The 72,089-nt window shown below is 37.9% G+C and overlaps 1 long non-coding RNA gene across 1 annotated transcript; it reads right to left on the bottom strand.

Moving 5' to 3' along the window:
- On the bottom strand, nucleotides 20,096-71,764 carry LOC110260767. The gene is made up of 3 exons (XR_002344170.1): nucleotides 71,701-71,764; nucleotides 57,574-57,677; nucleotides 20,096-21,298 (listed from the first exon to the last, which is right to left on the bottom strand). It is a non-coding gene; the product is annotated as an uncharacterized LOC110260767 (long non-coding RNA).

The following is a 72,089-nucleotide window of genomic DNA, read 5'->3' as shown; positions in this document are numbered from 1 at the left end:
TGAGAAAAAGGTACAAGCAAATGCCCACGGCTCACTATGCCAAATAATGTGGGTCTTTAGAGCATGAAAGCAACTTGATATTAGGAAGACAAAGTTTACTGTTAAAAAAGATACTTGCTTCAGAGTCTTACCTGATCAGACAAGATCTTTAGCTTTTTTTTTAATGCTAATTTTTAGACATGTCCTTAGAACTCTTTCTTTTAATTGCAGCAAAATTTTTTCCCTTGTTCTTTACCCAGATGCTGGAAAAAATAGAAATGGAACATGAATATGAGTGTCTCTTATAAACAATCGAATTTTTTAAAAATTAGAGAAAACCTTAGAAAACAGATTTATTTACATTAGAGAAATGCAAGGAAATGTATACATTATAAAAATCAACAATCTAAATATTCTATAATGATAATATAGAAGTGATATCATTTAAAATAATCTTATTCATGACTAACGCTAATTAACAGATGCCAAGAGCTTCTATCTTCCAATGGCTCTGAGTTTCTTTGGCACTTGGAATGTGACTGCTTGACAAAAGGATTTGAGGTTGAGGGGGGCAGTGTAGACAGCAATCCAACACACCCTAGTCAGATATGATAACTTTACTGTGACTTGGAAGACAAAGAAGGCGGGTTTGGAATAGATCTGGATTTCGGGAGCAGCAGAATTGATGGAGTGACACTGTGCTGGAAATGGTTCCCATTGGATCTTGAATCACTGTGCTTTTTACAGTGACATCTCCAGCAGCTGTCCTTTCCTCCCAGTTTGGGTAATGCTCCCGCCCATGTCATGGAGCCTAGAATTCCTACCCATTCCTGTCGTCTGTGCTTTAAGAAAGTGCACTCAATATAAGCCTATAATTCTGGGCCAGATTTCTTTAGGCAAGGGGTTTTGGAGACCTAGACATAAGTATGTATTTAGGAAAGTGGCTAGTCTCTTGGAAATCATTCAATTTTAAATGAATTCATGACAAATGCACAATGGAATATTATTTAATTATACCAAAGAGCTTATTCTTAGGTAATTTCTATTTGAAAGAAAAAATTTTGTAAGTATGATATGGACTAGGAATGGCAATTAGATGGGGGTCAAAAGGGTTCCAAACTCCAAGTGAGACTTCATCCATTCCCCAACTTCAATTGCTGTCTCGATGTTAACAATTCCAAGTCCATCTCCGTTCCAAACCTTTCTTCAAACGACAGAGCTTCATTCCAACACTGCAGAGCATGCCTTATACTACTGGACTGAAACTGAACTCATGATTTACTGTTATCCACAGCTCATCCTCTTATATTGGCGCCCTTTTGTCCCGTCTTCTAAACTAGAAAAGAAGACATCAATGAATGCTCTGCCTCCTCATTAATAGCCCTAAACAACTGCTCAGCAAACTTGACGAATTATATGCCAGAAAATCTCTCTCAAATCTGACTGTCCGCTCTGTTCCTACTGCCACTATTAATTCAGATCTTCCTCATCTCATCCCTGGATCACTTCAGTAGACCTCATATCATACTGGTCTCTCTGTACCAGTCCCCCTTCTTTCCCATTACATTCCTGATCATTTTTCCAGTTGCACTCCTAATTATTTTTTTCAAAATTCTCTTGGAACCTCATTCTCCTGCTTAAAATCTCATCTTCTCTCCATTGCCTAGAGGATAAATTCTAAATTTTAACATTGCACTTGTGACCTTCATCTCTGACCCTGACCTACTTTCCCAGCCCCATCTCTTGCCACAGTCCTCTATCTGCTCTCCCATTCAGAATGTACCTGGCTTCTCACATTCCTTAACCTGCTATATTTACTTGTATTTCAATGCTTTTACCCATGTACTTTCTTGTGGTCTGGAATGCCCTTCCCCACATTTTTCTACTTAGCCAAAAAACATCTATTTGTCCTTAATTACACCACTCCAGTATTACTTCCTACAGGTTTCCTGGAGTCTGCACAAGTAGGCTTAGCCTTCTGCTTCTCTGTTCTCCCATGAGATTTTATTCAATATTTTATTATAGTGCTTATTATATTGTCCTATAATAATCAGCTTTCAAATATGTTTTACCAATTTATTCTTTTATTTATTAATTTGGTTGATAAATAAAATTGTCTGCTATAAGAAAGGCTCTGGAATATAAGAACAAACTGTCGTCATACTATTCCTGTATGTTTCTATTTAAACTTTGCCATCCCCTGTGAGATAGAAATTACCACTATGCTCATTTTAAAGATGAGGAAATTAGGGTTTAAAGAAAGCAAGTATGTGATGATGATGATTTGCTGCTAGTACATAGTGGACCACAATTTCCACACAGGGGTGATTTATTCCAAAGGCAAAACCATTTGTTCTACATTTCTGGGCTGCATGCTCTTCAAGGTATGGAGCTAAACTGGGTGAGCTAAGTTATTCATTTCTCCATCCCTGGTAGCTATCAGAATTTTCTGGGCATTTGACAAATGTTCTTGAATAAATGAGAGAATGAGTGAAGGAGTAGATGGATATTGTATACTTTATCTCACATGATATTCTCAGAAGAGTTGTAGAGACATAGATTTTGAAAAACAAATTCTATTCTGTTTATTTATTTCTTCATTTTTATTTTTATTTTTTTCTTTTTATGGCTGCACCTGCAGCACATGGCTGTTTCCAGGCTAGGGGTCGAATTAGAGCCACAGCTACAGGCTTACCACACAGCCACAGCCACACCAAATCCAAGACACATCTGCAACCCACACTGCAACTTGCGGCAATGCCAGAGCCTTAACCCACTGAGCGAGGCCAGAGATGGAAACCACATCCTCAAGAGGACAATGTCAGTTGCTTAATCCACTGGAGCAACAATGGGAACTCCACAAATCTTATTTTAAATATATTAGAGTATTTTTCTAGAAGGTATCCTATGGAGAATCTTCTTGCAAAGTTTATTTTAAAATTCTTTCTAGGCTGTCATATAGTGGGATTTGGATTGCATAAAGCAAGGTATAGCCACGTGGACAGAATGACATCAGGCTCATGCTATGAACCTCCCACAAAGTAACTTCCCATTCGGTCAGCACTGCTTTGGAGTCTATAAGGCAACACCCTGACCACCGGGGGCCCACCCAAGGAAAGAGAATTTGGAGCAGAGCCAAAGAAGAGCAATGAAAATGATTAAATGGTTGGAAAATTGCCTCTCTGAAGAAAGGTCACGGGAACAAGATCTATTTGGTACAGAAATATGAAGGGGCAAACCTACCAACATACTTCAAGGATGTGAAAAGGCATAGGCAGAGGTAAGCAGCTGTTTTTGATTTTTATTTATGGTGGTAAAAGTACAGGACAGCGATTTTCAATGCAGCATAAAGGGTTAGTCCTTATAAAGTTTTTAGAAAATAATGGACTTAATTAACCCCCAAAATCATTATATTTCTTTCTTTGGAAACTTTTGCAAAAAGACTCAACTTCCTTAGAAAAGAAATGTAATGTGTTTAGACCAGACTAGATAGAAAATACATATTTAGGAATGCGGTTAGGGAGAAAGGGTCTGGCTAAGATTTATGTATCTGTGTTATACACTTGGAAAATAAAAATCATATCCAGCAAATGGGGCTGTTAGGTAAGATCTTCATTGTTTTCCGCTTTATGTTTTTTCCTATCATTTACAAAAATTGAAATCCAAGTGTCTTGTGAGTAAACTATTTTGGAAAAATCTATCAAGCATGCAGTGAAAGACTTTTTGGCAAGAAACGTTGGAATCGTGAGCAATTTAAGCAATGATTTATGAACAATTACCCGGAGAATGACAAACCAATAACGCTAAAGAGGAGAGTGCTTAGGGTTATAAACAAGGCTGAGCTCACAGAGTAACCAATCTGAGTGTCTGCTTTCCTTATCTCTGGACAGCAGTGTTGGTGTCGATAACAAGACAGTTTATACAACTTAGAGGCACCCAGGACAGTGTCTATTTTGCCTTTACCCCGACGTAAGGTCTGTGAGCTGGACTTGACAGTAATGGTTTTGGTCCTGTGGAGCCATGTGAAAGTCTTAGGGGTTGAGCAATGTTTCTGTTGGATCGTGTTACTGCTGCATTGCTCTAATGTAGTATTAATATGATACAGATGTATTAATTTATGATGGTCTCATAGATATTGAAATATATTGGCAAAAGAAACATGTGGGAAGAGCTATGCAGGTCTGCTGAGACTTCTTCAATGATCCAAAAGAAGCCGGTTGCCAGAAAGAAGCCCACTTGCCAGAGAGCAACCACACTGTCTAGACTGCCTAAATTGGTGGTATGGGAAAAATGCTGAAAGCAGATAATTGAATCAAAATGGCATATATACCTGCCACTCGGGTCGCCAGGAAAAATAAAAATCTGATTCGTTGTAAATACCAGTGATCTAAAGTGTGGCTTGACTCTGTTTTCTCCCCAGAGATTATCATCTTCAATTCAGTTCTTCAATGGAAAAAATAAATTCAAGAGGCGTTCTCGCCACACAAGGAATTCTTTGTTCAGACTGGCTACTGACATTCCAAGCAAACTTAGCCTCAAGATAATGTTATCCTCTCTGAGAATGCAGACGCTTTTTTCCTCCCCATCATCGACTTGCTGACATTAAAGACAGTCCCCACTTTCAGATACCACGTGTTTGTTACAAATGCAACTTAACGGAGCACGGCTGCAAGGCCAAGGCTGGCTGGTCTTGTGTTACATCCTGATTATGCATGAGCAATGGATGTGAGGGAAAGTAGCTCTGGTTGGTGAAAAATGAAATCTGAGCCTTTATGAGTCAATGTCCCATAAGAGGTCTGGTGACAAGCAGGCCCCCCAGAATGAACTGGTGAAAGGTGAAAACTATCTGTATCTGTCCACGAAATAAGCAGAGACCTTTCTTCTGAACATTATTTTATTTTAATTTTATTACAGTTGATTTACAGCATTTTGTCCATTTCTGCTGCACAGCATAGTGATCCAGTCATGCATGTATACATACATTCTTTTTCTCATACTCTCTTCCATCATGGTCCTTTCCAGGAGACTGGAGGTAGTTCCCTGTGCTCTACAGGAGGATCTTATTGTTTATCCTTTCTAAATACAATAATTCGATGCACCAGCTCCAAACTCCCAGTCCATCCCACTTCCTCCCCTCTCCCTCTTGGCAACCACAAGTCTGCTCTCTATTGAAGCAGGTGCTTTTTATAATTGCTACTTAAACTGTGAAGCAGAGGGCATCTTTAGACCATCTTCAATCTTGAAGCAGGCTTATTTTCCACGCTCTTTCCAAGTTTCCTATTTTCATTATCAGTATATATTGCAGTTAGGTTCATGCCTTGAGGGACCATTTCTGCAGCTATCGAATTCTTAAAATCACATAGTTTTTCATCAGGCCTCAGTTTAAGACTTGAATCTGGAGCTATTTTTCCTGAATTGGCAAGAGGTAAGAGGAAAGTAAAAGAACTTTTGTGGAGACTGCTTCCAAAGAAAGTTGTTTTTTAACAACATTTTTGGTCACATCGAAAACAGGGACTGTCTCCAGAAAGAAAGATTCTATTGAGTTTTCTCCCAGATTTTGTGGAGTCAGCTGCTTATAGATTTCATAAAAGCCTAGATAACTTCAAAACACTTTCTGCCCCACACAGTGTGGACAAGAAGGTGAGTATAGATGATATTGAGAATACTTAGATGAATATTTTGCCATCTCCAATCATTTTAAAGTAAATTTTCCATGGTTCTTTTTTAGAAGGAAGAAAAATACATTTCTTCCTTATGTTATATTAGTCCCTTATACCACCAAAACACTGGGAAATAAATGTTACCCCAGACTGCGAATGTGGCAGAGTGATTCTGAATTTCTTTCTTTCTATCTATTTATCTATCTAATGTTTCCTAATTATATATTCATCGAGTACTTACTTTGGACTTAGCGATGATAGATAGATGATAGATCAACAGATATGTGATATATAGATAAATATTTGTTATACGTCCTTTTCTCCCATGAATGTTCAATAATTTAAAAAATATTTTTGGAAACACCCAAAGCCACAGCACAGAATATGGCCATCAAATGTGAAGACAGCTAAACTTTGTAGCATCAAGATGATTTTGTAGTTCAGGGAATAACTATTTTAAAAAAGGAATAAAATGGAAAGTCCAAATTTGAGATGCATAAACCTAATCCAATTTGGTTAGCAATGGTTTTGAGTTAGTGGTGAGAAAAGTAAAGAAGTATTTGTTGACCTCTTTTCTAGTTTAGAAGATTGGAGAAAATGACCACGAATTTAAGAGGAGGTATATGTTTGTGGGTTAAGAAATGGATTAAAAAAAATCATGAGTTCAGTTTTAGGCAAGTTGTTTAAAGTAAGGTAAAAAGGGGTGATATCAAGAGCCCAGATGGGAGCCAGTTCATGAAGGGTATTTAGGCTGTACTGAGAAGCTAGGTTGGTTCCGTAAATGATGAAGAACCATGGCAACCTCAGTCAGCACTCAGGGAGAGCAGGGATTTGGTTAGGGAAATATTCCAGCTGTGTAATTATCATGGGCTGAACCAGGAGGTATAAGAGATTGAGTAATAATCATGAGATTAAATGGGTGGGATTGGCTGGTAGATTGTATGTGGGGGATGAGGGAGAGGAAGTGGCTTAGGATGACTCTAAATTTCTGGCTCAAGTGACAAATGAATAATGTTGCAATTAATTAACATAGAAAACATCGGAAGAAAGAGTGGGTTTGGAGAGAGAGCAGACATTCAGATCCACTTGGAACATGTTGTATTTGAACATGATGAGTAAGACATCTAAATGGATTTGACTGAGAAGTAGTTAAATATATGAGTATAAAGCTCAAGGGAGATATCAAATTCAGGTAGACCTGGATTATAAACAACTGGGTACAGTGGTAGTTAAAATCAAGAAAGTGAATGAATTTCCCCAAGGAACATGAAGATAAACTGTCAGAGGGTCAAAGTCAGAATTTAAGGAAAACACCGATAGTTGAGAGTAAAAAAAAAAGAGGGAGCGCATAAGGAAGACTAAGGAGAAATATTCAGGAAAATACAAGAGATTAAAAAACAGCAACAAAAAGAGCCTCCTCAGGTGTTAGCACTGTAGAGATTTTAAAGATTCGATGCATAGTTGATATAGTGTCAATGCTGAAGAGATGTCCAGGAAGAGAGGAATTTCAACAGCACAGGAGGGTTATCAGCAGTTTGACCCTTACCACACAGATATCATAAGCTACCCTGGCTTCCCTATGACCAATCAGCTAAGAGAATCTTTTCCCCAGACTCCTTCTCTTTCTTCTTAGCACTATAGAGTGTAATTGTCACCATCCATATAATGAGTTTTTGTCTTGACCGTCAGTCTATATAGCTAGTTCTGTGACTTAGCTTTATATTCTGGGATGGTTCCATGAATTTCATCTAGTAACTGAATTCAAAGTGCCTTCTATGTCTCTTTCTTCTTCATGTGTTGTATATTTTTCATATATCCAACTATGAATGGCGAGCTGGCTAAGCTTAAATAGCTTCCTACACGTCTACCCTTTTCCCATAATTCCTGGCATTGTGCCTCTGATAATGTTTTAGATCTACTGGTTTGGCTTTTCTTGAACTGAAAATAGAATGATCATGTCCATTGGACATTTCCCACTGATGTTGCTGAGGAAGGCAGTACAGAAAAGTTCACTGTCTATGAGCCCTCATTCCAGGTTGAGTTCCAGTCCTTCCATAATTCATCCTGTCCAAGATTTACATCATAGCTATAATCATGTTGAATTTGAAGGGTGACAGAGAATTCAGATAGAAATACTAGATACACCATTGGAAATGTCAGCTCCAGAGAGGGTATGAGGACACAGTGTTGGGATATAATTTTGGGAGCAAGACAAAATGACGACAGTGATAAATCTTCTTTAAAATATAATTACTTTTTGATGGAATGAATAAAGAGAAAACATTATAGGATTTATAACACCTTACAGGATAACCAGACTTAAGGTGAGAGAAGAGAGAAAAAGTCTGAGACATTAAATGAGAGCCTGGAAAAATGGAAAACAGAATATAAGACAAAGTTAGGTTAACAAAGAGAATGAGGATGGAGAAAAGACCTTCTAACAGGACAAAAGAGCCATCATTTTATCTTAGTCCTTGTGAGAATGGTATCCATGGAGCCAAAGCCATATTGTAAGAGATTTCTAAGGAAATGGCTAGAATAAAAGTAGAGGAATGAATTTAGGACCATATTTGAAACGTTTTTGAAGAAAGTAAGAAATTCAATATGTATATATAAAAGGCAGCAAGTACTCAAAAGTCTTTATACATGGAATCCTAGTTCCTTGCACCCCAGCATCTACAAAAGTGTCTATGTAGAGCAGCAGTTCAATAAACATTTGCTGAATGAATGAGCTTTCGTTTTGCCCTTGTTTTTATTTAAAATACATATATCTGAAGATTGGAATAGAGTGAAGATGTTAGGAAAAGTTAATGCTTGTAATATTAATATTCTGAAAACACTAGTAATGTTTGGAGTCCAGCATATTGAGAGATATCTGAAGTTTAAACTGAAGATGGGAGAGAGAGGGAGATAGATGAGTAAATATTAAAACAGACAAAAGTGAGCAAGCCTCATGTGTTTTATCCCTAAGATAGTGGGGTGTCAGGATGGTGTTGGGAGATTAAAGGAAGCAATACTTCTAAATTAGATGCTAAAACTGAACCAAGATGTAACTTTTCAATGTTAGGGAACTTTGAAAATATTCTGTAGACTCAAAAAGAAAAAAAAAGGAAAAGCAACTGCTAGAGGTTATCTAGAGTTGAGATTTGATGAACTGGGCAGAAGAAGAATAAGAGAGGCCAACTGAAAAATTTGGCCAAGTGAAAAGGCTGGCTCAGGATGGATAGACGGAGTCATCATTTGAGTATGTATCAATGCCAAAGAGAAGAGACAACAAATGTTGGATTAAATGGGGAAAGATGCATGTTAAAAAAAAAAAAAAAAAAAAAAAAACTGTGGTTGAAGCAGGTCAGTGCTGAATTAAAGATCTCAGAAAGAAAAATATTGACTTAGGTTGATAAAGTTCAGGCTGTGTGACTCAAGAAGAAAGGAGCAACAGGTCTATAGGGTCAGGGATGAAAAAGAATCAGATCAAGGAATCTTCAGGGTCAAAAGTGTAAGTATTGAAGTTATTGAGGAGGATTGCAGGGAACACATGGAAATGAAAGATTTTTGCCAAACCACTTATATAACATGAGATAAATTGCAGGGCGTGGTGGACAATAGCAGTGATGTGTTAGGGAAGGTCACATAGCAGGACATGATGGTCTTAAAATGATAAAAATGGGAGGTACTTCAAAGGGCACGGTCCTTCCATTCCAACTATTATGTTATGTGAATGTAGAAACATGTAAAAATAAAATAAAATAAAATAATGTTCGTCTCTTACACCATACTTGCTCACACAGCTGGTTCACTGATCAAGAAATAGTGCACAAAGAAAAGCCAGTTCTCACACAAGCCCACTTAATCAAGGCCAGTGGGTGGTGAGATCTCCATGGGGGAAAAAAATGGGAATTAATATTCTTTTTTTTTTAATAGTTGTTTTTCCAATACATTTTTTTTCTGCTGTACACATACATGTACACATTCTATTTTCTCACATTATCATGCTCCATCATAAGTGACTAGACGTAGTTCCCAGTGCTACACAGCAGGATCTCATTGCTAATCTATTCCGAAGGCAATAGTTTGTACCTATTAACCCCGAGTTCCCCAACCACCCCACTCCCTCCCCCTCCCCCTGGAATTAATATTCTTAGTAAGAGATCAATGTCTACATTAGATCAAAAATTGGCTTGAATAAAAAGATAATTTTGTGTTATAGAGAGAGGAGGTAGGCACATTCCATTAGGTATAATGGAGCAGAACAGTTAAAGGAAGAAGAGTTCAAGTTCACAGATGCAAAGAAATACAGATACAGACAAAAAAGCTCATTGCACAATGCCAAGCTCAAACTCCACCATGTGAATGAAATGCCTTTGTGGTTTAGGCAACTATTGGGAGTGTACTGGGTGTTGGCGTTCATCTGGCTACAGCCTACCTGGGAAGTACTGAGGAACAGCAGTTGATGGAGAAAGACAGGACTCTCTTAACAGTCCTATTTCCAGCTTGGCGACATCTATAATACTCAACTTGCAAGAGAGTTATGGCTATGCCAATGCTGGAAGCAGTCTGCTACCAAACATTTAGAAAAAGCTTTAGTTTTAGCCAGAGAGAAGCTATAATTAAAAAAGAACATGGCTGGATACATTTTAATTTTAGCAGATACTCTGCAGAGTTTATGTTCTTAACACAGGCCCCCCACCCAAAAAATATCAGTTGCTCCTTATCATTCATTTAATTTCAAGCTGATTTGACAAACTAAGAGAGCAGTCGGGATGGGGGGGAAATGTTTTTAAAGCAAAGGAAAAAGAAAAAAAGACTCTGCTGCATATTTAATTATGTTTAATGGTGTTGTCTTCTTGTTTGCTTGAATTCATCAAGAGTTAAAAGGGCTGTTTCACTGCTCAGATATGACAGAGTGGTTATTTGTATTGAAGGCTTTTGGTAGAGGTGGTTTTCTGTATGGGCTTTGAAGGAGGGGAGGGGAATAATTCAGCAGATGGGGACTGGAAGATTTTTCTTTCATGTCTCAAATACAATATGAAGTGAACTATGAAGTTAACCAGCCACAACTCTTTGCAAAGGTCAGCTGGTCTCAACTGATTTCATGTTCTTGCCACAAAGTACTCTTGATCTAAAATAGATTATGTGGAAAAAATCAGATGCTGCTCTATCCAGTATTAATTCATTTCAAATATTTGCTTCAATTCCAGGATAATAAACATAGCCTTGGCCCAGTAATTCTTTCCCAGTTCTAATCCATACTTAATTATCTATGTTGACCTTACAAATGTATTATTTTTATTCATGTCATGAATGCTTGGATTTTTGTGTGTGTGTTTTTCTTGCTATGTTTTTGGGTTTTGTTTTATTACCGTTGTTATTTTTTTGTGGGTTTTTTTTTTTTTTTTCCTCTTTTGGAGACTTTTTTTTTGTTCACTTGTTTGTTTTGACTAGAGCAGTAAGTAAAGGATAGATTTCAACCTGGAAAGACACAAATGTAAGTATACTAGATAAATCGTGAACATTAATAAATCCTTTTCTTTGCAGTATAATAACATATACACTTTCCTGAGCATACAGAGGGAAGACAGTCAGTAAGACATTATTTATTAGAAACCTGTAATTTGTTTGAGAAACAGTTATTTGAGGATTCTATACCCTCAACATAGAGTGTATACAGAGAAATAAATAGGGATATGGTTTCAACCTTCAAAGCATTTCCCAATGTGCTCAGCTAACAAGATTAAATAATACTTGAAATAACAAGGAGCAATTTAAGGTAGTGTGCAACTAAGTATTCATCCTCAAATGGGAGGTCAATGTGGGTTAAGATTAGAGAAAGCTCAGCGAAGGAGGTAGAAATTAAATACTGGAGAAATGACCTCAGTGGTTGGGCGAGACCCGGAATGTCACTGTGGGAAGGAAAGGCAGGAAGAATCACTGAGCCTAAGTAACAAAACTGCAGTAAAAACAGAAGGAGGCGGAGAAGGAGGAAGAGAGAAGAGGGGAAGGAGGACTTACGGTGAAAGTTGGTTATGCTCTGGGAACAAGGATGGGTGTGTTACGCAATCTAGAATACGTGTGACATTGCGTTGTGAATACATTCATCTGGAGTTTTTCGGTCTGCAGACATCTTTCAGCATTTCTCCACAGCGGAGAGTCTCTTGGAGCGCCCCTAATCCCTTCCTGGGTCCCCTTTCCAGCCAGCACCACCCATTTACAAGAATAACAGCCAGCAGGAAGGGGGAGCAGAAGTGAGGAGGAGACAGCTTTCTCCTGGGCGCTCTTCTGTGCTCTTTTATTATTTGCACCTTTCTGTAATCAGAAAAAACCAAGTTCCTACTGCTTTTCCAGGCCCCAATAAGATAACCACTGTTTCTCTCTTTAGAGACTGTACTGTATTTGTTCCTGCTTTGTGGCCGTTCACTACAGCTTATTTCTCCGGGGTTGCATTCCCTCGCATTTCTGTATGATGGAGAAGAAAGCCCTCTGGTAAAATGTGAGATTTGGTAGTGTCCTAATATTCAATGGCTTCTAAATTAGGTTTACATTTTTAAAGGAACACTATTACCAGAGTTCCCGTCATGGCTCAGTGGTTAACGAATCCGACTAGGAACCATGAAGTTTCGGGTTCGATCCCTGGCCTTGCTCAGTGGGTTGAGGATCCAGCGTTGCCATGAGCAGTGGTGTAGTTTGCAGACACAGCTCGGATCCTGCGTTGCTGTGGCTGTGGTGTAGGCCAGAGGCTACAGCTCCAATTCGACCCCTAGCCTGGGAACCTCCAAATGCCACAGGAAATGGCAAAAAAAGACAAAAAAAAAAAAAAAGAATGCTGTTACGCAAGCCCCAAAGAAAGAGTAACACAAGGCTGTCAGGAACAAGAATAAAAAGTGTTGGTCTATACCTTTCTTGGAATGGACTAGAAAAAGAACATACCTATACCTCTCAAATAAGTGAGAGAGAATAACAAAATTACCTCATTATAAAGCCAGAGAGGCCATGGACCCGGTTATCTCTGTGTCCTTAAAGACAACCGGACATCAGTGGGCAGTGAACTTTAGACCCAGACCTCTTTAGCCCTCCGTATTAATGACAGTAATGACTCTAACCAGGTGTCAGCTAAATCCTGCATCTACATACTGACTGCAAAACTCTCCATAAAGGGAAGCAGGCCTGATTATCATTTGGATTACATCTAGTTCGCTTTTCAAGCAGGATGTGAAGGGGGAAAGCGTTAGCAAAGGTATGAAGGTAAAATGAGTGTAAAACATGTTCATATGTGGGGCAGCCTTACGGACTGTGCTCCACTTATAGACGCAGTGCTGACCGACTCCCGACTTAGGTCATTTTGCTCTGTTAGTCCCGGGGAGGATTTTTACCAACGGATTGGGGTATAGCAGACCCACTTAAGGCACACTCCACAGCAGGGAAAAGTGGATGTTCCTCCCCAGAAAGCTATTACACGACACACTTTCCTGTGACATATGTGCCTACCTCACGGATACACTTTATCAGTAGCTATAGACGTACCTTACAAACATTTCAGAGTCAAATAAAATCATATTCTTAGTGCAAATGCACGATATTTATTGAAAAAGAATTTTTGAGAGGCCCCAAGATCGAACTTCCAAAAGGGTTCCAGTCACCGTTCTTGTTTAGACTTTGGGAAACTAAGGGAAAATCTTCAGGGAATCCATAATATATACCAATGGTTACAAGATCTTATCTGAGAGTCATTCTTAGAATCCCTGACTTCAGCTGCTATGGATGCATAATGATGGGTCAGAGATATGTGACTGGTGTTTGCCATATTTCTGGATCATTTTTAGCCTCTGTGTGTCTTCTTGCCTTGCCAAATTCAGCTGTTCTAATTCCAGAACAGGTGTGGGACGGCTTGGCCTTTGATGGCAGCCCCCCTTGAGGAACCTCACTGCCTTCATCGCAGCAGTAATATCATTAAAAAGACAGACTGAGAGGAAATGAAAGGAAGGCGATTTTTCCCCTCTGTAGCTATTGTTGCTCTTGGCAGGGTGCTACCAAGGGGCCTTGCTATGTAATACTTAAAGCTTTCAGGGCTACAGTTCACTCTACCAGAGAGCAGCTTCAACACAAAAGCTCAAGTAGATTATGCTCCTTTACGAAGTGACTCATCCCGGATGATAAATATAGTGTGCCTCCCACACACAGAAACAGATGTGGCAGATATGTCGCCTATAGACGCAGTGCCTCGCAAAGCCTTCAAAGCTACAGAGATTTTGTTCCTAAAATAATGTTTCACATTTCCACAGCATTTTCTTCGCAAGTGTTCACAGCATTTCGGATGGGAGTGAGGGGAGGGCCTATCATTCCAAGAAGATGTGAGGCTCAGCTGAAAGAAGAAGGTCCACCGAGTAGGTGGCCAAAAACGACGGCCACAAGTTGTTGACAGGACCTGGAAACTCTCTCCTGGAGAGCCTGAGGACTCCTCCACCCAGGGTGGCTTCTCTCAGGCCTGCCAACCACAGGCAGGATGTATTTGGTGACTCTTGAGGCTATTTCATTCATCAGATGAAAGGAGACATTTGTCACGAAAACCCACAAAGACGATTGTTTGCCCAGTTAGTTTTACCAAATCTTACCAAAGCTCCAGAAGAGGCGGAATAGGAAAAAAAAATTAGATCCATTATGTTTTTCTTTTTGCATCACTCATATTTGCATTTGTATTTAGCCTTTTCGGGAGAAAAGAAATGCTGATCTGTCCAAGCTGACTTTGAGTCTTTATGGTGGCTTTGGAGAAGCTGGCATCTCCCTGTGAGTGCCACTTGCCACTGTGTAGCAACTGCTCCTGCAGTTGATTTGCTGCAACAGTGAAAAGATGGTTAGATGTTGCCAGGCAGCCAGGCCCAGGCTCTGAATCCCACATTCCAAAGTGAGATCTGCCATCCTCAGCAGGCATATTCCATCTTCAGGTTTCCGTCCTGACCTGAGAATAGGAGACTATTCAGGACAGGTTTTATGGAACAGAGGAGAATTCAGAACAATATCTATTACATACAAACCCATCTTAATTATGTTCCAGGCACCTCCCTTCCCCTATGGGCATTGTGAACTCTCTGCCATGCTTTTCAAAGTTTCAGATCTAACTGATAAAAAAAAAAGATGTTTATAAATTCCTATTTCAAAAGATCCTGCAGGTTTGCCTGGTAAGCCTCTACTTAGTTTTTAGTTTTTTATTATTTTGACTTTTTTTAATTAAAGTAGAGTTTACTTACAGTGTTTCGTCAAGTTCTATTGTACAACAAAGTGACCCAGTCACACACATTTCCAGGTGCTGTGCAGTAGGATCCCATTGCCCATTCATTCCAAACATAGCAGTTTGCTTCTAAAAAAAGCCCCCAAATGCCCATCCATCCCACTCCCTCCCCTGTCCCCCTTGGGAGCCCCAGAGACTGTTCTTCTTGGTCATGATCCATTTCTATTTTTCATTTGTTTGTTTGTTTGCTTGTTGTTTTAAGATAGGATCATCTGTTCCATATTTTAGATTCTACAAATAAGTGATATCACATGGTATTTGTCTTTCTATTTCTGGCTTACTTCATTTAGAATGAGAGTCTCTAGATCCATCCATGTTGCTGCAAATGGCATTAGTTTTCCTTTTTATGGCTAATATTCCAGTGTATATATGTACCACATCTTTTTAATCTGTTCATCTATCAATGGACATTTAGATGGTTTCCATGTCTTGGCTATTGTGAATAGGGCTGCTATGAACATATGGGTGTATGGATATTTTTCATTGAAAGTTTTGTCCAGATATATGCCCAGCAGTGGAATTGCTGGATCATAAGGTAGCTCTATATTTAGTTTCCTGATGTACTTCTACACCATTTTCCATAATAGTTGTATTAATTTATATTCCTACCAATATACCTTTCTCTCCACACCCTCTCCAGCATTTGTTATTTGTTGTTTATGATGGCCATTCTGACTGGTGTGAGGTTTTACCTCATTGTAGTTCTGATTTGCATTTCTCTAATAATTAGCGATATTGAGCATTTTTTTCATGTGCCTACTGGCCATCCATATGTCTTCTTTGGAGAAGTGTCTATTTAGGTCTTCTGCCCATTTTTCAATTAGGTTGTTTGTTTGTGTTTTTGTTTTGAGTTGCATGATTTGTTTGTATATTCTGAAGATTAGGCTCTTGTCTATTGCATCGTTGGCAAAGATTTTATCCCATTCTGTGGGTTGTCTTTTTGTTTTTTAATGGTTTCCTTTGCTGTGCAAAAGCTTCTGAGTTTGATTGAGTCCCACTGGTTTATTCATGTCTTTATTGTCTTTATTCTAGCAGGTGGATCAAACTAAATGTAGCTGTGATTTATGTCAAAGGGCATTGTGTGCATGTTTTACTCCAGGAGTTTTATATGCCTGGCCTTATATTTATGTCTTTAATCCATTTTGAGTTTATTTTTGTATATGGTATTAGATAGTATTATAATTTCATTCTTTTACATGTTGTCCAAGCACCATTTATTGAAGAGGCTATCTTCCTTCCACTGTATGCTCTGTCCTCCTTTGCCATAGGTACTTGATTTTAAAAACTTTTCTAGAAGAGAGCTCCAAACTATTTTCATAATGACCCTAGTAGATATCTGTTAATTTATTTATAAATTATATGTGTAATATACCTAGACTAGTAAAATTTAAAGGATGAGATCAAGATAAAACAAACATGCTTGAAGTTTGCTCATCTTGGTGGCTTTATAATTTAATATATCCAGGAATACTACATTAGGACAAGGCTTATTGTTAATTAAAGTGGACATAAATCTTTATCTTAAATACCTTTCATGATTATTTTATTTTTTATTAGCTTCTTGGATACTATTAAACTGTCATTTTCCAAACTCACCTGAGAAATAGCTTCCATTTGGACAAGAGCTATTAGATCCACCATTTTCCTGTAGTGCCCAAATCTCACTCAATTAACATGATTTTCAATTTAAATTTGCATTGCAAGAATATTTTAAAGAAATTTATCCATTTTTTTGTGAAGATTGGTTTAGTAAAAACTGGGTAATATTCCATGTATTTAATCATACACATGGTGAACTACAATGCATAACAATAGCTTGAAAACAATGTTTCAAGTGAGTGAACTGCAGTTAAGCACACCATCCAGCTCCCCCTCCTGATCCTCTCCAAATACACACTTTCTCTAGGTGAGAAGTGACCATCCGACATGCATGTGCAAGAGGATGTCAGTGTCATTCTATAAGACAAAGTGTTTCACCATTAAGAGAGTTAAAAGACAAGCCACAGAGATGGAGAAGCAGTCAAAGACCAGTGTAAAAAATTCTTACACATCATTAAGGAGAGAAGCCAATGATGTACCCAAAACAGAAAAGTAGATAAGAAACAAAAAATAACCACCACCAACAAAAATTAAACTAGAAAAGACTACGTAAATGGTCATTAAGTATTTTCAAAATACTGAAAGTTGTAAGTCATGAGGGGAGTAGAAATCAAAACCACAGGGCAATGTCACTACCTATGAAAGAACTGTTGTAAAAAATTAACTAAAGCATGTGTTAGTGAAGGTATGGAGCACCTACAACTTTCATGCAATGGCTGTTGGGAGCACAAACTGGCACAACAACTTGGGAAAACTATTTAGCACTACCTGCTAAGCCTAATTATTTTATTTCAGAAATAAAAACAGGAATTCCACTCCTGGGTTTTCATCCAGCCAAAATGTTGGTAGATAATGCTATTGATGGCAACGCTATTTGTGAGAGCCCAAATTTGACAGCAACAAAACCCAAACTCATCAATAGTAGAATGGACAGATTGTGCTACATTATATGATGAGGTAATACATAACATTTAAAATAAAGGCACTACACCTGCAAGTAGCAATAGAGATGAATCACATAAATACATTGACATGTTTATCATCAGAAAGATGCCAGATACAAGATAAAACACAAAAAGATTCCATTTATGTAAAATTTTGAAAAAAGGCAAGACCACTATGTGGAATTAGAAGTCAAGATAGAAACTTTTGTTGAGGGGTAGTCATGGGCAGGAAGTAAGAAAGGGGAGTCTTCTGTGATGCTGCTGCTGCATATGTATTGATTGTGTTGATTACCTGGGTGTGTGTACTTTATGAAATTAAACTAACTGTATACCCGTTGTAGGGAAAAAATGAGGAGTGCGAGAATGGTCATGCCCCAGGTCACCAGTGAGTCCCTGGACAGGCCACCAAGTGAGGATCCCTGGCTTTGCACAAGAAATAGTTTGAGAGTGAGCCATGGTAAAGTGCAATCAGATTTATTGAGGAGAAACACACTCCACAGTGTGTGGGCCATCTCAGAAGGTGAGAGGGCCCCAGGCTGTGGGGGTGGTGAGTTGTTACAGTTGGGTAATTTCACAGGCCAAGGAGTAGGAGAAATATCCCAATTATCTTGAGAAGGGGTGGGGACTTCCAGGAAGTGTGGCACTGCCCTCTTTTTGGCCTTTTATGGTCTGCCTCAGAACTATCATAGCTTCTATGGGCCTGTTGTTTGGCTGCTAATGTATTACAATGATCGTATAATGAGAGTCAAATTCTACTGGAAGTTGAATTTTCCACTATCTTGGGCCTAGTTGGTTCTAACCCATTTTTGTGGTATCCTGTTTTTAGTGGTTGAGCCATTCTTTCATTGGCTGGGCCCTGCCCCCTTCCTTTTTATTCCATACCTATTACCATTCACTTTTCTATATGTATGTTATACTCAACAAATGTACTAACAAACAAAAGCAAAGAATCAGAACATTTCATCTCTTTTCTTAAATTTTTGGATAAAAATAAATGACAGGTTTGGTTTGTTTTCCATACCTTACTCAATAATGTGGTGAGTCATTGAATCATGCTCTGGAGCCAGATTCCCTCCCAACCAAGAGTTCTCAAGTTTAAAAATTCTACTACAGGGGTGGGGGCGTGGGAGATGCTGACAGGGAACAGAGAAGCTGTTGACCCTTTCCTGCTGACCACAATGTATTGGTCGGTTTAGGAATATCAGGAAAGGAAAAAAGCAAACACTTCTTGTCTTCCCATCTCAAACTTTTCCTAGTCCCATATCAGCTAATCAGAAACTATTGTCATTTTAATTTTTCTGCTTTCTTCTATTAAGTGAGATCAGTCCTCCTATTTTCTCTCCAGGGCACAAAATATGCACTGCATATAAATCAAGGTTTCTGTCTCTGCAATCCTCCTACAATAATTGAAATTCCTCACATGCTTCAGAAACAGAAGTGACCTTTACATTCCTCTTGCTGATTTCATCACTAAACAAATTTTATGCTACCCTGTAACATTTGTTGATGCATTCATCAACTAATCCGTATTCAATATTTATTGAGTGTCTGTTTTGTACTAGGCATTTTGCTAGACTTTGATAATGTAAGCTTGAATAAGAAATCATGATCCCTGTTCTTAAAGACCTATAAATGTTCATGACGCAATGGTATGTGTTTAATTTTCCTTAAGTCTGTACATAAAACAATAATATAACCTATCAAACATCATTAACTAAAGACAGTGAAAATTTTCATTTCTTCAACCAAAATTGGTTTTGGTGGCAATTGTCAGACCATATACCTGGTTAAGTTTATTGAAAGTTGGGGAAAAAAAGTCTTAGGGAGTTTAAAATAATATAGAGTAAAACCAAGAAAGAAGCCCCTCTTATCCATTACCAAATATCCTTTTAAAGACTCAAGTGGAAATGAATGAAATCGAATAATTAAATTTCTCTTAAATACACATATATTTACATAATAACAGGGAAAATCTGGTGGAATGCATTCTCATTTTTTTTTTTTTTTTTTTTTTTTTTGCTATTTCTTGGGCCGCTCCCGCGGCATATGGAGATTCCCAGCCTAGGGGTCCAATCGGAGCTGTAGCCACCAGCCTACGCAACTCGGGATCCAAGCCTCGTCTGCAACCTACACCACAGCTCACGGCAACGCCGGATCGTTAACCCACTGAGCAAGGGCAGGGACCAAACCCTCAACCTCATGGTTCCTAGTTGGATTTGTTAACCACTGCGCCACGACGGGAACTCCGCATTCTCATTTTTAATGAAACTAAAACATTTATTCAAAAGATGAGCTTCATACTCAGCAGGCTTTTCAACTACCATCATACTTACCCACCGTGAGTGCCAATCTTGGTCTCCGAGCAAGCCTACAATTTACCATCAAGCCTACTTGATCACCTCAAAGATTAAACAAACCCTCTATTTTTTTTTTCTAAGAATAAATTCTAATTTAAACTATTTGTAAATACAAATGTTTTAAAAGTCTAACCATGAGGTAGTGTTTAGACAACCAAACAGACATTACAACTTTTTTTTTTTAAATGAGAGAATTACCATTGAAACAAAAAACCACACCTGTGGATTCCAAGATTGAAAAAGCAGTATAATTTACAATGATTTGATAGTGCTTAAGCTTTGATTACAGTGCTGTTATCACCATCGTGGAATTATACAAGGCGAACTGAGAAGACTGTTAAACACACTTCAGTTTTCAAGAAAAGACTATATGACACTGAAGAAGTAATAAGATGGGGGTTTCTTTTTGCACTCAGTGCCAAATGAATCAGAGATGACAATAATTTACATTTGTTCATTAATCCCCCCTTTTTCTCTTTCAACATTTATTATTTGCCTTTCGTGTGCTAGGCACTGACAGGCCGTGGGTATATCAAGGGAATTAAATAAAACACTGTCTCTGTTTTTGAAGAGCTCACAGTCTGGTGAGGGAGACAGACACGTCCACAAATAATTACAATGCGATTTGAGAAGTGCTCTAAGAGAAGAGGAATGCATGGTTAGCAGAGATGTCAGCAGAGATGAAGGCGAGGGCAGTCTTCTTGGAGGGGAGCGTGGAGAGGAGGAGGAAGGAAAGTCAAAGGAAGCTTCAAAGAAGAGATAATGTTTGAATCGGATTCTCAGGGCTTGAGAGAAACTGAATTTAACCCGTAAAATATGTGAAACAGACTTAATAGTATAACATATATGATAATTATAAGAAACACAATTTCCTTTCTTCGATTATAGGACCCTTTTCCCTCATAAATTTGTCCAGAGCAACTTAGCATTTCCCTGTCTCACTGAATCCTACACATCAGTTAAATAAATGGAGCTATATAGTAAATATCACAGCTGATTCTTTCATCCAATTTTCAGTTTAGAAAACCCTGTCCATTGCAATATCATTGTTGGATTGAGTCAGTTCCTTTTCCAAGACCAATAAATATTTCTAATCCCAAGAGTTAACAGCAAAATAGAAATGTAATTACCTTATTGAGGACAAGAATGCCATAAACATAAACCCCAAAAGGTCAACCCATTTATCTCATGCTAACTTCTAATTTATTCATGTAGCCTTGTGCCTTTTCAGGCTGCCCAGGATCTAAAAAATCTTTTAGCACAAAAAGCAGCAAGGGATTATCACTTCTTACCAATGATTTCCACATGGCATTATTACTCTTGCCGCCAGAGAGTCTCATCACTTTTTTTCCTCTTCATGTTTAAAAGTAACTTTATATTCTCTCTAAACCTTCCCCCAAGTTATCATCTCAAAGAGGTTAATCATTTGTTCACAATACAAGGAAATAGCAGCCATTCATCATCATTTAGAAATTCTTGCTAAAAGAAAAAAAACAAGAGTTTTTAATATGATGTTTAAATATGTAATCAGTAGTCTTTTTTGCAAGTCCATATATACTTCTAACAAATCAAGCTATTGATGGTATCCTCAAAGTGTCAGTTGTGTACTGGGAACTAAACCAGCTGCATTAGGAAGTATTTAGACATGCTTACAAGCAAATGTGAGGCTTACATTATATAATATGTTTAAGAGAATCATAAAGCAAAAGAAAGGTAAACCCTCAGGACATATGGACTAATGATATGAACATATGGTTTTCTCATCAATTCCTTGAAAAAGAACTTGCCAGATCTATTACTTAAATCAAGTTTATAGATAACACCATTATCTCCACGCTCCTTCACCCCTTTCCTGATCTGACCTACACAAAAGTGACTAGATTTACCCTGTTATACCCATGGTAACTAAATCAAGAGTTATCACTATAAAGCTAATAGAGCAAATGTGGTCTGGGTGGAAATATGGAGAACAGGCTTCAAAAACAACCAGAAATGTGTTTAAAAAAGGGGCGGGGGTGGCAATGTAATGGGTTCTGTGATGCAGGTGAAGTCTTGTTATAATTAAGTTTCTTAAAGGCCCAATGTCACTTCAGTAAAACAGTATGAGGCTCCAGCTGGTATCCAGCTGCTCCCCAGACCTTTTCCATTCCAAAAAAAAAAAAAAAAAAAAAATTTTAAAGACCCCATGGTATAAGATCGTATAGGGTTGTTTTATCCACATTTCACTTGTCTAGGTAAATCAAACAATGCCAGATATTGAGTGTTCTAAGTATTCAGAAACTAGTGTCTTTCATCAGCCAGCGAATATACCTAGATGATTTTAAAAATACCATACTCTACTCAGATGTATTGGTATGAAGAGGAACATATGGCAAGATTTTATGTAGCTCACTCAACGGAAAACTGGGACATAGTTCAAGTAAGAGAACTTTGAGAAGCTTTTACTCCTTTGGATTAAAAAATCCCTACTAGCATATGTCCAAGCTTTCAAAGTTGCTTGTCAGGACTGTGAAATCCAAGAAGGACTTGCAAGAAGACATTGCTAATCTTATGGATGGAAAATCTCCAGGGAATTGATTTCAGCAAAGTCTAAGATTACAATATCTTCAGACCAAGAATTCAAATAACCTTTTCTGCATAATGGAAACTCCTCTAAATTTGCATTTTTATTGTTATTTTGACCTCTGTGTTAGCTCTGCATAGGTAACAAATCACTCATGGAAAGTAGTCACACATCTTGATGGATGGGCTAAAAATAGAACTGACTGGAATCCAAAACTGAAAAGCAGGTGGTGGGAAAAAGTTGAAGGACAAAAGTAGCAAAGTGTGATTTTTTTGACTTACTCTTCCTCCTCATTCAAAGGAATCTCTGGTCTTCCCATTATTCTCAGAAGGCCATAGAGGGACTAAAGAGGCTTCATATTTACAAATGTAGGGCACACCTTTAAGTTGAATTAACTGTTATTCTTAAAACATTTGAGAAGAAAAATAAGGAAGACTTGGAAAATGGCTGGAAGAGAGAGTAAATTTGAATAAAAAAAACATTCACTCACTCTTTCATTCATTCTTTCTGTCAGTCAAAGAACAAATATTTAGCACCTACTATGAGCCAGACCCTGAAAAGAATAGATAGGATTTTCTGTTCTCATGTAGGTCACAGACCAGTGGGTGGTATAATTGTAACTTGTAATATTGCAAGGATGGAAGGACAATAAGACACTATAGAAGGAATGACAGTAAAGTTTTCCTGAGCCTTACTTTCTTGATTGAGAGACTGATGATATTGTTGCTGAAACTCCGCCCCTTGTCCACTGGTGATGAATAGAAATGCAGAGACAGAGTTTGGGGTAAAGGAAAAAAATAGTTTTATTGCTTTGCCAGGCAAAGGAGGCCACAGCAGCCTTATGCCTTAAAGACTGTGCCCTCCTTGGGAAAGAATTATAGGGAGTTTTATAGTAAAAAGGAGGAAAACAGGTCCTGAATAAGAATCAGTGTTGAGGGCAAATATGCATGTTTCTTTCTTTGAAGGACTCTTTAGCCATTGAAGTTGGCGTTGTGAGATCTCAGCGTGATCCTGATGGTCTTCTGGGTTATCGTATTTTGATTTTTCCTAAAATAAAAATGCTTGGGAAAAGGACACATTAATCAGAGGTTAGGACAAATCTGGGAAAGTCCCTAAGAAAAATCATGTACTTATGCTTATAATATTTGAACCACAGGCAATTATGCTCAGGGTGCCTAATCTGTAGCTCATGGGTGATTGTGTTGAGGGTACAATTAAGCCAGGGAGAAGCACAAGGAAGGGCTTTAAGCTATGCAATTTTAAACTAGTTATTTCTAAAGAAACATAAGGAATACAATTCTTCTCTTAGATGTATGAGGCACCTGCCTCAATACCACCTATTTCATGCAGCCATTGTAAGGATAGAATGAGATAATGCCTGAGAATTATACATATAAAAGCATATTATAAATATAGAAGCATGCACTGGAGTAGGTCAAGGAGAATCCAGTTTTCAGAAGGACAAAGCAAGAGACGAGTCTGATTTAACGAGATCTTTGGGGTCTAGGAAAGGAAATGTACTTTGTGCAAATTCGTTGGCCTTTCTTGCAAGAGCCAGAGTTACATCCTTCTCTAAATCTCTCCATACAAATGGGCAATTCTACTTTACTTCTATATGCTGCTTCCCAGAATTACTGGCCAGATGCCCATGTCCCTTCATCCCCATCTAGGAATCCCTTTATCTATGCACAGCCACCACCACATGGTGGCAGGAAACTCAGAGAACAGTAAGAGAAGAATGATATTTTCCTGACAATACCCGCCTCCCTACCCACCTGCACCCCAACCCCAAAATGGTTCTCCAGAGGGAGATCTCTGCTAGAAAACCCAATGATCTATTTTCACCTACTCCCTAAGACTTATCCAGATCTCAATTTTCATTCATCTAATTGGGGATTGTTTCCAGAGGGTTAAAATTTTCTATGGCATTTGAGAGGAAGTCCATTTGTTACTTTAAGTCTTATTCTAACATAACCAACACATGTTCTCACAAGGGACTCTAACAGTAACATCCATATGAGGAAAATGTGTTAAAGGATTTAAAATGAATCTTGTGTATCCCAATGCCCTGCAAAATAACTACTGAACCAAAACTATATTATAAGCAGCCCACAGTGCTTAATGCAAGAGACGGTAGATAAGTTCTTCCAGGAAATCCACATGGCCTTGACAGGAGCTGCTGACATGGAGACCTTTGCCCAAGGTGGATGATTTTAAACCTTGGGAAGCACATGGACATTTTAACAATATGCTTGCTAATAGTAAAAATATTTACTAGGTTTTATTTAATGATTAAATTTACATATTTTTAATCAGTATCTTGGAGTCCAATCTAATGCTTTCTTTAATTTTACGAGGCCTGTCAAGTTATATTTTCTATTTTTTTAACTTATTAATAAAATATAAAGCTACAAAGACATAAAATCCCTGTCCTCAATTAGCTTAAAATCAAATCTTTCGAATCTTCTTCTGTCCCCCTGGGAAAACAATATAATTTTGCACATAATGCAAAGGTAGTGAATGGTTATAACATGGATAGTATTGTGAAATCCAGATCTATCCAGTGGGAAGGAAAGACTGGGGAATCTCATGGTAACATCCAGCTACCTCATCTAGCTGACGGGCAGCCATTCCCTAAGCTTCGTTCTTTACTGGATTCTTATCAACAATAGACAGATACACACACAAACAAGCAAAGCAACAGAAAACGCTTCCCTAAGGCTCCAGGTGAGCAAAGTGGAAGATACTGATGACCTGGGTGGCAGAGGGCTTTGGCAATGCAGAAGTGCAATTCAGTGAAGTAAATAAAGATCAAAGACATGATGTAGTGCCATCCTCCTTCCCAAGTCCTAGGGGATTTGGGGGGCTGCACTAAGTGGGGTAGATCACATTTGAGAAAGGAGAAAGTGCTTTGTTTTTCCAGCTGTTCTTCAGAGTAATACGACAGTGAGTATTTGTCCTTTACAACACAGTGTAAAGGATTTCAAATTGCTCAAATGGAAAATGTTTCAAAGTCTCTTCTCTCAAAAGGACTTGTCACACCCTCCCTCTTGCTCATTACACTCTGGTCTGCTCCTGATGCCTCGCGCACTCTACCCACTCCCTCACCTGCCACATTTCTTCTTCTACCTCCCGTCTTAAACAAAACATTACTCTTCAGAAGTAGCTTTGCTGATCATTCTACTTCAAATATGTTCCTTCCTGTCTATTTATCACATCCTATGTTTATTTTCTTTACAGCCTTTATCAATCTCTAAAACTGCTTTCCTTATTTATGTTTCTTGTCCATTTTTTATTTTTATTTTTTTTATTTTTATGGCCACACCTGGGCATATAAAAGTGCCAGAGCTACAGGTCGAATCAGAGCTGCAGCTGCAGGCCTATGCCACAGCCACAGCAAAACTGGATCTGACACGTGCAACCTACACCCACAGCTTACTGCAATGTCAAGATCCTTAACCCACTGAGCGAGGCAAGGGATCAAACACACATCCCCTTGGAGACTATGTTGGATTCTTAACCCACTGAGCCACACGATACCTCCTTATTCATTTTTTATATTTCAGTTCTGAAAGAGCTCCTTGAGGGCAGGAATCATGTCTGTCAGTAATTCTAGCACTTAAGTCTTTTTCCTGTTCCATAGAAGGGAGCTAACATATATTTGAATGCAAACAACGTCGCTGTCCTCTACAAATTTCAATGAACGAGGACAGACACATTAATAGATGCCATTAAGCTATACATTAAGTTGCAGTGATAGAGGTAGATTTTGAATGCTACTTGATCAAGAAAGAAAGATACCTAATACATTAGGGAGAAAATGGAGGGGGCAATAGACTGAGGAAAAGTGATACCTAACCTAAGGCATGATAATAAATCGTTAAGCTGGTCATTTGATGGAAGGAGAGAAGGGCAAGGATGGTATAAGGTGAAATACAAAACAGCAAGCAGTGGAACTATTGATTAAATGCCAAGTTTGAGTTAGGGAGCAACTGGAGGAAAAGTTGAATAGTTTTAAAAGGAGAAGAATAGAGGGAGCATTGTATGCATGTTAGGGGGTTCAGATTTAATCACGGAGTAGTAGATGAAATTAAAGATTTTGGCAGCAGCCTACTGTGGTCTGATCCATGATTTAGATGAATCATTACAGCAGATTTGTGGAAGTACTTACAACAAACCAAAATAGGGACCAGGATACTTGGTGGAAGACTCTGAGGATAGTTAGAGGGAAATAAGATGATCCATCACATTAGGTCATGGTGGCTGAGATAAGATGGATAAGGAGGTAAAATTATCAGAATTTAGTCATTGATTGACTACGTGGAATGAAGAAGTATTAGTGGTAATAGGGAAACACCCAACTTTTTTTTTTTTTTTTTTTTTTGTCTTTTTGCCTTTTCTAGGGCCACTCCCGTGGCGTATGGAGGCTCCCAGGCTAGGGGTCTAATCAGAGCTGTAGCCCTGGCCTACACCAGAGCCACAGCAACATGGGATCCGAGCCACGTCTATGACCTGCTCATGGCAACGCTGGATCCTTAACCTACTGGGCGAGGCCAGGGATCGAACCCACAACCTCATGGTTCCTAGTCGGATTTGTTAACCACTGAGCCACAATAGGAACTCCGGAAACACCCAACTTCTAACTTAAGCAACTGAGTGTAAGCAAGAGAGAATTCTCCAGCAGACTGCCTTCGTACTCCATCTGTACCGTCCTCTCTCCTGGGTCTGCAGCCTGCCAGCTCACCCTGCAGATTTGCTCTTGACAGTCTCCATAATTGCATGAGCCACTTACTCACAAACATCCCTTTCTATATATACACACATCCTATTGGTTCCCTTTCACTGGAAAAAGCTGACTAATACAAGTGTGCAAGTAGAGCGTGAACCTTTGATGGAGAGCCATAGCCCACATTTCCAGCCGCCAAGTCCATGGGCATACCCTATATAAAACTTGCCTCTTCAAGGAGGACAACACATGGTCCAATACAGTCACTTCGTCCAGCTCAAGGCTCTCTGAGCGATGTTGAGATTTCTTCATCCAAGTTCAAATATTGTTCCAGCAACAATGAACTTGAAGTTCAAGCTCAATGCATTTTGAGTTACCTCCTCTCCCCCCGACCCAGTAGATAATATTGGCACAGGGACAGGAAGAGCATCATAAAGCCTCCATTCAGAAAAAAGGATCAGAGACACCCAGCATGCATTACTCCATAGCAATAATTTCCTGCTGGGCAGGCATTATGGGCACCCCTGTCCTGGCACTGGGAGAGTTCCTTCATTGCATGCTGATTTTACTAAGAAGAATATCCTTCGCTGCTGCTCTTTGAGTCCCTGGTCCCAGCCCTGCAAGACTTTTTTTCTTGCCCTTTATTCTCCATGGTCACATGTGAAATGAGCTTGGGGGCACAGATTTTACAGCTCCTTCCTGTTGGTGTCTGTTTGGGAGTTCAGTGCCAGGATTAGAGTAACAGGATTTGGTTATTTTGACACTGCATTTCTTCCAAAAACTAGCTATACATCTTATTTAGTTTATTCAAGTCAGTTTAATTGTGGCAGCAAATACACCTCAAGATGTTTCCTAGGTATATGTTCAGCCACCTTTACTTCTATGCTTTCTTACCCTTACACCAACCTCTCTCAACTAAAAGGTATGTATTTCTGAGGCCGTCTGAAGTAATAAACGTGGGTGGGGCAATGACAACCAGCCTGAATTCCTTTGTTTCTTAAGAGGTTTTAATGAAGTTATTGCCTCCAAAGCCTCTTTTTAACAAATCACAACCAGAAATTATTTATTACCATTTTAATAGACTATTATTTTAGATCAGTCTATATGAATCTAAGTTCAGAGCACAATTGAGCTGAAAGTCCAAAGTATGTACCTGTCCACAATCACACAGCCTCATCTGCTAACAACATCCCTCTCTGGAGTGGTATCTTTGTAGCAATGGATGAAACGACACTGATACATTATTATCAACCAAAGTCCACAATTCATTCTTGGTAACACACATCCTTTAAATTTAGACAAATGTATGGTGACATATATCCACCTTTGTAGAATTGTACAGAACAGTTTTATTACACTAAAAATACTCTGTGTTCTGCCTATTCATCTCCCCCCACCACAACCTCTGGCAACCACTGATTTTTTTTTTTAACTATTTCCATAGTTTTGCCTATTCCCGGATGTCATATAGTTGGAATCATATAGTATGTAGACTTTTCAGATTGGCTTTATTCAGTTAGCAATATGCACGTAACTTTCTTCCATTTCTTTTATGTTCTTCCCAGCTTTACTGAGTTATGGCTGATAAATTAAAAAAAAATTGTACATATTCGATTGAATAGGAGTTCCCTTGTGGTGCAGTGCATTAAGGATCCAGCATTGTTACGGCATTGACCTTGGTCGCTGCTGCGGTGTGGGTTTGATCCCTGGCCCAGGAACTCCCACATGCTGCATGTGCTGCCAAAAACAAATAAACAAACAAACAGTAATAAACTGTTCAACATGTGTTTAAGGTGTACAACATAATGATTTCATATGCTTATTCATTGTGAAATGATTACCACAATCAAGTTAATTAACATATCCATTACCTCATGTAGCTATCTTTTTTGTGTGTGTGGTGAGAACTTAAGATCTACTCTCAGCAAATTTCAGATTTTCAATACAGTATTAATTATAATTACCATGGTGTATATTAGAACTCCAAAACTTACTCATCTTATAACTGAAAGCTTGAACCCTTTTTCTCTGCATGTCCCAACCAACCCCTATCTCCTGGAAACCACTATTCTACTTTCTGGGTCTACAAGTTCGACTTTTCTTGATTCCATGTATAAAGTAAGATCATACAGAATGTCTTTCTGTATTTGACCTATTTTACTTAGCATAATGTTCTCCATCTTGTCACAAATGGCAGGATTTCCTACCTTATAATATTGTAATATATACATATGTAAGTATATCTTCTATATACATATAAATTTTTTTCTTTATCATATTTTCTTTATCCATTTAGCTGTCAATAAACACTTAGTTTTTAGGTTGTTTCTTATCTTGGCTATTAAAAATAATGCTGCAATGAATATAAACGTGCAGATACTTCTTTGAGATAATTATTTCATTTCCCTCATATATATATGTCCAGAAGTGTGTTTGCTAGATCATATGGTAGTTCTATTTTTAATTTTTGGAAGAACTTCTATTCTGTTTTCCATAATATGCACAATTTACATTCCCACCAAAAGTGCACAATATTCCCTTTTCTCCATACCTGTTATTTCCTGTCTTTTTAATAAAGGCCATTCTAACAGGTATGAGGTAATATCTCATTGTGGTTTTAATTTGCATTTCCCTGATAATTGGTGATATTCAGCACCTTTCATGTGCCTTTTGGCCTTTGTTCGTCTCCTTTGGGAAAATATCTACTAAGGCAATTTTCCTACTTTTTAATTGGGTTATTTGATTTGTGTGTGTGTGTGTGTGTGTTCTTGGTTTTACTTTGTTTTTGCTATTGGGTAGTGTGAGGTCCTTATATATTTCAAATATTAACTCCTTATGAAATATTTTATCCCATTCTGTAGGTTGTCTTTTCATTTTGTTTGTTGTCTCTTTGGCTTTACAGTTTTTCAGTTTGGTACAGTCCTATGTGTTTATTTTGCTTTTATAGCCTGTTTGGTGTTATATCCAAAAAAATCACTTCCAGGAAAAAATGTTCAAGAAGCTTTTCTTGTTTCCTCCAAATGTTGTATAGTTTCAGATATGGCATTTTAGTCATTAATTCATTTTTAGTTAATTTTTATGTATGGTGTAAAATAAGATCCCAATTTCCTTTTGTGCATATGACTATCTAGTTTCCCCAACACTACTTATTGAAGAAATTATCCTTTCCACCATTGTATATTCTTGGCATCTTCATCAAAGACTAGTTGACATATATGTATAGGTTTGTTTCTGGGCTCTTATTTGTGTTCCATTGGTCTATCGTCTGTTTTTATGCCAATACCATATTGTTTTACTTACTCTAGATTTGTAGTATCATTTGAAATAAACATGTGTGATGCAAAAGGAAACTTGTTCTTTCTCCGGATGGCTTTGAACTGTTCAAATCACCATAATATAGTTTTTATCCTTCATGCATTTACTGGGGTGTATCACGTTTATGGATTTGCAACATAGCGATATACTGAAACATTCTTGGATCCCAGGAATAAATCCTACTTGGTCATGGTGTATGATCCTTTTAATGTGCTGTTGTATTTGGTTTGCTAATATTTTGTTGAGAATTTTTGCATTTATATCTATCAGGCATATTGGCCAGTAATTTTCTTTTTTTACAATGTCCTTATCTGGTGCTATGAAGATAATGCTGGCTTTATAAAATAGTTTGTTGTATTTGGTATTAATGACTCATAAAATTAAGTGGTGGCTGTAGAAGCCAATTTGTAGGTGATTGTGAAGTGAGTGCGTTTTAGAAAAGGATTTAGAAAAAGAAACAAAAGTTTGTTTACTGAGTGATTATTGTTCCCTGGAAACATAGATGCTTGTCTTAAGACTACCAACCTTCATTGTGCTTGATAATTTTCTTCTCTTTTCATATTCTCTCAGTTTTCTCCCATGTACTTACTAGATAACAGACAGAGTCATCATAATTAGAATAAAATCCAACATAAGCTACTTCATAAAAAAATATTTTTTGTGGTTAGTGTTATAAGATTAAAGAATTACAACAGCCTTATGGAGTCATCCAACCCTCTTTTCTGTGATAGCTGCATAATATATCAGTCATATCTGTAATACTTTATTCTCTTTGGTGTGTGAAATCCCTTTTCCCTCTTGTTAAATTGCTAATCGCTTCCCCAGTGGTTTGCTATTTGCTTTTGCCTTGATGGTTTTATAAGTTTTTTTAGAGCTTTTTATTTAGTTTTCTAAATTGATAACCTCATATGAATTTTACTTGTTAACAGGAATCCCTTTGAAAACTACTTACATCTAAGTTCCTAAATTCAATGTACTCTCTAAACCTCATCTTGCCTACTCACTCATTAGCTATAGATTAAAATAAAATACTGCTTTGTCTTCTAGACTGAATCCAAAACCTGAGATTTCATTTGCCATTATGACTCCCTAGCTGTAAAACAGAAACTAGATCTACAGCTCCCCTGATTAAAAAAGGCCACACATCAGTGCCTAACTCAGTCCATACTTTCTCAAAGAAGTTTACAAAGATCCATTTTTTTCTATGAATTCACTGATCTAACTTGAGATATAGCTTTTATCCTGATGATGTATGATTATTTAACTTCTAAAAGCTATGCAATTTATTAAAACTAAGGAAAAAAAAAAGTTCACCTAATTTTACCACTGCCCACCCTAGCCACTTGCAACCACCAATCACCTATTCTTTGTGTCTGTGAGCTTAGTTTTAGTTTTAGTTTTTGTTTTTTAGACTCCACATATAAGAAAGATTATACACTATTGTCTTACTTTGATTTATTTCACTTAAGTGAAGTTCATCTATGTCATCAAAAATGACAAGATTGCGTTGTTAATGACTGAATAACTTTCCATTATATATGTATTACACATATTCTTTATCCATTTCTCCACCAGTGAACACTTAGATTGTTTTCATGTCTTGTCTATTGTAAATAAAGTTGCATTGAAAATGGTGGAGGGGGTGGGGTGGTGCATGTGTCTTTTTAAATTAATGTTTTGTGGTTTTCTTTGGATAAATACCAAAAAGTGGGATTGCTGGATCACGTAGTAGTTCTATTTTTTAAATTTTGAGGAACTTCCATACTGTTTCCATAGTGTCTGCCTCAATTTACATTTTCACCAACAGTGTACAAGGGTTTCCTTTTCTCCATATCCTCGCTAAGACTTGATTTGTTGACTTATTGATAATTGTCATTCTGACATATGTGAGGTGATATCTCACTGTGGTTTTGGTTCTCATTTCCCTGATGATAAATGATGTAAAGCATCTTTTCATATACTAGTTGGCCATTTGAATGTCTTATTTGGGAAAATGTCTATTAAGACCTTCTGCCCACATTTTAATCAGATCATTCATTTTTCTGCTATTGAATTGTATGAATTCTTTGTATATTTTGGATATTAGACCATTGTTAAATATATGATTTGCTATTATTTTCTGCCAGTCAATACGGTGCATTTTTGTTTTCTGTAATATTTCCCTTTGTGGCTTTCTGTAATATTTTCCCTTTGTAGAAGGCTTTTAGTTTGATGTAGGCCCTTTAATTATTTTTGCTTTTTTTTTCTTTTGCTTTTGGTATTAGATTTAAAAAAAAATTCTTGCCAAGATTTATGTTATGGAGATTACTACTTATGATTTCTTCTCTGATTTTATGACTTTGGGTCATATTCTCAAGTCATTAATTCATTCTGAGTTAACCTTTGTGTAAGGTGTAAGATAGTGATTGCCTTTGTCTGTGACTGTCTTATTTTTCCAACACCATTTATTGAAGAGACTATCCATTCCCTCATTGTGACTCTCCTTTGCTCCTTTGTCATAAATAAATTGATTGCATACACGTGGGCTTATTTCTGTGCAGTCTGTTCCACTGACCTATGAGTCTGTTTTTATGACATTGCCAAACTGTTTTAATTATTAAAGCTTTGTAATATAGTTTTAAACTTTGACATCTCTGGCTTTGTTCTTTTTCTCAAGATTGCTTTGTCTGTTCAGGTCTTTAGTATTCCATGCAAATTTTAGGATTTTTTTGTTCTATTTCTGTGGGAAAATATTGTTGAAATTTTGCTAGGGATTGCAATAAATTTGTAGATTGTTTTGAGTAGAATGGACATTTTAACAATATTAATTCTTCTAATTCATGAGCAAGGACTGTCTTTCCATTTATTTGTGTTCTCTTCAATTTCTTTCATTAATTTCTTGTAGTTTTCAATATACAGGTCTTTCACTAACTTGGTTAGATTTATTCCTAGGTATTCTATCATTTTAGGTCTGTTGCATATGGGACTGTTTTGTTAATTTATCTTTCTGATTGTTCATTGACACTGAAAAGAAGTAGAGCAGATTTATTTTTTGTATATTGATTTTTTTATCCTAGAATATTACTGAATTCATTTACTAGTTTTAATAGTTTTTAATGGAGTCTTCAGGGTTTTCTATATATAATATCATGCCACCTGCAAATAGCGACAGTTTTACTTTGTCCTTTCCAATTTGGATACATTTTATTTCTTTGTCTTGCCTTATTGCTCTGACTAGGACTTTCAATACTACATTTAATACAAGTAGAGACTGGACATTCTTGTCTTCCTGATCTTAAAGGAAAAGTTTTCAGTTTTGCACTGTTGAATGGATATTAGCTGTGGGCATATTATATATGGCCTTTATTATGTTGAGGTGTGTTTCCCACATACTTGCTTTGTTGAGTTTTTTTAAATCATATATAGATGCTGAATTTTGTCAGTTTCTTTTTCTGCCTCTATTGGGATGATCAAATGGTTTTTAACCTTCATTTCGTTAATGTGATCTGTGACATTGATGGATTTGCAGATGTCTAACCATCCTTACATCCTTGAAGTAAATCCCACTTGATCATGGTGGATGATCCTTTTAATGTATTGTTGTGTTTTAACTAATATTTTATTGAGGATTTTCTTGCCAATATCATCAGGAATATTGGCCTGTAATTTTCTTTTCCTGTGGCATACTTGTCTGGTTTTGGTATCAGAGTCATGCTGATCTCATAAAATGTGTTTGTAAGATTTCTACCATATTACTTAACTTTTCATGTGTTTTTCTTTCCCTAAAAAAAAACAGTGATTGTATATTTTGCTTCTTTCAATGCTTGGACACAATAGATTTCAATGAAGTAATGAAATATATTGATGATGAATGATCTCAACTAGAGGGAGGAATGTCCTAGTAATAAGTAATTAAGATAATGAAAAAAAAAAATAGATATTGTGCCATTTCTTGGTTGGGGGTTATATGGGATGATTGTGAACAAGAGTAGATTCTCAGAAAATGAAAAACTAGGCAAGATGAATGAGCTTGTTTCTGTGACGAACTTGAAGGCCTTTTTCACAAATTCTTAGGTAGAAAATGCAGCAAGAAGATAGACTGGCAATGGTGGAAACTGCTGGAGAGCTGTCAAATGATAATTATGTTTGACAGGACAGGAATCACTGCAGAATTTAGTAAGAGTGATTTCAATGGAGTGCTGGACCCAGGAATCAGCAGTTTTAGAGGAACTTCATGATTTGTATGGAGGATGACTTTAGATAACACTGAGTAACATTGTATTAAACTATTTTTACAGACTTAAGTGGGAAAAAATTTGATATTGGACACAAAATTAAATGACTTGATTTTCTGCCTACATACATTATGTATTTAGATTATTATAGATTATTCTGCCTAAGCAAGGGGTCTTGTTGTTACTGGATATAACCTGCCATCTAGGTGTTTTCTGTTTAAGTGACAGGAATTTCAATTAAAACATTAGTGATTAATATTCTAAGTTACAAGATGTGGCTTTCTATACTCATTTCATGTACCCTAGATATAAGGGAGTTTTTATTGTTGTTGAAAAAAAGAATTATTATAAAATTAAAACTCATAATGTTTCCCAAATAAGACAAAGAAAAAATATTTTAAACAAAAGAATAAAGAGAAATGTCATGTGTATGCATAAGAATGGATTTCCAAAGGATAAACATTATAGGAAGAAAATTTTATGCAGATCTCACTGTACTGAAATATATATAGAAATTATGCTGAAAAGGCTATTTTACAAATATTTAATGCAAAAATAACTATATTAAAATAATAAGAAAAGCCATTTGTAATATTTATTTGACATTTTCACAGAAAGTAAAGATTTAGTAATAATTAAATATGAATAGCATCAACTGAAAGAGGCTTACAATAATTTTATGTAATAACAGATCTAGCATTGAAAACTTCCTGCTCTCAGCTCTATTTTTGAGAATAATAGTAGAATATACACATATCAAGAGACCATTCTTTAGAAAAGATAATTGTGTTTGTCTGTGCATTCACATAGATTACAGAGAGACATAATGTGTAGGAATATAATTTTAATTATGTAAGGTAGTGGGTTCAAGAAAGTCAGCTGGTAATTAATAACCCTCAGGGTGTTTTAATTGTTATTTTCCATTTCTGTCAACTTGTTTCTGAATCCAATAAATAGTTGATGAATCATGCAGTAGCTAATGGAAAAAATATATTATTCAGTGCCTTTTGTACATAACTGGACTTTTATTATGACACTGCTATTTCCTGCTGTCCAGGAAGCAAAACCCAAAGCAATCTGAACATAGTTAACAAATGGAAATGTATATATTCAAAATACTAAAGTGGGATTGCAAAACTCTGAAAAAGATAATGGAGGATAATTTTGGAATATACATCAAGAAAAACATCCTAATCTATTTGAAAATTAAATGTTTTTAATTCTTTAAAACACAAGGAATAGAATCAGTTAACAATATGTACAGTAACTAAGATTTCTGAATTCACTTAGAGAGCTGTACATCACAATTCCCAAAGCAAGCATTACATAGTTTCTGCAGAATAGCACATATTTGTTGGCCTTCTTTCCTTCTCTTCTTAATATTTCCAACCTCATGTTTTGGTTGTAATGTGTTTTAGCCATTTGCTATATCCTGTCCCAGAAAACCTAGTCAATTTTAAAGGGTGAAAAATTGAATTCTCTGGTTTGCAACTTTAGCGTCTCATTCTAATGACAATGGACATGGACATGAATGAGACGGTTTCCCTATGGTAATAATCACTTTGGAATGAAGAATTTATAGAGAAAAAAGCATTATTTGTAAAACGTATTTTGAGAGATATATTAAAATCAGTCAAGGGAGTTCCCTTCGTGGCTCAGTGGTTTACAAATCTGACTAGGAACCATGAGGTTGCGGGTTCGATCCCTGGCTTTGCTCAGTGGGTTAAGGATCTGGCGTTGCTGTGAGCTGTGGTGTAGGTTGCAGACGTGGCTGGGATCCTGCGTTGCTGTGGCTCTGGTGTAGGCTGGCAGCTGTAGCTCCGATTAGACCCCTAGCCTGGGAATCTCTATATGCCGTGGGAAGCAGCCCTAGAAAAGGCAAAAAGACAAAAAATAAATAAATAAAATAAAATCAGTCAAAAAGAAAACAACGAATTTTCCTCACCTACCTAAACTCACTCTTATTCAGGGAAACTTCATGAAAAGCAATAATTTCACGAGTTAATGTAATACACATAGTCCTAATCTTTAAGTTCCACAGAACCAAGGCGGTCAGACCTTGAAAGTCTCCTCTAGGATCTGGAGACAGAATCACCATAATTGGTGGGACTACCCCACCACTTACGGGAACCCAGGATCTGAACTTCCCAAGGTTTACAACAAGCTTTCCCATCTGTGGAAGCCCAGCTTCTTAGCTTTGGCTTCACAGTGAATTTTCTACCTCTGTATCTTCCAAGTGATTTCTTTTTACCTGGGAGCAAGGCTTTCAGAATTCTCAGGCATAATCCTGTCAGACTTCTCTCAAAAGTATAGTTTCATATATAAGAGCAAAATGATATTTGGTATGGGCATATTGCTCAGAGAAGGAGTGATGAAGTCACTGCCTTGTGAGGGAGGAACTCAGAAGGAGAAGGCAGGTATAACCCAAAAATTCAGGCTTCCCCATTCTGTGTGTGGTCACTGATTTGCATGTGACTATCTAGATCCTACAAACTGCAGTATCCTGACTGCCCGCATGGATTTTTTTAAACCTTATCTATTTATACTTTTATGATTTTTTTTTCTTTTTTTGTCTTTTCTAGGGCTGCACCCACAGCACATGGAGCCTCCCAGGATAGGGGTATAATCGGAACTGTGGCCACCGGCCTGTGCCAGAGCCACAGCAACGCCAGAGCTGCATCTTCGACCTACACCAGAGCTCACGGCAATGCTGGATTCTCAACCCACTGAGTGAGGCCTCATGGTTCCTAGTCAGATTGGTTAACCACTGAGCCACAATAGGAACTCCTATTTTTAAATATATATATATTTTTAGAGCATTTTTAGGTTCATAGCAAAATGGAGCAGAAAGAATACCTATATATCTCCTTTTCCCACACATATACAAGTCTCCCTGCCACCTACATCCCCCATCACCGTGGTACATTTGTTACAAGGAATAAATGTGCATTGACGCATCATTATCACCTGAGGTCCAATTTCTTTCTTCTTTTTCTGTCTCTCTTCTTGCTTAAAAAAAAAAATCTTTTCTATTCCTCTGAGGACTATTTTTATTTCAGCATTTCAGAAGTTTCCAATTATTTAAATAATAGATTTTGACAGCAGGATGAAATATTATGTCATTAGCCTTGATCTCATTACCCACATTTCTTTAAACTAACAGGTGCAGAGAACTATGAGTAAGTTAGTTCAGGATTTAGAAAATGTCTGTTAATCTGCTGCTTCCTAACTAGCCAAGAAACAATACGATCGATATATATCTCTGATCCCTCTATTTTTGGATGAAAAAAATGTATTAATTTATTTCAAGTGCCAGAATTGCATGCTAAGGCCCAGCTGGCTTTTATGGTTCTATATATGATAGGACAGAATCACTCGATCTGGCAATTCAAATGCCATCTATGCACCGTTACTTCTTATCATGTTACTGAGTCCAAACTCATTCCACTCACCACATGACAGCCCAATAAATTGGGAGATAAGTGTTTGGGCAAGGAATACAGACTTTATCTTTTATTCCAAAAGCCAGCAGACCAAGAAGATGACAGACAAAATGTCCTGGAGAATAATTTTGCCCCAGTCAGAAACTGGGCTTCATTTACACTAAAAAAAAGGCAGGGTGGGCTGGGGTTGGGGGTTGGTTGTTGCAAACTTCTTAGTGCAAGAATTCTTTATTCTTGCAATTGTCCACACAGGTCAGGTCACTATGTTCCTGTAAACCTTCAATAAGATAAATATTCTTCTCCGTTCTGCAAGTTTTATCTCAATATGAATGGGTTCTTAAAGGTCAGAGCCCTGAGAATAGGCTATCCTCTATATTTCAGGCTATAGGCAACATTCTTTTACAAAAGGTTCAGACCCAGCATGACTAAGCACAGAAAATAGGGCACAACGTTTAAAGAAAAAGAAATAGATCTGAGATGGAGCCAGATTTATTTTTCGCTAAGACAATTACAAACAATTTACCTCTGACTTTTCTGCTTTCCCCATACCTGGTGGTATGTTAGGGGGAGAAGAGAGGGAGGTGGCCAAGCTATTTCTGGTGTGACTCTTTGCTATGGCTTTTGACTATAGGTTGCATATATTTTACCATCTTGGATGGTCTCCCTAAACACTGATTCTCTCAAATTGATGATGCAATGCACCATGCAGGGCTGCCAGCTGATCAATACAAGTTGCAGTTTGTGCAGCCATCTGGTAGACACGGGGAGTGTCATTGACCTTCCTCCTCCCTCTGCCAGTTAAACCGCAAGTCCGATCCTATGACATGGGCTATGGCACCAGGTTAGCTCTCTGGAAAGGTATTCACCATAGGACAATTAATCTGTGCCTTTTATTCTCTAAGGGGTCAAATTCAAAATAGAAAGATAAAACGGACTATTTCTTCACAAGCAGAGTAACACCAACAAGGATGGTCTAAATCTGCCAAAGGCTCAGAGTATACGTTATGCTTCAATGACCTACATAATCGTTCCAATCTCTGCTCCTCTCCTTTTTCTTCTCTGCCTTCTCACCTACTCCAACAGCACCTTCTCAGTGAGGCCTGCCCTGACTTTCAAGTGCTTAGAAGGACTTAATAAAATAAAATAAAATAAAATAAAATAAAATAAAATAAAATAAAATAAAATAAAATAAAATAAAATAAAATAATAAAATAAGCAAAAATGAAATAGAGCACAAGAACTGGTGTGCTACAATTTAATTACAAGTTTAATAAATACAATCAGCTATTTGTTTTTCATCACTCAGACTGCAACCACCAATAGGTACAGAATTTCACTTTCAATAGTTGTGATCCCATCAGAAATGACCCAGGTGAAATCCACTCCTGGTCACATCATTCTACACTTCTCCCTCAGTCATTCAGGCGTACCCACTCACGCATGCATTCATTCTCTCTCCAGATCTTTTTTAAGGACCCACTCAGCCAGGCATTGAATCATGATCTCCGAGCAAACATTGTTAAATAAGACAGACATGATCCCTGCCCTTATAGAGATTTCGTTATTGTCGGGGGGAAAAATAACAAAAATAATTAAACAAAATAATTGCCAAAGGCTAATTTTTATATGATGGTCAGGCAAAGACTCCTTCAGAGGGAAATCTTAATCCTACATACCTTTGGAAGAGCTGAAACTATAAATGACTTTCTTTTTTTAAAATAAATGTTATTGAAGTATAGACGACCTACAATGTTGTTTAAGTTTCAACTGTACAGCAAAGCGAATCAGCCATACATTTACATACATCCATTCTTTTTCAGAGTCTTTCCCCATACAGGTTATCACAGAGTATTGAATAGATTTTCCTGGGCTATATAGTAGATTCTTGCCACTGATCAATTTTGTACATAGTAGTGTATATATACAAATTCAAAAGGATACATGCACCCAACTGCTCACTGCAGCATTATTTTCAATAGCCAAGACAAGGAAGCAAGCTAAATATCCATCAACATGAATATCCACCCACAGGAACGGACACAACAGACTTTTACATAGATGAAAAACACTTTGGGAATATGGAGATCACAGTTTTTTATAAACAACTTATTTCTGAATTTATTTGAATATGCATTAATAACAGAAAGCGTTATGAAAAATGATATGGTTTAGCAAACTTGCTTTTCCCAAAGTATACATTGCAAGCAGTAAAAAGGGAGAAAATTTTAGCTACCTGTTGGTTAAAAAAATTGAAAAACTCCATTTACCTTTCTGAGCTTTCAATCTTCAAAAAATAACAAAGACAATAAAAATATCTACTATATCAAGTCTTGGACTTATCATTATAAATGAAATCATGGCACACTACTACAAAACATGTAATAATAAATTTTAAAGCATTTTTTGAGAAATATCTAGCCTGGTGATAATTAGCCTGATACCATGCTGTAAAGTGGAAAATTGACAGAACACTTTTCCAGCTATAATGGAAAAAGATAAAAATCATTATACAAAAAAATACATATATATAATTTAAAATATAAATGGGTCAAAGACTAAACATCTCAGAGAGGTTTCAGTTTATTGTCACATATGATCCAATATAAATGGAAATGTGATTCAGGCTCCAATGATACCTCAATGCAATCTTATGCTCTTTACCTACAAAGAGGAGGCAGAAGAAAGAAAACGTGCTACCATCCATTTACTGGCCATCAAAGCTACTCTTTAAAAATATATTTTGGAGTTCCCATCATAGCACAGCGGAAACAAATCTGACTAGGAACCATAAGGTTGTGGGTTCGATCCCTGGCCTTGCTCAGTGGGTTTAAGGATCTGGCGTTGCCATGGGCTGTGGTGTAGTTCACAGACGTGGCTCGGATCTGGCGTTGCTGTGGCTCTGGCATAGGCTGGCAGCTGTAGCTCCAGCTAGACCCCTGGCCCGGGAACCTCCATATGCTGCGGGTATGGTCCTAAAAAGAACAAAAGACAAAAGACAAAAAATAAAAAACAAAAAATATATATATTTTGGAGAGCTTTAGGATTACAGCAAAATCAAGATATACTTGTAAGAAAAGATGTCGCGGTTTTCAACAGCTACATGTGTCTTCAATACTTCTAATATTATTTGTAATCATTAACACTAGGAAAGAGCAAAACAAAGAGAGAGTAAACACTTTTCCTAGATCAGTCACCACATGTTCTTTGGTCACTGTCAGTCCCCCTAAGGAATTCGTCAGCTTGCCTTTTTTTTTTTTTTTTTTTTTAATCATGGTATGTCACATGTCACTGGTCAAGAGGTTAGCCTCTAGCACAAGGTTTCATCAAGATTTAGTAATTAAGTTTTTCTTCCTGTGATAAGGAATATTTTAAATGTAATTACTTAATGAGAACAGGCAAAATGCTGCTAAACCCTAATTGTTAAATACCCAGGAGTACCCGAAAGCACTGTAGACCATCTGCCCTGAATTTTGAATGACTACCGATTTCAGGCCTATAAGACAACCAAATCAATTCAGAGCACGCTGGGTTCTTTGTTAAAGGACACCTCATCTCCACTACCAGCAAACCCTATTTATTTCAGCTTTGTAAGCTGATGCTATGACAAGATTTCAAATGTTCTGATGAGCTGTTTTTGAAAACCATTGAAACAGTAAATATCTCCTAGAATTGATCAGTATAATTTGTCAATTTTTTTTATGAAGCAAGTCACTAACAAGTTGGGTAAGTAAGCTCAAGATGTACAAAGCCTGGTTCAGTAACAAATATAATATTAAAATACAGCAAAACAAAGCAGGGTTTGGAAACAGGCAGGTTCCAGTTCTACATCCAAACTTCTGAAGTTTTGGACAAGTCACTCAAACTAATTGTCTCACTTATGAAATAGGAGTAATAATCTTACTTTGTAGATTTGTTGGGAGGTCTGCTGAAATGCGTGCCTGATGGTCAGGCATATGATAAAATGTGCAGTTAATATCATTATTTTCCCAGTTGGCCAAGGGGCCAGCCACACCCCGTGTGAAATCTTTCCTGACCTCTGAGTTCAGTATTGACTGATTCACTCCCCATGGCTCAATGATGGTTCTGAGTAGTCAAAGGAAAGCTAAGGATTGGGCTTTTGTACTCTGGAGATCTAAATTTTAAATTGTGAAAAGAAAAAAGACCTGTCTTTCCAACCACAACAAAATAAAGAAGTGAAGAGTAAATGGGCCAAATATGAACAGCACATTTTATGCCTGATTTACTGAAGTAATTGCCCGTATCTATCCTTACTTCTGACTCTTAAATTCATCTTTAACATCTAAGATCCACAATGCTTCATTTTGTTCAGGAGACCCAAGCATAGTTAGGGACTTCACTGATCAGCACGGAGGTTCCAAGCAAAATTCTTCATGGAATTATTTCCCAATTGATAAATGTCCACCTCTAGAATTCTCTTCCTTTTACACACATGAAATTTCTCTGTGTTCAAAACCCAATAATACTAAGCATCTATAAGACAGTAAATTGATACCAACTTCAAAATATAAACACATAAAGTAACAGGATTTTATAAGATCTGCTTTTTTACATTTTTTAAACATTCTATAAAAAGAATATAGGATAAGCAAAATGCTTGTCTGTGTCTAACTGCAGGCACAGTTTTAGCTCTTTCAACTGCATTAATCCTTCAAGATATCAAACCTCTCTCAGAGTTTATAACAGCATTCAAATTTCTCTCTAGACAGTTACTCTTTCCATATGTTCCTAGCAGAAAATGTGACTGAAAGCAGAAGTTCAGAGAGACATGCGATATTCAGTAATATAAAATATTTTTCAGAAGAGCAAAAGGAACCCTCTAAAGAAAATACTCACTGGATTGGTATTACTCAAATGTTATCCAAGTACCATTTCTTTGGTAATTGTTGTTTTACTTCTGAGTTAATTTTTTTGGAGATTTTTTGAATGTCCTTGTATTAAGATTTTTTTAATAACAAAGGTTATTATTTTAAGTCTTATTTCAAATATTCTCCAACTAAAAAGTATAGCCGAAGCCATTTTTCAAATGAGACTTTCCTCCGCTGTCTTCTGAAACCATAGGCATCATTTGATACAATAGGGCAATTGTTTGGGCTGCAGCACATCACAGACGCTGATGTAGTCCCCAGAAGTATAAGATGTGTCATGTCACTTAAAAGATTAAAGCTAACATAATAGATGAAGGAAATCCTTCAAATGATTATTAAATATTTTTTTGACAGTTACACTTTAATCTTGGGACTATAAGTGGTAGTTAGTTTCTGAAAAATACAGACAGTAATTTCTCTAAGGATAAAAGTATTACCACTAGAGAGCTCTCTACGGCATAGATGGGTGAGTGAGGGATGCATAGCAAATGTAGCCTGAAATTTTGAATTATATTATGGGATAGAACAAACTAGGAAAAATTTTAAACATCTTCTTAAACATAATACAACAATAAAGCAAAATGTTTACTTATTGAAATCTCTCTTCATGGGATGGAAAGTCTGTCTTCCTGCCTTTTGAATTATAAAATCTTTAAGACTCCAGTTATTTCATTTTATGTAATAATATTCTTGAAGTTTTATCAATAAAAGGGATTTTTATTACACTAAAGGAACACTTAAAAGCAACCCAGATAAGGATGGCAAACACATGGCCGGAATAATGCCTCTCCTCCCTCTCACCATGCTGCAAGCCTTCACTGTACACTTCCTCAGTATGATAGTTAATTTTATGTGTCAACTTGACTAGGCATAGCACCCAGTTGTTTGGTCATACAGTCTAGATATCTCCGTGAAGAAATAGAACTACCATGTGATATTGAAATCCCACTCCCGGGCATTTATCTGGAGAAAAACATAATTCAAAAAGATATATGCACCCCAATGTTCATCGCAGCACTATTTATAATAACCAAGACATGGAAGCAACCTAAATGTCCATCAACAGAGGAATGGATAAAGAAGATGCGGGAGCTCCCATCGTGGCTTAGAGGTTAACGAATCCAACCAGGAGCCATGAGGTTCTGGGTTTCATCCCTGGCCTTGCTCAGTGGATTAAGGGTCCAATGTTGCCATGAGCTGTGGTGTAGGTTGCAGACATGGCTTGGATCCCACATTGCTGTGGCTCTGGTGTAGGCTGGCAGCTACAGCTCCGATCAGACCCCTAGCCTGGGAACTTCCATGTGCTACAGGTGTGGCCCCAGAAAAGAAAAAAAAAAAAAAAAAAGATGTGATATATTTATACAAGTGAATATTACCTAGGCATGAAAAAGGATGAAATAATGCCATTTGCAGCAACGTGGATGGACCTAGAAGTTATAACATTAAGTGATGGAAGCCAGAGAAAGACAAATATCTTATGATTTATATGTGGAATTTTTAAAAATGATACAAATAAACTTATTTACAAAACAGAAATAGACCCACAGACACAGAAAACAAACTTATGGTAACCGAAAGGGAAGTAGGGGGAGGGACAAATTAGGAGTTTAGTATTAACATACACACTACTATATATAAAATAGATAGGACTTCCCTGGTGGCCTGGTAGTTAAGGATCCAGCATTGTCACTGCTGTGGTTCCAGTCACTGGTCTCATGCGGGTTTGATCCCTGGTCTAGGAACTTCTGCATGCTGTGGGTGTGGCGCTAAATAAATAAATAAATGAAATAGATAACAAACAAGGACATACTGTAAAGCATAAAAAACTATACTCAATATTTTATAATAACTTGTAAGGGAAAAGAATCTGAGAAAAAATGGATATATATGTACATATAACTGAATCATTTTGCTGTACTGTTGAAGAAATTCTGTCTCCAGGCTGTCCCATCAATTTTTCACTGCATTTCCAACTTGCTGGCCTGCCCTACAGATTCCACAGTTAGTCAGTCCCCACAATCAGAAGAGCCAATTGCTTAAAATGAATCTCTTTTAATATACACATTGGTTCTGAAGAACTCTAACTACTGTACCCAGTTAGTCCAGGCACAGTCTTTTCTCAATGCTTAACTCCAGGCAGCCACTACGAATTAAAGGGGACACATATAATTAAACCTCGTTGCCATTTCTATACTAGGAGATCTTATATTTAAGGAAAAGGCATATAGGATACTTGCAGAAAGTTAAAAACTCCTTTTGTGGTGTGTTTGATCACCTTTGTCATCTAAGTACAGTTTGTTATTTAATCAGCTTGCTTACATCACAATCACAGCTCTCTGTTATCTGTATTGTATAAAAGTTTCCCAGAGACTACCAGTGATTACAAAGCGCACAGAGATGTGTTAAAAATCAAAGCTTAGGAGTTCTCATCATGGCTCAGTGGGTTAAGAACACAATATAGTGACCCTGAGAATGTGAGTTTGATTCCTGGCCTTGCTCAGTGGGTTAAGGATCCGGTATTGCCTTGGGCTGCAGCGTAGGTTGCAGATGTGGCACAGATCTGGTGTGGCATGGCTGTAGCATAGGCCTACAACTGTACTCCAATTTGACCTCTAGCCTGGAAACTTCCATATGCATAGGTGCAGCCTCAAAAATAAAAAACAAATAAATAAAGGATTTTTTTTTTAATTGAAGCTTATATTATAAAATGGTCTACTTGAGCTTTTCCAAGCTTCATGCAAGCTAAAACTTATGTCTAAAATGTGTATTTCTAGTATAGCAGAAAGCCATCCCTGGAGACACGTCATCTAAATGTGTTTTTTATAGGAACCAGGTGAAGAGTCTTGAGAGAGATTCTGAAGAACGGGCTGAGACTGGGAACAAGCCCTTCAGCATCGCTGAGAGTCAGTTTCTCCATCAGAAAATGATGTGGTAGATTAGATATCTTTACAATCCCTTCCTGCCTGGGGACTTATATAGTTCACAGCAAAGGAGAGCATGAGTTGAAGACAATTTAATTTCAGAGACTCGCCTTTTAAGGTCACTTTAAAACTTCTCTAGTAGGTGACCCTACATATTATGTTTTATTATCACATTATTTAGCATTACAAGAACATCAGTGTTCTAGCCAATTTCAACATTTCTAGCCGTAGTGTATTAGTCTTTAAGTAATAAATGAATAAGTGAGTAGTTTGTGAGGTGTGTTACTTTAAGCTAACATGCTATGAATGACTTTTGCAAAACCTTCCATAATTTAAAATGTTTCAAGTAATATTTTGAACATATTAAAATACTACAAAAAAAAGAATAGAACAGGAAATCCGTGTCATCCAGATTTACCAATGTATTTTGTAATTTTTGATGAAGACATTTTAGAGTAAAAACATTAAAAATATGGCGCAAATTAACCTATCTACTAAACAGAAACACATTCACAGACATAGAGAAGAGAGTTGTGGCTGCCAAGGGGGAGGGGAGATAGGGGGATGGACTGGGAGTTAGGGGTTAGTAGATACAAACCACTACATTTAGAATGGATAAGCAATGAGGTCCTACTGCACAGCACAGCACAGGGAACTAAGTATATCCAATCTCTGGGGATAGAACATGATGGAAGATAATATAAGGAAAATAATGTATGTATATATATATGTATGACTGGGTCACTTTGCTGTACAGTAGAAATTGGTACATTTTAAATCAACTGTAAATTAATTTAAAAAATACATTACAAATAAAGCTAGTTTCAGCTGTTGAATCTCCTTTGTCAACTACCCCAACTCCTCTCAACTTTTAAAGTCGGTGTTCCCAAGCTTAGTCTTGAGATAACCTTTCTCTTTTCTCTGCTCTTTCTTTCTAAATGATTTCATCCATTTCCTCCAATTTAAAGGCACAGGTAAGATGAAAACATGGGGGCCTTAACCCTAGGGCCTTTCCCCAGCACCAAAGGTGTCTGCCAGCCTCTCCAGCCAAGCCATCTTCTCTGACGCCTGATTCGTTGTATTCAACAGACTACCTAATGACACCACTGCTACCCATCACCAACCCATATGTCTCCCTGCTCTTAGTAAGTACTACCACCAGCAACTTGGTTGCTTCAGTCAGACATTTAAGTCTTTTTCGATTTCTCTCTTATTTACTCCCTATATCCAAACATCACCTTATGCATTTGTTCCCACCTGAGAGACACTTTGCCCACTAGTCTCCATTTCCTCTGCCATCACTCTACTCCACCATGCCAGTATGTCTGACCTGAACAATTTCAACCGCCTCCTATGGGGTCTCTTTGCCCTTCTTGCCTGTTCAATTCCTTCTTCATGTTGTGTGAAGAGTAACTTCTTCATGTGGAAGTTGGACCATATTATGATGTTGATTATTTATTCAAAGGTTTCATATTACACTCAGAACAAAGCCCACGTTGCTAATCCCTGCCAACAAGTCTGCCTTATCTGGTCACTCGATCTGATCTTGTCACTTTAATCTCTTCATGCCATTTACCCTCGGGCTCACTGTCTGAGGCTCCCCTCTCCCAGTTTTTGAAATAACCTCTTTCCACCTCAGACCTCTATCTTGCCATGTTCCCAATGCCTGAAAGCTTTCCCCACACAATCAGACCCTTTTACTGTCCTGTAATCAGCACATCAATAAAGAATTCACAAACCTCTCACTCTAAGCAGACATTTTCTTTGAGATGCTTTTTAAAAAAATTTCTTTCCTTGATGTATTGTAATTCATAAATATTTGATTTGTCTACTTACCTGTTTTTAGTTTTTTCCTTCACTGAAATATAAGTTCTAAACCATGTGTATTTTTGTGATTCCAGCAAAATCCTATTTCCTGAAGCATAGTAAGCATTCAAAATTGTGCTTTAAAGGAAATAAAGTATTCCATTCATTTGAAGAAAAAAAAAAAAAAAGAGTCTTTAGTTGCAAGTTCTTTTCCTGCTCTACCCATGTTGCTAGATCAATAGTCCATTTTTTTCTAAACATATTTAGTTTTGCCACAGACCTCCTGGAAAATTAAACAAAACTGTTAGAAGAAAATAGAGAGAATTGTATACTTCATTAAAGTAACCTGAAAGATTTATTTTTGATTTTGGATAGATGTTTAGCTAGTTAGCTAGATAGATAGGCAAATTTATATATCTATTTGAATGTATATTATATAAGTAATACATTTAACTTGCACTTATGTTATATAGGATGTATATTGCAATGTATACATGTAAGGATAACCTGACCCCCTTGCGGTACAGTGGGAAAATAAAAAAAAAAAAAAAAAAAAAAAGGATGTATAGCATTTGTGTATATATGTGTATAATACGTATACATTATAGTGCAATGACGTAATAGAAAAATACACTTTTTAAAAAATGGTTGTAATGGAAGACCATGCTAAAACATTATGAAATATTATGATATGGTATTCTGTCAAAACGTGTAATGTAAAATGGTAATTTCAATACAACTGTGGGTGTACAAATCAGTCTGCACACGTATAAATAAGGAAAGTCACTGGCAAAAATGAAAATTGTTGTATTACGGTTTAAATTATTACTTAATATGTTTTCAAAATGTTATTTGTTTTTATCTCATTAAGTAAAAATACAGGTAAATGGCACAATAAAAACCTTTCAGGAAACATTCATAAAGCTATTTTTTTTTTTTCTTTTTAGGGCCCCTAGCCCTTAACTCAGTGACTTATTTTCTTAAGTTTTGTGATTTTTGAGGGTAAACTGTTTATCTACTTTAAAACTTTTTGAACAAAAAAAAGTGTTTCCTCTAATTATAGTTCACCTTTGCTTTTGCTAATCGGCTTTAAACCAAAACAACATGATGAATTTTCATCCCAAGCTTTCACAGACCATACAGGCCGTATTGATTCAGGTTATAAACTCATTTGAGGGCTGCTTTCTGGCTATGAATTTTGGGTTTTCTTTTTAGGGCTGCACCCAAGGCATATGGAAGTTCCCAGGCTAGGGGTTGAATCAGAGCTACAGCTCTTGGCCTACACCACAGCCACAGCAATGTGGCATCTGAGCCATGTCTGTGACCTCCACTGCAGGTCACAAGGCCGGATCCCCAACCCACTGAGCAAGGCCAGGGAGCAAACCTCACAGATACTAGTTGAATCTGCTTCCACTGGGCCACAAAGGGAACTCCCATGTAAAGCTAATCTTAAAAGCTGTTATATTACACTACAAGTGACAGATATTTTACTGTTAACTGTTAGAGTTGCCTTGAGCAGTAGTGTATCTGGAGCCATAAACAAAGATGATTCTTAAACAAAACTAGAGACAATAGAGCCATTTTAGGCAAATTAAATAGGCATCATTTTTCTTAAACATTGTTGATATTTAGCCATTTGGTCTTTTACTCATTCAGAACCAGTGCCGAGAAACAAAATAAAGTCCTTTTAGCCTGGATTTCATCCCTCAAGCCTTAAAGACAATAAATGTTCATTTCTTTGAAGTAATTTTTTTCCCTGAGTTAGTAAAAAATAATAGTATTTTCACTTGAAACACATCTAAAGACTGTCACCACATTTTATGTTTCACTGTCTAAGTCAAACACTCTCTTTGACAGGTAATGAATCACCCCCTGGGCCCCAAATATGGTGACGTGTCATCCACCTTCATTAAAAACCACAGCAGACAGCACACTTTCATCATAGGTGCTGCCGGGCCCTGTGGCCAGGGCAAAGGGGGCCGAGGAAGGCAAGTCAGTTCCTCCCATGAAGAGTCCTTCTGGGGAAGATGACATTTGCACTGGCCTTTGAAGGATGGGTAGGGTTTCACCAAGTGTAGACTAGAAGGAAAGGGCAGTCGACATTGAAAACAGGGTAAGTAAGGGCATGCGAACACAGTTTTTAAAATCTCATCATCATTCTTGACCAGAGGAGGAAGCAAAAGATGAACTAACAAGCATTTTCTTTTAGATACTTAGCTTGACTTGTCCTCCAATAAGAATCCAGGAGTTCACTTCTTAACAGGCAATGAATCGAATGTATTGTCTTTGCTACAAAATCATATTCTGGGATTAAAAACTTCAAGGCAAATACATTAGTGGAGGAGAAAATCATACACTTACATGAATGAAAAAAAATTCACTAGGATATAATGAAATCTAAGAATATATGTATGCTAGGTTGATGGAAATTCATACCCCATCTGCAGAGTAACAGAAAATTGGTTTTACATTTATTTTTAAAATCTAATTTCATGGAGTTCCCATAGTGGCTCAGTGGTTAACAAATCCAACTAGGAATCATGAGGTTGCAGGTTCAATCCCTGGCCTTGCTCAGTAGGTTGAGGATCCAGCGTTGCCCTGAACTGTGGGGTAGGTCGCAGATGGGGCTCGATCCCGCATGGCTGTGGCTCTGGTGTAGGCCAGCGGCTACAGCTCTGATTGACCCCTAGCCTGGGAACTCCATATGCCACAGGAATGGCCCAAGAAAGACAAAAAAAAAAAAAATCTAACTTCAGCAGATTAATTTTCATATGGGTAATTGACTGGTTTTCTTTCTACAATGCCAATGATATCATTATATGAGACAAACATGTTAGTTCACAATATAAGTAACTTTAAGACAGAAGAGCCTCTGCCACAAGGCAGTCAGAGCCGCCTGTAAGGCATCTTCCAAATCTAAATTGCAAAGACCTGCCTTTTGTTATGCCTTCCCGTATACAATATGGGCAAAATAAAAGGCATATGTTAACTCTACAACTATTAACAAGTTCACAGAACACTTTAGACACATGTATGAGATCAAAAAATGCTTATCAGTTTGGATAACTCTGTCCTTCACTACCTCTCTTTCATTGTTGCAGGTGGCAGTCGAATGTGAGGCATTACTCTGAGACATCGGCCAAACTGCCAAAGGGCAAACACCACCATCTTCCTAGTCTGTGTCCCAAGCTTCGGTTCCACAAAGAGCTCCTATCACATGGGCTTTTCATTTGTAGGTTCTACCTCCCTGCATGCTCTCTCCGATCCTTTGGCTTTACCAAGTTTAAAGGAATCTCCAGCAAGTAAAAGGGAGACGTGTCCAGTCATGTACTGGGAAACTGTCCATCCAGTGTCTAAACAATCCAAATTCCAAAGTTCATGTGTTCATTTAGCACTCTACCAGGTTAACGCCAAGATTAGCTTCAAGTTAACTTCAAGATTCGAATGGTCAAGAGTAATTACATGATCTATTAGAGATGTTAACTGTGATGGCTTTAACTGATGCTTCTCCTTTTTATTCGGTTCCTGGGCTGATCATCGCAGGGGTGATCACTCTCTAAACAGCATCCAGACTAAAGAGTCTCTAATTCACCTCTTAAGCACCCCATCACCCCTAACTACAGTGTATCTCAGCACAGGGATGTTCATCCTGACAGGCAGAATAGAACCTCCAAGTGTCTCACGTCACCCAGGGGAAATCTAGACAGACCCGCAGTGTGAGCACCGTGCCAGGAAGTTCTGCTCTTCCACACATAACCCCTCATAAGTAATCTTTTCCTTTTTTCATTCCTTGAAGCCCTGTCGTATTTGATGGCCAGAAAGACTGAATGTTAGATGTGAATACTGCTTTGCAGAAGCTTTCAACAAAATCTTCAAAAATGTGCCCTGGGACGCATCCAGTTACTAATTACCAGATAAAGGAATGACCAGGATTCGATTTGCAGAAGAGCTGCCATTGCCCACACTTTTTGCTGCCTCATTATAAATATATGTATGTTGGACATTTAGAATTTTATCACTAAATGGAAGCTGAAGTCACTTTTACAAATTAGAATACATTAAACAGACTCTCACCATGAATTTTACAAGTAGGTTTCAAAGTTGTTTAGAATGTGCTTCTTGCATCCCTAAAAGTAAATAACGTATGAAAATTCATTGCAGCAACATTCAGTTTATATACCACTTCTTCGTTTTGATGTTTTCTTACTTCAAATGTTTATATGTTAACTCTCAGCCAAAGGCTCTTATGACTAAATTAATCACTGCATAGCATTTTTCTCACATAAAATATGAAGAAATAGCCTCTGGAAGTCATTAAAAATACATTTTTAAATATACGTTTTTGATACAGATGTTCCCAAAAACAATTTCATGTAAATAATATTGGACTCACTTGGCTTGTTAAAACAAATTGTGTGCTAATAATAGGAAGGATTTTTTTTTTTTTTTTTTGTCTTTGTCTTTTTAAGGACGCACCAGTGGCATAAGGAGGTTCCCAGGCTAGGGGTCCAATTGGAGCTACAGCTGCCGGCCTACACCACAGCAATATGGGATTCCAGCTGTGTTTACTACCTACACCACAGCTCATGGCAATGCCAGATCCTTAACCCACCGAGCAAGGCCAGGGATCAAACCCATGTCCTCATGGATGCTAGTCAGGTTCATTAATCACTGAGCCATGACGGGATCTCCAGAAGGATATTTTTTAAATATATATTCCACTTCTGTTATCCCTTTATGTTTCTCAATTTTCTAAAGTTAATGTCATCATTCATTCGGGAAATATTTTGTGCACTTATTATATCCCTGGCCCTGGGCAAAGCACAGGGACATTCAGGCGAGTGAGAGAACATAATCCCTGTGGAGGCATCGCGCTGCTGTGGTGCAAATTTAGGAGATGTTCAGGCAGTATTTCACCAGAACCTGGTGATTGTGTGGAGGGAGGCAGGGACAGAGAGAAATCAGAGAAGATTCCTGGTTTTGGAGTTGAAAGAAGGTATCTGGTGGCGCTGTTCACAAAGTAGAAAAAAATAAAAGAAGGAGCAGGTCCAGGGAAGAAGGACGAAGCCGGAAAGCTGCTGAGTGTGATGTGCCTGCAAGGGCGCTAGAGTCTGTGTCTCATTGGCCGCTGAGAGAGGAACCTTATCAGGCTGGAGGTATAATAGAAGTGATGAATGAGGCTGCACAGGATGTGTGCACGGGATGAAAAGAAGAGTGGCACCAACCCTGAGAAACACTAACTTTTAAAGATGGACTCAGAGGAGCCTGAAGAAGAAACAGAGAAGGAGGGGCCAGAAATGAGTACGAAAAAAATCCCAGCAGCATATGGTGCCAGGGACTCCATGGGAACAGCACCTTACGAGAAAGAAGAATTGAAAACAAAGTCTGTCCAGAGCTGAGAAGTATCCTTGGCTTGACCACTGAGGAAACCAAGCTGACCTTCAAGGGGACGGCTTCAGGGTAGGGAAGTGAAAGGGAAATAGGGGAGATAGTGAGTGCAGACTTCTCTCCGGAGAATGGAGGGGATCTGGAGTTTTCCATTTTAAAACCCTAGAGGAAGGATTTTAGTTTTATAAGAAAGGTGAGACTTGAGAGTTCCCATCGTGGCACAGTGGTTAACGAATCCGACTAGGAACCATGAGGTTGCGGGTTCAATCCCTGGCCTTGCTCAGCGGGTTAAGGATCCGGCGTTGCCGTGAGAGCTGTGGTGTAGGTCGCAGACGGGCTCGGATCCCGCATGGCTGTGGCTCTGGTGTACACCTGCGGCTACAGCTCTGATTCGACCCCTAGCCTAGGAACCTCCATATGCCACGGGAGCGGCCCAAGAAATGACCAAAAAAAAAAAAAAAAAAAGTGAGACTTGAAATCTTGGTCATTCTTGGAGGGGCCCGGTGGGCCAAAAAGAACATAGAGATAACAGCACAAAAGAGACAGTAGCACCAAGGTCACACAAAAAAGAAATACTTCTGGAAGTAAACTGGATAGGATAGGACTTAGTTACAAGCAAATAAGTTTTCTCCAGATCTGTGTTATTGTCTCTCTGTACAATTAACATTCACTCATTATTTATTATGAACATAAGACCTTCTTCCACAAGGACTTGAGGTCCATAACAAGAAAAAGTAACAAAAACTAAATTGGATTACAAAATGCAAACTCAATGTGGGGGTTTGATTTAAAAGAAAGAATAGGATAGAAAAAATAATAAGTATATAAATAACTATATAACTATAAAATTATGAATATATAAATTATAAAACAATAAATATAAAATATTTAAAATGTTCATGCCATTTAACCTAACTATGCCTTATCAGAGGAACTATTCTAAGAAAATAATTTGTTATACTCTCAAAAATTATGTGCAGAGATATTCATCAAATTACTATTTTCAGTAACAAAAAATAGTAAATGATCTAATTTTCCAGCTGTATGAAATTGGTAAATTAATTATGATACATCCAAATGATTGAATAATATTGGAGAATTAAAAATCATGTTCTTAAACAATACAAAATGTAATACACAAAGTTGTATATATCCTTTTAAATTTATGCATATAAATATATTTGTAAACAATATTTTCAAAATTAAAACAGTGATTACCCCTGGATTGTAAAATTATGAGACTTTATGCTGTTCACATTTCCAATTTTTATATAATAATGAGCATATATTACTTTTATAATCAGAAATATATTATTGTTATTAAGTCAATAACTTGTCTTTTTTGAAATATTTTCCTGAAGTTTAATAGGTATTGTGCTGCGTAGGATTCTGCATATCTTACAACTGAAAAGGCTTATTCTCTTGGTTATTATTCAGCATAGAAGTAGTTTAATGCCCTCATTCAGCTTGTCTTTATGTTTACTAGCTGTTGAATGAGATTTTCTAGCATTATACGTATTAGTGCACTGTTAGGACTAGATCAACAAATTAGTGAATTTCTTTGGTGATTTAGCATTTGGCAAACTACTGTTACCTGCAAATGTCTAGGGTTATGATTTCTCTGGAACACTAAAAATCATAATTTAGATATATGGATGGAGTTGGTGTATATGACATTCTACTACCTTCGCATTGCATTAACTAAACCTTTGCTTTTTGTACAATATAACATTTATTTATTTATTTATTTATTTATATAATTCACTAGATGAATGTTAAGGTCCATTCCAATCCTGAGATTCCGTGTTGCAAGAATTTATCATATTTGACCTATGATAAATCTTCTTTAACCAGAATATTCAGAATATTACAACAGTGATTTTTCTGAATAAATCTGTTTTGTTGAATATATTTGTGAGCACGGTTCCAGAAATCATAGTAATTTATAGAATATTATGAAGATTTGCTTTTAAGAAGTTCAAAGATTCCTCAAACAGATTTGTTCATTGTCAAATTATTCTTCCAACATAGTTTAAAATGTTTGTCATTGAGGCTTTACCCATACATTTTTTAAAAGTCTAAAAATTAGCATAATTTGCTTCTTGGGAATTTTCGAATCTATGTTTTGCGAAATATTTAATTATCCGCATTGTTTAAGCCAGGTTCAATTAGATATGCAGTCACCTAAAGCTAAAATTATCTTAACTGATACAGTAGACATATTTAGCAAACCCAGTGTTTTCTTTGTTGATCTAGGAGAGGTTTGTGTATGAGAACATATTTGCTTATGTTTTCTTACCAACTCACACCTAAATACACTTTAGTTTACAAAACTGCAATAGGAAATCATTCATGTTTAATTACATTTTAACTAGTTATTCTCTCGCCATTGAAATTCATGCAACTGGCACTAAACCAAGTGATTTGATGTGAGTCCAGAAATAGCAAGAGCATTTGATGAAATTGTCTGAATTATACAACTAATGCTTAATTCAGTGGCTCAGCATTTAGACAATTTAATTAGTTTTCTTTTGCATTAATGAGGAAATTAAAACAAATGGCACTTTAGGTTTTTTCCTGTTCTACTCTAAAGCATTATGACAAATATCTGCATAAAAAGTTAAAAGCTTCATGAATCACTTTTGCATTTTATCTACAAAATGTCAAAACTCTAAAATAGCAAAAGCATCAAAATGTTTTAACACTATGTATTCAAATATCAGATGAGGATTGATTTCTTTGGTATTTATCAAGATGTTTTTGTGACACCATCAGCAGGACCACCTCCTACTGTACATCATCCTACCTAGAAACAAAATGTGAATATAAAATATTGGTTTGTGTCCCATAATCAGTCATAACTCATTCGGAGTCATAAAAAGCTAAATGTTAACATCATTTTAACCAACCTGTTTCAAAATTTTTCCAGGTCAATACCCTGGCAATCAAAAAATTGCATGTGTTTACTTATTACAAATATGGCACCAATACATTATAAGCATAATCCTTATAGAGAAATATTATGTCCCAAGATTTGTAGCAATTAAAGTTGAAGGCATAAAAAATAAGGAAACAACAATGAATTGTTATAGGACCCAATATTACATTCTATATTTGGCCTTAGGGAAGCAGAAAAATGACATACGTTGTAAATAAAGTGATAGATAACACAGGAATTAAAAAGTTTTGTGAATGTGGCAAGAACTGGGCAGAAAACACCTGGGAGTCTGCAGATAGAACATCAGAGAAGTGACTTCTCTTGATTTCAATCCACGGCAGTGGAAAAAGTGACCAAATCAGAGTCACCAAGACGGTCAAGAAGCCACAACATCTGGCTGCCATGACTGTGGAGAAGGGGTTCACAAAGAGACGTGTGATGCTACCATGTCTGGCTGTGGGGTGAGGCTCTCAGAGAGCCACCGCATCTGTCCACCACGACCTCCCAAGAATAGTGGCTTCTTCATTTCCAAATTACAAATCTGCTAGTAGGGGTTTTTATTGGTGAATTCTATTCCATAAATATACAGGAAACAAGTTCTTAGAAATATAGTTTATCAGTCTTAAATTTGTGGGTGATTGGATCAACTCGACATCCGTAAACATCCCTTTACTCATATGTAATTTCCAAATAAAGACAAAAACATTGTATTTCCACTTAACATGTTGCAACCACTCTTCATTCAATTGAAGACAAACTCACCTCCACAAAGGATGAAACACAGTCCTGTATCATTTCATGAATCTCTGGAGGATATTTCTTTTCTAGATGATTCCCACTCCCCCCTTGATGTCATGTAGTTTAATACTGAGATTAAGGCCAGGGATTGAAGCTGCATGTGCATGGATACCAGTCAGATTCACTACCACAGAGCCACAATGGCAACTCCTTATTTTGGGAAAGTTACTTAACCTGTCTGAGACACTGTTCCTTCCTCTATGGAAACAGATAAAATAACATACATTCCACATAAGTGTTTTGAGTAGAAATTTCCCAATACTGTGTATTTTTCTTTCCTTCCTTTTTTTTCCCCATCTGCCTTTATTTGTGCCTCTTCTACCTAATTTGGTCCTTTCAGCTTTTATTAAGACCAAATGGAAGTCATCTGTCACAAGCATCAGATTTACAGGACAATTACTAATTACAAGACAAATATAAATAGAGATAAAATAATCAGCTCCCATGAACATGTGTTTATATGTCCAAACCAAAGTGTGTTCAACAAAATAGTCGAGAATTACAAAATCCTTTGAACTTTGGAGAATCTGGGAGAACCATAGCAACTTTCTAGAGCAGTGCATTCCAATAGAAATATAATAGCAGCCACATATGTTGTCTTACATTGCCCAGCAGCCACATTAGAATAAGCAAAAAGAAACCAATGAAATTAACTTAAATTATCATTTCAAAATGTGATCAACATAAACATATTGAGATATTGTCATTCTTTTTTATAACTAAGCCTCAGAAATCCAGTATATATTTTATACTCACAGCACATTTCGATTCTAGACAATTTTAAGCACTCAGCGGCCACATGATGCTCATGGCTCCCACCCTGAAGAGTGCAGCACTGGACCTCAGTCATCTAGAAAGAACTGAACATACAAAACAGAAGTCACTGGAAAGAAGCCAACTCACTACTCTTGAAGGTAAGGACAGGTTGCTAAGAGCGACTCCAGCCCCCATATCAGATCTGTACTGAGTTCCTGGGCCAGAAGCCAAATGTTATGGGGGCAGCTTCTGACCTCTTCATGAGCTTCCTTGTGACTATTTAGAGGTTTTGGTCATTGACCTGTGAAACAAACAACCAAAAAATGTTAGTCTTGGGACCAACAGGATAAACTCCCAAATATCCAAAGGTCTGGTGGGAACAAAGGGATTTGGCGAATATCCTCAGAGCTGCTAAAGCATTTTATGGTCCAGCTGTGAGACCTTATCTCCTTGAGGTGGCTGGGAACTCCCGAATCATTCCTATAGCCTGGCTTTGAAAAAAGGGGTATTTGGGGCAATTTATTGTCTTTTATTTGTTTACAAAAACCAATGGGCCCTCATTAAGGAAAGAAAGGGGTTGGTCTTTCTATTAGTTCATTTGATCTTTGTTGCTGTTTGAACAGGTGTGAAGGCTAGATTTTCAGGTATTTATAGAATTTTTTTGCCTGGAACAAACTGTTATAAATTTGGTCATCAAACTGTTTAAACCTAGCCAGTCAAAAGGGAGAAGCTTTAATTTTTGGACATGTAAGAATCACATATCACATTTTATTTTTCGCTTATCGAAGGTTTTAAAATTCTTGACACCTGACATATCCAGAGCTGGTACCCCAAGTCAAGCCCTCACCATACCTCACTTGGACCTCTTGCCAAATGAGTTCCAACTTGCTTTTTGAACTTCAGCTTGACTCCCTTCTCCAGGAATTTTACTCCATGTTGCCCTGACCCCTGTCTGCCGTCACTTCACCCCATGGTAGCCTTTAATCACATCCTAGCAATGACTAATAATTATGCTCGGCTGCTACATTCCAGGCATATGTATTTTGCCTGTTCAAACTCTCACAACAACTTTGGAAGTAATAACTCTTACCCACATTTAACTGTTGAGAAAACGGAGATTTCAGTAAAGCCCAAGATCAAACAATTTGCAAGTGTTTAGAAATGAGATTTAAGTTCTGTCAGACTGAGTCTCATGGCATGAACAAGAAGCTAATTCAAAAATACTTGGTGGCTTCCCATAGTCTTATGACTCTGTAGCAAGAGCCTCTATCATCCAGCATCCTAGTCCTCATAAATCCATGGTTTTATTAACATTTTTTCGCTGTTGGAAATGCCAAATCTTCATAATTTAAACTATTTTCAAGGCCCGTCTTACTTCCCCCAGCTAGTGGCATCTTCATTTCCCCTATGGGAACTGTCTTTCTTTTGTCAGAGTCCTCATAAAAACCCTTTACAGTGCTATTAATTCACTTATACACTGCCCTGCCCAACTAGCTGTTTGACCTTGGGCAAGACAACTACTGTCTCTGGTCTTGCGTCCAAAGAGGATGATGATAGCTGTTGGGTGTACGTCCCTAGGTGGCTGAAAATCAAAATGAATAATATTAAAGTGTGCAGAAAGCTGCAAATGCAACACAAGGTAGGAAATTCTCTGTGTCCACCTTAGTATTCTCTGCAATGCCTGGCACCATGTCTCACATTGAAAGGGATCTTTTTTCTTCACCTGGCACATTTACCCCTAAATTGTAAAACTAAACAAACAAAAAAGAATGCAAGAAAACTCTCCCTAATGATCCTTTGACAGCTTTAATTTTTCATTTGAAAATTATGTAAACATTTCTAGGTGTATTTCCTAGATAATTCATTTACCTTCCAAACAGCTTTTTGCTTTGTATATGTTTCCAGAAAAACAATAATCTTTAAGGCCAGGATGAATGCACAGAAAATCATTTTGTATCAATTATTCTTTCTTAACATAAACATCAGTTATTGCCATCCAGCTATCTATCTCCAACCCAATGATGTCTATCTCACGTACGCCACTGAGTTTCTTATTCTAAGCGAAATGCATCTGAAGGTGTGATTGCTAGGACTTTTTTCCTTGTATTAAGATTTATCCTGAAGTTCCCATTATGGCTTAGTGGAAACAAATCCGACTAGAATCTATGAGGACTCAGGTTTGATTTTTCCAGGCCCTGAGGTCTCCTCAGGTCTGTGGGGTCCTGTAGGGGGCCTGGGTCACCTATCAGTATTGTCTTTCAAAGCTGATGTAGATTCTTGAATGTGTAAATTCTTGAATGTATGTAACATTCAAGTCAAACACAAAAGCTTGAAGGAAACTCAGTGCCGTCTCGGGTGGGTTGAGTTATAGGAGAAGGCTTGAAGTTAATTATGTGCTCTTTTTTATCCCTTAATTTTATAATTAAATCAAATAAATATATTTGATTTTATTACATTTTAAGAAGCAAGGCTTCCTGTAATCTTTTCACATTGAAATACACTAAAGCTATTACATTTATGTTTTTATTACTAGGATGTTATTTGTTTTAGGATAAAGGCATAAGCAAAATTTAGTGTTTGTATTAGGGAAAAAAAAAAGAGAGATTTTTAAAGAAAAATGAAAGCACTCTAGGAGGCTGTCTAATTCCAAGATGAAAATCTCAGGGCTAGATTGTCTGGATGGTGGGGGTAAAGACACATGGACATCACTTCCACTCCTGTGTCATCAGATGTCCTGCTCCTCACAGGGCCCAGGGGGCTGGAATTAGCCTTTTTATCCTGGAGTCTTAGAGCTCCCATTTTCTGCATATCAGTTTCACTGTCCAGGGGCCAGTCACCTAAAGGCTGCCTTGCTAAATGTCCAGGATAAATTGCTTCTGTGGGACATTTGTAGACACTCTGAGAGCCAGCCAACACCCTCTGCAGAGAGCAGCAAAATATCCTCAGTGCATTGTGAACCTGACCCTAGGGAGTCAGAGCTTGTGGCCACTTCTCCAGGAACCGAGCCCTCTTAGGTTTTGCAAGCCCCCACCAGGGAGTCCCTCTTCCACCTGGCTTGCTACCTTCCCTGTGATTCCAGCAGCTGTGTTTAGGTTGAAGATCCTGGCATGGATACGTGTGCAGGACAAGCCCTGGAGCCCTCAGCCTCAGTCTCAGAGGGAATTGAGTTTGCAGTGTTAGGAAGCTTACATATGACCAAGGAACAAGGCCTTCCTCATTGCTTCTCCTCCCTAAAGTCAGCTCATTTAGTCCAGTGAATTAGTCTCTGAATTGTAGAGATCAGAATTAAATGTGGATATATGTTTTATGTTTAATGTTGAACATTTTTGCATAAAACAATGTATCTACTATTTCATTTTTAAAATGCTGTATATGTAATAAAACACATACACAAAAAACCATCCTAAGCAAAGTTAGTGGATCTTGCTGGATTATTATAGACAGTCACCCTAGTGGCCAACACCAAGTCACTACTTCTCTTACGTAAATTTCACTGAGTCTCAAAGGAATACACACACACACACACACACACACACACACACACAAGTTTAGTACTTCGTCAATATCTTTCTAGAAATTTTGTTTTATGTTTTTTTCTGTTTTTTCATTCTTCTGAAAGGGGATCATGGGAACCATATTAGTTGAAGTTTAACATGATGACTTGGATAGCAGTGCATTTTATCCCAGCAACTTACTTTTGCTGAGTATCAAATTCATGGCTCATACTTCTATCAATACAGTATTCCATTTTCTTCTTGCACAAATTATTAATAAGAAGGCTGCTACAATGCTGATTCTCTTTCCTATAGGTCATTTTCTTTTTTCCCCTAGATGGCCAATTTTTCTTTCTTTAAAGCACAGCAATTTCACTAGCATATGCTCTGCCATTAATGATTCCAAGTTCAATGTTCAGCGTGCTCTTTTAATATGCAGTTTCAAGGCATTTTCTAATTTCCAAGAAAAATTGCAAGGCATATTGGACGGCTTCCCAAGTCCTTGCATCTGAGAGATCATCATTTGTTTATTTCCCCACTGAGTTCCTTGTTGAGAAGTATTTAGTCTATTTCCCAACATTTCTTGTTTCAGGCAATGGTGCAATTATGCTAGATCTTAGATTTCCAGGGCCAGTGTATCTATAGGAAACTCTCCTACATGTGAAAACACTGAGCCCATGGGAATGTGTTGATCCAGTGTTATCACTAGATTAAGGAAGGGTCAGGAGGTTTAGTGAAACAAATTTGATAATAATATACTGATAATTGTTGAAGTTGGGTAATGGATGATGTGGGTTCATTATACAATGCTTGCTATTTTGTGTATGTTTGAAACGTCTCATGATAAGAACATTTCTAAGTCTGTGTTCTATTAGTAAAAAAAGGCTAGTTTTCGCTGACATTTTAGTAGAAAGGATGAGAGGTGTATAAAATGACTCCAATACAAAATAGAGGCTCTTAGAAAAAGAACTTTGAAAACAGAAAGAAGACAGGATAAAGAAAAACTCCCTGGTGTAAATGACGCTGAGTTGGAATCTTGGTGAGAGGATGACACTGATGTGAGCCTGAGATGGAGGATTTGGGGGAAGGACAGAAGGTAGGACGTTTGAATGCAGAGGTGAGGGAGACAGAGGGAGTTTTAAGTGGACATTATGATGCTTAGAAATAACAAGAATGAGGTCAGTTCATTCACACTATATGTATGTCATGATAATATATAATGCATAATCTTTTCCTGCTAGGGGAGCTGCTATGAAAGCCAGCACAAGAATATCCATCTTGTATAGTTTTCACTCAAGTGAAGGAAAATAGTCAACAAGTGAATCAACAAATACTACTGCAAAATTTAGGAGAAAAATAAATCAGGGAAGGGGGTCTGGGTAGAGGGAAGTATTTGCATATTAAATGGGTTTTATGTCTTGAGAGGGTGACACTTGTACAAAGATTTTAAGGGGGTGAGGACATGAGCCAGGCACATTCCAGGCAGAGGAACAGCAGGTGCAGACCCTGAGGGTAGGGGTGTGCCCGAAATGTCTGAGCAGAAGCCAGGAGCATGAGTAAAGTGAGAGACAGAAGGGTAATAGAAGAGTCAGATGAGGTGGGCACAACTGTACAAGGCCCCCGGGGACACTGTGTGAGATGTGATCCATTGGCGGGTCCTCAGGAGAAAAGAGACATTATCTGACTAAGGTTTTAAAGGAGTCATTGAGGCAGCTTCACCGAGAATAGCCTTTCTGTGTGGGGAGGGAGACTAGTTAGAAGAATCTTGTAATAATTCAAGCTGGAAATAAGGAGGCTTGGAACTAGAATGGCTGTAATGGACGTGCTAATAAGCTGTATGTTGCCGGACATATTTGGATGATAGAAATGATGGAGTTTCCCAACAGTTTGGATACAGGATGTGAAACAGCTGGTCATGCAGCATGAATCCAAGGCCACCATCCTGTCAGAAAGGATAGAGTTGCTATTGCCAGAGATGATAAGAATGTATGTGGAGTATATTTCTGTAGACAAGGAAAGATCAGGTTTCCAGCTCTGGAAATGTTGAGGTTGAGTTTTCTCTTGGACACCCTTGGGATAATGTTGAATAAGAACTGGGTGGTCCTGAGTAGAGGATGGGGCTGGAGATAAAATCTCAGAGTTGAAGCACGGCCATACTAGATAGATCAGAAAGATGAAAACTTATCATCATAGAGATTGCCCGAATTAAATAGAAGGGAAAATAGGAGTGCCCGTCATGGCTCAGTAGTTAATGAACCTAACTAGCATCCATGAGGATGCAGCTTCGATCCCTGGCCTCACTCAGTGGGTTAAGGATCCAGCGTTGCCATGAGCTGTGGTATAGGTTGCAGACACAGCTTGGATCCCACATTGCTGTGGCTCTGGCGTAGGCTGGTGGCTACAGGTCTGATTCGACCCCTAGCCTGGGAACCTCCATATGCCATGGGTGCAGCCCTAAAAAGACAGAAAAAAAAAAAATACAAGGGAAATAGGAGAGACTCAGCGACCCCACTGAATCACAGTATCTTCGAGGAACTTTCAAATTTCCTTTCAAACCTGTTTCAAAAGTTTGGAAGACGTTGGGATTGAGTTTGAACCCTTTGACAGATGGAGCCCTCAATGAAAGCTTCATGCTACAGAGAAAAGCGGATTCGATCTTCTTGGAGAAATAATGTCTGGGGTCTCCAGACAATGGCTTCTGCTCCTCAACTGCACACGTGATTAACATAGCCTAACATTACCCTCCTTTCTTGGGCCCTGCAGCCTTAACAACACATTGATGCCCAACATCTTTTAATAAGCCCCTCTCTTTGAAATACCTAGTGTGGTTTCAGATAGCTTCATAAGTCATTATGAAGATGGGGTTGAGGAAACTGATGAACTGTTAAGTAAATTATAGGTAGATTTCAATGTAATGCCTCACTATAACCTGAATTAGAATACCACTTTCTTCACTCAATTCTAGATAGTCCTTCTATTTAAAGGGCTCCTTCTGCAGTCCATGCATCTAAAAATGAGACATGGGACCTCATTATAGCCTCATCTTTCAACCCCGCGTCCTACCCAACCACCTAGATTTCTTCTCTTCCAGCTCCTCACCATTGCGCTGTCCTTGGCTCTTTTTCTCTACCACTTTATTGTATTTCACATAAACTCCGAAAACAGTGCTCTCACTGGGCCCTCACCTGACTCGCTCTCCCACTCTCCACCTCCAGGTGTGCCCCATTGGGTGTCAGCTGTCTACTCTTCTATTTAGAGTTTACAGAACTTGCTACTGCCTGAAGTATAATGTGTATTCCAGAAACTGAGATGGGAAAACCCAGACTGGTTCATGCCCTTCTCTCCCAAACAACAGAGCTAATTTGGTACACACCCCTTACATCACTCAGCACCCCCCGCCAGGCCTGAGGCTGAATTTGCAATTCAAATGCCCTGATATTCCCTCAGCAAAATGTGTAGAAATTTATGTCAAAGGAGAGTATAAATGGATTTGCTTTGGTCAAGGTCAGGTTGGCTGCCATTTCAGTTTTGGTGCCAAATTGAAGAAGAAAGCTTTTCACTGGCAAGAGCTTTATGGATTTAGAATTGTGGGAGAGGTCTGTGGACTAATGCCTGATGAAAGTTATGTGCTATTTTCAGCATAACCCTATCATGCTTCGAGTGAGCCAAGAACCTAACAGCTTTGACTTCCTTCATTACAGGATGTCAAAGCTGAGAGGGAAAGTGACCACTATGCCAATTATACATAATCCATGAGTCGTTACAAGTATGTGCACTGCTTTGAAAAAGAAATGTAGGAAGCCTAGGAGAGATGGCACGCATCCTGACACAGGAATGGAGAAAAAGGTTCCTAGAGACAGCAATCTTTAAGGTAGACACTATGCTTTATTATCCTATAACTGCTCTATAATATTCCCTCAGTGTTTGTGTTTACTTATCAAACAGCTCAGGAAGGCAGGTATCCAACCCGCATTTACTTTGCACTTGGCCCTATACCAAAAGGCAATATTCTCTCTATCACATGTGCTGGAGTGGCATCTGTGCTACTGAGGATTTTTCAAACTGGTCTATGCATGTGGAAATCTTCAAACCTGCATTTTTTTTTTTTTTTGTTTGTTTTTTGGACATTCCTCCCATTGAGCAGTGGGGTCTAGGCCCCTCTCTGTAACCAGAGCTGACATAATGCACACTTGTCACCAAGACATGTCCTGGAAATAGCTCTGTGGAGTGTCCAAGGCTCCACTAGACGAGGCCATAAACCTCTGCCTGGGCACCCTGGTCACTCCGCTGTGGAGCCCTCAGCCGCTGTGGGGAAGGTAGGAATGCCCTGGGCCTGCCCTTCTGCAAGGAAACCCAGCACCTGGGGAGCTCTCACAGAGGGCCTCTAGCCAAACCCAGCTGCAGCTGCAGACATGGACTGAAGTCTCCTCCAAGGCTTCCAGCCCCCACTTGCTGAGTCAGCCCCCAACGGGAGTCTTCTCTGCCGAGGCCCTACCATCACAGAGCAGATGTGCCCTGTCTGAGCTCCCCACCTTGTGACCATAAGCAAATTAAAATGGGAGTCTCGTGCCACTCTTATGGGGAGTTCACTTTAAAAAAATTTATGGGAAGAACAACATGAATAACATACTTGTACAAAATTCGAAAGGAAGAAGAGAATGTCCTGTAAAATCTGAATTTTCCTCCTTCCCTCTTCTGCAGCCTTCCAGGTTCTGTCCCTGGAAGGATCCACCGCTAAGTCTCTATATTCCCTCCAGCTTTATTAATTGAAAAATCATGTAGCATGGGCACTGTGACAAGCATGTTTGTAAGGTCTGTGCCTAAAGTCACTCATTTATTCTTCACCTATCATGGATACTCAGGTGAGAGCAGAGGGAAGGTCTCTGCTTCAGTTTGACTGTTCTTCCAAAACAGGAGCCTGAATTGCTCTTTATTATCTGCTTTTGATGCTGTTCCTCCAATCAGACTGTTGTATTTTCCTTCATGTAGTCCCTAATTCTTTCTCATTTTCTCCCCTAATTTCTCTATCCACATGCATACATTTTTTTTTTAATCAAGCTTGGAGCCATGACAATTCTTCACTAAAAGCAATGTAATTATTACCTGATTTTTCCCGCCCTCACTTAATCACTCCCTCAACTGAGTAACCCTTGGAGAATATATGAAAATATGGTACCACGTACATTTTTTTAAAAGTTCTCAATATCCCCTTTGATATATTAGTTCTAGATATTTAAGGTAAATCCATGAAAATAGAGATATTTACTATAGAATTCCATACCTTGAAGGGTACCTATATTGTTTTAAATATGGCAGCTCTCTCCTCTTTCTGCTAAATATTCACTTTTTGTGCTCCAAGGGCCTGCTTATTACTTACCTTCTTATAGCTAGCTTTATCACATTATCATAAGAATGGGTATGATTGAGTACTGAATTATAGGCCAGAACACACATTAAATCCCAGAGTTTGGGGTCATCTAAACTTCATTTAGAAAACATTGATTATAGGTTTTAATCCAACCCGCTAGTGATTCTTTTTTTCTTAATTGCTCAGTGGATAGCCAGGGTTCTACATGTATAATGATGGGAAAAATGTTCAATGAATTCAGAGACTAAGACATAATTAAGTATATAGATTTAGTTGCATACAGAAAAAAAAGGAAGGAATGTACACTGAGAATGGGAGAAAAGAATTACATAGTTGGGAGTTCCCTTCGTGGCTCAGTGGTTAACTAATCCGACTAGGAACCACGCGGTTGAGGGTTTGATCCCTGGCCTTGCTCAATGGGTTAAGGATCCGGCATTGCCGTGAGCTGTGGTGTAGGTTGCAGACGCGGCTCGGATCCCGCGTTGTTGTGGCTCTGGCGTAGGCGGGTGGCTACAGCTCCAATTCGACCCCTAGCCTGGGAACCTCCATATGCCACGGGAGTGGCCCAAGAAATGGCAAAAAGAAAAAAAAAAAATTACATAGTTGGATAAGTGTATGCTTAAAAAGAGAACTGTGGCTTTTTGAAATTGAAATGCTATTGATACTGCTTTTTGTTTCCTATCAAACAAATTTTAGTACTTTGATCTAGAAATGTCTAGTGACTCAGGGACAGTAGAAATGGGTGGAGATGGTATTTTGATCAAGAATAGATCCTCTTTATTTTTCAACCTGTTAGTTCTGTCCTTCTTGACCCAGACATTGTCACCGTCAGCTATATTTGGAGGGTAGGTCATTTTTTTCTCATAAAACTTGTTTCCATAAAAGGAGAATAATGTGTGAGACCGGGATTCACGTTTTGAAACAGAATGTGTGCTCTGAAATGCCACACTCGTCCATGGAAAGACACATCTGTCTAGACAGCAGCAGGTGGACCCATAGTGGGCAGAGTCCTATTTACTCTGAAAGTTCTATGATGACCTGTCACCATGGTAATGTGATGATGCATATCTTTCCTTCTGTTCCAACTGTCACTCTGTGAGCTGAGAGGTTCAAATTTGGAAACAGGCGAGAATCTCACAGCTTCACACCTTGAGTATGTGGGAAATCTGAATTGTTATTCTGGAGGAATTTCCTATTGCTCTCTGAGTGCTGTTCCTTAAAATGAGCTGGTTAACTTTTAATAGTTTCCTCATTTTTTCATTCCCCCCACTCTCATTTGCCTACAGAGTTAATAATGTGTTTTATAGTTTTGCTGTATTATCTAAGTAATACATAAGTTATATTTTTGTTCTTCTATCAAGCTGGCTGCCTTAATTTTTTATTTTTTCTTATTTATTTATTTTTGCTTTTGCTTTTTAGGGCTGCACCGTGGCATATGTAAGTTCCCAGGCTAGAGGTCTCAAAGCAGAACTACAGCTGCTGACCTACACCGCAGCCACATCAACGCCAGATTCTTAACCCACTGAGCAAGGCCAGGGATTGAACCCACATCCTCATGGATTCTAGCCTGGTTTGTAACCACTGAGGCACAAAGGGAACTTCCTGTGCTATTTCTATTAAAAATTTTTTGTTATAGTTGACTTACAATGTTCTGTCAAATGTACTATTTATTAATGCCAATTTTTACATATTCTTACAGAGAACAAACACAAGGAACACACCCACACTGCTTTCAGTGGATCAGGAGAGTCTTGCTGCCACCCCAGCTGTAGACACTGTAGGAAAGAGGAATTACAGCTCAGCTCTTCTGGAGGTAGATCTCAAAAATCAGAAACCAAATATCTAAATACAGAGATTTTTAAAAAGGAAAAAGCTGCGATTTCCTGACAGGATTTCCATGGGTTGATGTGGACAGGCTCAATGACGGGGTGTTTCTCTGACTGTGATGAGAAGGGACAGCGCCATCAGGCTAGTGGAATGAACATTTGGCAACGGAGGGAAGGAGGGTCTCGGGAAGTGTGCTGTGGGTATGGAGGGAACCCCTTAAGGGGAGATGGGACTCTGTCTCTTGCCACTACAGGGTCTAGAGAAGGATGAGGCATCAATAGAGGAGAGACGATTTTGGTAAGGAAGATTTTGAACTCCTGTCCATTCTCATCCAGGCGTTGGGCCAAGCTTTCAATCAGTTACTCAGATCAAGAGTAAGTGAGACATAGAGCATCACAAACTTAATTTATTAAGCCACCAAAGTACCAGCCCAGATGGCCATTTTTCCAGTTAATTCATAGTAACTCTTCATCCAGGGTTGGTCCATTGAAGGGAAGCCAATTCTTGGCAAAGCAGTTATGTGACAGTTGGTTTATAACATTGTGAGCTCTGAGCCAGCTCGGGAGCCAAACGGACCACTAGTCACTTGAGATGATCAGCTTGTCATTAGGAAGGCTCAGTGCGAGACAGCTGACAGTGTGAAGATGGTACAGTAAGGTGGCCACAGTTGGTCGTCTCCTGGTCCTTCAGAAGGGCTTTGTTTGTAGGAAACTATTGCACTTTGGATTAGGAATGTAAACAGAGGCATAAGGCTATTTGGATTTAAAGTTCTCTCTTGGCTCAGACATCTCCTCCAGGGCACCACTGGGCTTCTTCTGAATGAGATTTGAACCCAGACCATCAGGCATGGTCACTGTGCTTTGCTGTGTTTCTGTTTCTGTAACGTCTCAGCTAAATAAAAGTAAATGCCCGTAACACCTGTCTGTTGGGCATTTTAAGCCCCAAACTTCAAGATCTTCTTTAGTCCAACTTTGATTCAGGAGTCTTTTCTGGGCAATAATAAGATAAAAAGATTGAACTTGAATAAATTATTACTAATTTCCTTATGATCTTCTGTCAGCAAAATGTCAATAGTTCTCTCTTTTGAGATGCATTTCCCAGGATCTTGCCTCCAAGATGTAAGAAAGTTTTATCTGAGGTCAAGAGTACCAACTGCTGGCTCTAACCAATGGGTCAGAAGAATACACATCTGGCCAAATAACAGGGTACACCCCATAGACAAGCCAGTGGAAGGTTTGTGAAAATACACTCGAGTTGATTTGAGAATAATTATCCTAGTTTATTCGGTGTCCCATATTTAAGAAAAAACTATGAAAATGCTAATAAGCCATATTCTTTTGTATTTTATGCAGGAAATTTTTTTTCATTTAAAATTTTTATTGAGGTGGAGTTGATTTACACTGTTGTGTTAATTTCTGCTGTACAGAAAAGTGCTTCAGTCATTGATATACACATTTCCATTCTTCTTCAAATTCTTTTTACCATGTAGGTTATCACAGAATATTGGATTGCATACAAATTTAAATTTATTAAGTCAGAAGTGCTATAACTCTGGAAGTAAACGTGCGTATACAACTCAAAATTCATATTTGACAGTGAACAATATAGAGACATCAGCTGATTTTTGAGCATTAGCCGAAAGAGATCTCCCCTTGAAACTGAAGTTCCTAATTTTTTTAAATTATTGGACATTATTTAGAGCAGCTTTATTTTAACGTAAAAATTGGACAGATAATACAGAAAGTTCTCATATCCCACCCCTTAACACCTTACATTACTGTGGTACATTTGTTACAATTAGGGAAACAATCTTGGTATATCTTTATTCATTAAAAACCCATAGTTTATCATTTAAAGTTGAAGTTCTGTTTAAACTTGATTTGGGGACTGTATAGATGTCAAAACTCCATAGTTTACATAAAAAATCGCTCTTGCGACATTCTGTGACTTTTGACAGATGCATAATATCATGTGTAGTCATTACAATATCATACAGAAATTCGTACTGACATTCATAACAGTATCATTTCCAATAAGCAAACGATGGAAACAATCTCAAAGTCCATCAAGTGATAAATGGATAAGTTTGATATATACACACAATGGAGCATGATTCAGCCATAAAAATAAAACTAGTATTTGAAATATGCTACTCCATGGATGAAACACAATAATAAATAATATTATGGTTAGCAAAATAAAACAAGCACAGAAAGACAAATATGGTATTATTCCACTTGTATGGGGTACCTAGAATGGTCAAATTCATAGAAGTAAAAAAGTAGAGATTAACAAGTGCTGGAGGCGGGGCGGGGGGAGGTGTAATTATTTCTTAATAGGTAAAGAAGTTATATTGGATAAGATGAAAAAGATTTGGCTATAGACAGTAGTGATGGGTATACAGCATTATGAATGTCATTAATGCTGCTGATCTGTAGACCTAAAATTATTAAAAGGATAAATATTATGTATATTTCATCACAATAAAAAAGTTAAAAATCTAACAGAATAGATGGTGGATACAGCAGGAACATGCACCAAGGCATGGAAGCCAAAATGGTCTTATAACATTTCAAATCGTGGGAATCTGGCTGAGTTTGAAAATGGACAGAAGGAGTTGTGGGACTCTGTCATTGAAACTCAGCGTGCATTTTACTGCTTACCCTTTCTCAGATTGACGATCTTTAGGTTTCCCTGAAACCAAAGGTTCAATTTCTTGTTTCTTTCCTGCTCTTATTCTTTCCCTTCCTTCGTTCACCAAGGAGGATGACCCAGCAGCAGCTCAGTCCATACTTACTAACCAGCTACATCTTATGTATACACTCTCACCCTGGATCCACTTCAAGCAAAGCTCCCTAAGTAATTCCTGAGCTCACCACCAATGTCCTCACCATTACTCTGTGTCCTCTTATCTCCCCAGCAGCAGCTCAGTCCATACTTACTAACCAGCTACATCTTATGTAGAACATGTTGGAAGACCTCCTGGGAACAGGGCAGAGGAAGAGGCCCTGTCCACCCCCAGGGTAAGCTCACTTTTCTTCATCTGAGATAGAAATGTTGCTTCACGTATTTCTTTCTCAATCAAATTCAGATATGGAAATCTGACACTGTACATTATAGATAATATTTACCATTTCCTTATTCGGGAGAATGTTGAATGAAAGTCTATAACCAAAACCTGATGGAAGAGGGCACTGAAAAAATAGCAGCATGAGTTATAAACTAGGGCAGTGAGCATTTTCCTCAGCAGAAGAATTTCTGTCTGAAAAACACTTTGTGTTTGCCGAGCAGGATAGACCTGAGAGATCTTCCATGAAAAGCACCTTCTCCTCCTCCTCCCCACCGTGCCTCACAAGCCCTGTGATCTACACTGACGAAAGCAGGTCATGAATCAAGTTGTGCCCAGGCCTGGTTCCCACTCCTGTAGCAACAACTTACCACTTGAGTGACCTGGGATGAGTGGTTAATCCTCTGCATGCCTCAGTTTCCCCATCTGCAAGACAGGGGAGATCATAGTAAGGATTAAATACAGATTAATATACATGAAGAATTTAGTACTGTGTTTCTGTAAGGATTAAATACAGATTAATATACATGAAGAATTTAGTATTGTGTCCGGCAGTGCCCTCTCTGGGTCTCAGTTTCCCCATTGGTGGAAGACAGGAGGTATACTGTAAAAACTGAGAGATAGCAATGCTTGGTGTATTTATGGATTACTGATGGTATGCTCCACACTCCACCTGATTCCCAATAACCGTTCGAGCTGCCAGTGTCATCAACAGCCCCATGGTACAGGAAGCCAGGCTCAGAGGGGTAGGGCAATGACT

This window comes from Sus scrofa, chromosome 5 (genome assembly GCF_000003025.6).
Source record: "Sus scrofa isolate TJ Tabasco breed Duroc chromosome 5, Sscrofa11.1, whole genome shotgun sequence".
In the NCBI taxonomy this organism is placed as follows: domain Eukaryota; kingdom Metazoa; phylum Chordata; class Mammalia; order Artiodactyla; family Suidae; genus Sus; species Sus scrofa.
Note: the sequence above shows the minus strand (reverse complement) of the source record. Positions and strands in the feature narration are given on the sequence as shown.